The 72,089-nt window shown below is 45.3% G+C and overlaps 1 protein-coding gene and 1 long non-coding RNA gene across 2 annotated transcripts; both read right to left on the bottom strand.

Annotated features, from left to right (window-relative positions):
* Positions 1–15,072: 15,072 nt before the first annotated feature.
* On the bottom strand, positions 15,073–18,405 carry Mafb (MAF bZIP transcription factor B). Its single transcript, XM_005002772.4, has one exon. It carries the CDS (start codon positions 18,018–18,020, stop codon positions 17,040–17,042), a length of 981 nt encoding a protein of 326 aa, XP_005002829.1. The 5' UTR covers positions 18,021–18,405; the 3' UTR covers positions 15,073–17,039.
* Positions 18,406–22,563: 4,158 nt separating this feature from the next.
* LOC106027208 (uncharacterized) lies at positions 22,564–52,545 on the bottom strand. The gene is made up of 3 exons (XR_001200772.3): positions 51,929–52,545; positions 44,327–44,428; positions 22,564–25,075 (listed from the first exon to the last, which is right to left on the bottom strand). It is a non-coding gene; the product is annotated as an uncharacterized LOC106027208 (long non-coding RNA).
* Between the last annotated feature and the right edge of the window lie 19,544 nt (positions 52,546–72,089).

The following is a 72,089-nucleotide window of genomic DNA, read 5'->3' as shown; positions in this document are numbered from 1 at the left end:
TCCATTTTACAGATGGAAAGACGAAAGCTCAGAGGCATTATGTAACTTCTATTCATATACCTGTTTTCATTCATTCATCTGATTTTTTTTTTTTTTGTCTTTTTCTTTTTTATCGGTACCAGGGATCGAACTCACAACCACACACTTGCAAGGCAGGTGCTTATGCCGCTGAGCTAAATCCCCAGCCCCAATTTGTCTGCTATTTAAATGAGATGCTCATGAGAGACTCTGTCAGGAAGATACTCTAGTAAACCAGACCTACAATGTCTCTGCTGTCAAACAAGACCCAGCAATTAGAAAAGCAGTGTCCCGTTTAATGTCCTGCTATTTCCATCTTGTGCTTCCAGTCATTTTTAAACTAGAGGCCCTTCATCTGCCTCTCGGACTGAGCCGTGCAAATTATGTAACTGGTGGGGTTAGGAGTTAAGAAACCAAACAGATGAATATAGGGAAAAGGGAATTCAAAGCCTTGGAGCAGCGAGGGTTAAATATGATGGGTGTTGAGGGCTGTGCCTGACCCAGCCTAGAGCTTTAGACATGGCTCACCTTCAGGAAGTATCATTTGGGCCAGAGCTTAATGAGGTGGAAATAAAATGATGATCATGATCCTGACCCCACCATCACAAAATTTCATTCTGTTCATTTATTCATTCCACTCATTCATTCATTCACTGGCTCACTCAATCGTATATCATCAGCATGCTCTGTGTGGCAGGTGCCAAGTGGATGATACAGACCAGTAAGACAGTGGAGGACTCAATCTCCACAGCCTCAGGACACGTACTCTTGCTGGAAGATGGATGTCAGATGACCATTTTTACACAGGCAGCCAATTGATTCCTGGGACTAGTGGGGGAAGAGATATACAGGGTGCTACGGAAGCACATAATGGGAGCCAGGCGAGGCTGGGGGGCAGAGTGCTCAGCCCCACCCAGGGCTAGGAGCAGAGGTCACCCTGGGAGAATGTGGACTGGCAGAGCCTGGCTCTTCAGGGCAGGTCAGGACATGGGTCAGAGGGGAGCCGTGGGCCCTACTGATTTCAGCAGGCACCCGGCCAGCAGCCACCTGGCTGTGCCCTGGTCCCAGGGCCAGTGGGAGGAGCTGGCTCAAGGCAGGAGAGGGCAAAAGAACAATAAAAGTTTAATTAAAGGGAGGCACCTTTTGGAGGAAAGGAGAGGAGCTGAGGAGCTTTACTGATAGCTAGTATGTACCTCACCCTACCACTGCATCCAGCAGACCATCTTCACAGCTCTTTAAGGCAGACGCCCCAGGTTACAGCAGAGAAACCAACACAGGTTGATCAACCTCCCAAGGTCTCAGGTGCAGTTGGAACCCTTCTTCTGAGCTCCAAAGTAGATTATGTTGCCTCTATTCACCTCCTCTCTGACCAGAACTCTACCGAGGCATTTGATGATCCACCAGAGAAATTTCTCTGAGCCCCAGAGCTAGCAGTGCTTATGCCTCTCCTAGGAAGGTCTGCTTTACCTTGAGAAACACCATTTAAAGTTGGTCTTTTTTCCTTCTTCCCATTGGCCACTAGGAGGCCCACAGTCAATTCTTGGCCTGTTTTAATAGGGACTTTATGTCAGTGTCACTCTTGGTTCAACCTTATTTCTCTATCTTGCTTATATTTCCTTCCCCCCATTTTTGAAAACTTTTTAGGCAGTGTTTTTGGTTGTTTATTAGTACAATTTTTTTTCAGTATAACCTGACTAAACCTATTATATCCAGCTTCATTAAGCCATCTTAAGTCTCTTCAGCATTGGCCACATCTCTGGCCTGTGCCTCCTGTTCTGCAGAGAAACTTTCTCTGACACCTTATGCACAGTGCCTGGGTGAGGCTGCCCCAGTCTCAAACTTTCCCCATTTAAGCTCCCACCACAATCTAAACAGCACCAAGGAATCCAAACCACAGTGTCCTAGGAAATGGATAATTTTTCAGCAGCTGTGTTGTAAACTGGTTCACACAGGAGAAATATAGCAGCAAGAGTTCATCTTTGCAGGGTCATTCCCAGCTCCTCACCCTGGCTGGCATTCAAGGCCCCTGTGGACTTGTGTGCCCCTGCTCTTCCCATATGGTCCACTTCCTATTCTAGATGCTTCCTTCCACTGCCACACTGAGCTGCCACTCAGTCTCCTCCCTCCCGGAGCATCTTCTCTGCTCTTCCTGCTCCATCTGAGCAGGTGAAGACCAGGGTGCTCCTCTCTCCAGCTTGTCCTGCTCACCTTCCTAGATCTCACCCTTTTCCTGGCTCCTGTGCCTCCCCATTCATCCACCTTCTGTCTTCCTGACTCTTCACTGTGAGAAAGCTCTAATATCCCTCACAAGATGCCTGACTGTAGGAAGCAAGAAACTTTGGAATGTGAGCCAACACTAGGTGCTGACTTGAGCTCAAATCCTGGCCCTGTCTCTTAGCAGGGGACTTGGATAATTCTCTCGGGACCCACTTACAGGTATACAGAGTTCCTGCAGGATTGCACTAAAGAACTCAGGGGCAGGGGAAGGGCAGGAGTGCTGGAGGTGGAGGTAAGTGGCATGGAACAGGTGCCCAGTATCTATAGAGTGAGAAAGCAAATTCTGCTAGATCATGAGCTTCTTCTCATTCACTCCATTTGGGGCCACTGGGGAGCGGCCTGTTTACCTGCCTGCACCCTTCTGGGTTCCTCTGCACAGTCCACCATGAGCATGTGTGTGTAAGTGTGAACGTGTGTACCAGAACTCACATCCCACACACACTCCCAGGCAAAGAAGCATCAAAAACCACTATGTTGTCACCAAGTGAGGAACTCAAGCCCACAACCTAAGGACTCAGATATTCTCTCCACAATGTGCTTCCCAAGGTAGGAAGCAAGTTTGCACGGTGACTGTGCAAATGTTCCTTCACCAGAAAAGGCTGGCAAGCCTTATCCATCAGGGCTTTGGGCTTGGAACATCTGAAAAAATACTATGGGCATGAGACTATTGGCGCTTAGGGCTGCAATTCCAGGGTTTTTCTCACTGTGCATTCACAGCTCTAAACCCCACCTGGGGTTCCTTCTGGGGTTTTCACACTGCCTTCCAGGGCCTACCCTGCCAATCAATTTCAGAAAGATTGAACCAGAGATCCTAGCCAGAGGATGAAACCGGTTAGACTTGCTTGACAGTCTCTACAGCTGCAGTGCTGGAGTCTGGGCTCTGGGCTAAGTCTAAGGTTTAATTCTTTCCAGGTTGCTTCTGGGAACATTTCCTTGGCTCATGTTTTCCTTCCTGTAAGACCTGGCCTCAGACTCTGCAAGGGACCAGAGATGGTTCACATTCGGCCTTCCTGCAAAAATTCACACCTTCCTGGGAAGACATGGAGTCATCCAGCCACAGCAGCATAATCAAAACAGCCACCATTTAACTGTCCCTCACATACTCACCAGGCGTCACAGACAGAAACCAGGAGAAGTGGGCTGGATGGTCCCCATTTTACTAAAAGGTAAATGAGGTTCAGCGAGGTGAGGTGATTTGCCTACATCACACAGCCAGTCAAAAGAGGCTGGTTATTAAACAGGTCTGCCTTACCTGGTTCCACAAGCTGAGTTCCTTCCAGGTCGCCATCGCAGCTCCAGGAGGATTTCAGAGAAGGAAGACATCTTCTTCTAGAGGCGATTGCTGGAATAGGTTGCCGAAAGAGTCAAGGACTACAAGTGACAGAGAACTTCATGGGGAAATGGCTCAAGAGAAGGTAGACAGTCCCAGGAATCCCAGGCAGGTTCCAGGGTCACTGTGACCTGAGCAGAACACATAGAGTGACACAGGACAGGGCAAGGGCTGATGCTACAATGCTTTGTAGACAACGCCAAAAAATATGAAATGTGCCCTGTAGGTGGCGGGGAGCTATAGATGGTTTTGGAGCAGTAATAACTTCCCAATATCTCAAAAAAAAATGCTTTAATTTAAATGCAGTGTCTGCAAAGGAACACTTAAGCCTTCAGAGTGAAATGCATGGTAGTCTGAAAGAAATGCTATTTTCGAAGTTGAATTTTGCTAAATAAAATCCCAGAAATACCTGGCAACCAGTCACAAAGTCACCATCATCTAAGGGCTCCTGGGTTCAGAGAGTATAATGATTGAAGACATAGACTCCAGATTCACACTGCCTGGGTCTGAATTCCAGCATGGTCACTAACTAGCTGTGTGTGTTTGGGAAAGTTATTTAACTGTGATTCTGTCTCTCCTCCAGAAAACATGAATAATATCTTCCTATCTCATAGGGCTGTGAAGCGTATGTGAGTTTTACAGTTGTAAAATATTTAGCAATTCCAGGCACATGAAAAGTGGTTGTCAAATCAGGATGGTGGAGTCTACAGTCCCTGTTCTATCAGAGATAAACAGGGCAAGTCTGATATGGTCTATTCCTAACGATTCCTTTCTGAGTGTCATTAAGTCCCTTGCTTCCTGAAGTCATCCCTTTAATAATATGTTCTGGAGTTTTCAACCCCCCAGGTCTAAAGACTGTAGAATGACTCCATAGCATAACAGTTATTTCATAAATTCCAGCCTAATGTCTCTCCATTTTCAGAGATAGTTTTGTTTTGTTTTGGTTTGGTTTGGTGTTTTGTTTTGCTTTGCTTTATTTCTCTTCTGAATCTGGTAACTTTCTTGTGCAAAGAGGGAGCGTGGGCAGAGCCATTATTTTTAGGGACCTCTGACAAAAGATTTTGGGGCACATGACATCGATAACCCAAATGCTATGTAATTTCCTATTATATAAAAGTATCAATCCCAAAGTGAATCCATTGACCTTGAAGGAGGCAGAGACTTGACAGTCAGCAAACAGGCAAATTCAGGCCCACCTCAGAAGTCGTCTGAGGGCCAGAGCAATCTTTGGCTAGGGACCTTTGCACTTAGCTTGTACCCTTCATCTTTCCCCCAGTCACCTCAGTGCCTTTTCTCAGCTTCTTGGACTGTCAAAGCCACTGTTTAAGTAGAACTGAAATTTGGAGCATTGCTGTTTTCTGGAACAAAGTCTGACTGGGTGACTTGTTGATTTTTGCAAACAAGGCAGCAGTGACTTGATTAGAGGTAAGTTTGTAGAAGAGGATCCTGACAATCTTGGAGGGATACGATGGGGCCAAGAAAGTGAGTTACAGGACTCTAGGAAGTGACCAAGAGAGAGTGGGGACAACGCTGGAGAGTGCCCTGCAAAGGGCTACAAAAGCAATCTTGTTCCCCACAAGACCAGTTTGTTTCTCAGGAACTGTAACAGCAAGGACTTCGAAGAGTTCTCCTGGCCCTTAGCAAGGGTCTGGAGAAGCGTTCTCTACAGTTTTTCTTGGAGAGAAGACTCCCCTGACTTTATTTGTCCAGCTATGAAATGAGCCCAGTGACCTGTGTGTCTTTAGAGGAATGCAAGAGGGCGGGCGAACGGGCTGCTCAGGGATGTGTTTTGATATCCCAGCCCAATTACCACAGCAAATGTCCCTGCCAAGCATGTTCCGCTCCCTTCATCCAGGTTCTGCTTTTAGAATCTTTTCCTATATAGGAACCAGGGAAAGTCAATTCTGATCAGAGGACACTGAACACAGTCTTCTCCAAATGTTTACCAAGTGTGTGTACCACACAGCCTGCTCACCAGACCAGCAATAGCTTCAAATGAGACAGCTGCTGACTTAGTGAATGCTTTCTTTTAAAAAAAAAATCACAAATGGCAGTTTTGGAGATTTTATTTCTTTATTAAAAAAATAATAACTCCTCAGGGATCGAAAGTTTTTACAATGCTTTCTTCTCAATTCAGAAAGCAATGGAGGGAGAAGCAGGGTTAGGGAACTGTTTTATTTTGTTTGTTTTGTCTTTTGTTTTGTTTGGTTGCATGAAGTGCAAGCTGGCAGAAGTGTAAATCAGAGCAAAAGGAAGGTTGGCAAGTTCATGGATACTGCTTAGCTGCAGGACCTTAGGACCTCCAGAAGAATGTTCTAGATCACCATCCTCCTGCTTCTTACGTGAGAGGTCAGCCTCTTCCTCCTCACAGATACTGACTGATGTGTCCTCACTGCAGCACTGATGGTGCGACAAAAATCAGTGAAGCAAGAGTTAGGACTCTGTTTGATAATAAGGACAGTGACCCCAAAAGAGCATAGTAAAGCCGAGAATGGAGTCTGCTGAGTCAGGACCCTCCAGGAAGCTCACAAAACCATCTGCCAGGTGTCCCGAGACTGTCTGAGACTTCCCCAGAATTTGATCAGACAAGACATTTTCTCAAGGGCACGAGGCCCCGCCTAGGTGCTATGTAAACACTACATAGGTTGGACCCTAATATATATATATAATCTCCTATAGAATAGAGCTATATTACTTACACAACAGCCCAAGCTTTCTTCTAAACCCCTTAAAAAACCTCAAAACCAGTGATGGTGAACCTTTTAGAGCTTTCAGTGGTACCAACAGCCTCCTGTGGCACAAGTGCCATGGGATCACCACCACTACTCCAAACAAAGAGCTTTCAAGAAGGTATCTACTCAGAATGCTCCCTAACTAGAGGGAGCTCAGCTTCTTTGCCTGTATATCTTTTATTTTACTGCCCTTGTATCTTTTACTCTCTTGCCTTTATATTTTTTAAATAAATTTGCTTACACCATACATCTTCCATCCATGTTTATATTCCTCACCATGGGACATGACCCAGTATTCCAGTAACAATGATACTCAAGAGGACAACACATAACAAGGTTTTTAAAAACAAATTTAGCAATATGTATTTTAAGAGTTCCAAAAACCAGAGGAAAAAGAGATAAGAGTGTATAGACAGATATTCAGATAATAAATAAAAGATAAATAGATGATACATATAGAGCGATAGATATACATACATACATACATACATACATACATACATAGATATAGGAGAGAGAGCTGATTGATAGATAAATGGAATCCAGAAACTCAAGTAATTTTTATTTACAGTACTGGGGATTTAAACTGGGGTGGCCTCACACTGAGCTAAATCTCTAGTTTTCATATATATAAATTTTTTTGAGACAAAGTCTTGCTAAATTGCTGAGTTGCTCACCTACTGGGCTCCCACTTGTGATCTCCCCAGAGTGTGGGATACTAGGCATGGGGCACCACACCCAGCTGACTTCAAAGTCTTATATATACCACCCCTTCCCTCCCCAAGTGCATTTTCATTCACCAACATATGGGATTGTCGAGGTCCTACTGAGTATCAGGCACCATTCATGATGCTTGGAACATCAGTGAACAAAACAGTCATGAGACAGTGAACCCAGAAAGCTATGTGCTGGGAGAAAATAACCAATAAATGAATTTAAAGACCCAGGATTCTAAGGGGAAATGAACAATAAATGAATTTTTTAAATCTAAGATTTTCTAAGGTGATTAGTATTATAGGAAAAAAAGGGAAAGAAAGACAAGAGAGGAAGAAAGAAAAAGAAAGGAAGAAAAGAATGGGAAAGAAGTGGGGAGGAGAGGAAATAGAGAAGCGTGAGGAAGGCCAGGAATGCCCGGGCAGGGAGGGACAAGCTGTCCCATCTAGCAGGTCGGAGTCAGCCTCGGCTTCACGGAGGAGATGCTGCCTGGGCAAGGGCCTGGCACAGGTGAGAAAGGAGGGACCCAGGCACGGGCAGCAGCTTCAGCAAATGCCCGGGCAAGAGCAGTAGCCAGCGTGGTCTGGAACAACAAAGCAGCCAGGGTGGTCAGTGGGGTGGAACGGAACAAGGAAGACAAGAAGGTAAACGAAGAGGAAAATCAGAGAAGAGAAGGAGTCCTGGTCCCTTATGTTAAAATTAATGAAAACTTAAAAAAAAAAATTAGAATGCAGAACCTAAGATGCACAAGCCACATTTTAAAGGCCCAACAGCCACTTCAGGCTAATGCCTGCCTTATTAAATGGCACAAATATGGAAAATGTCTTTAATCACAGAAATTGTTATCAAGACAGCTCCATCTACAGTGTTCTGTTCATTTGATTCGGGTAACTTCTTTCAGACCACAGATCTCAGTCCAAACTTCACTTCCTCCCGGAAGCCCTCCTGACTCTGTCTTCTCCTATTCGTCGGCCTCAGGGTCAAGTGTAGGGTCTCAGAGGACCAGGTGGCTTTCTTCCATAGCAGCTGCCTCTCTTTGACACTGATGCTTGTTAGTGCAACATCTGACAGCGTCTCTTCTCTCCTGTTAGACTGTAAACTCCACGTGGCCTGGGATGGTTTCTGCTTCTATTCATTGTCATATTGTCAGCACCTACTACAGTGCCTGGCACATGAAGAACACACAATAAATATTTGCTCAATGTTGGATGAATAGATTGAGGTGCTGAGTACCTGCTGGCCACAGAGTCACAGGAACTGTGGGCCCTGCCATTCAGTTGGTTTCGGGAACCAAAGCCTTGGTAGGTAAGAACAGCTCCAGAAGCTGAAGTCCCTGCTACACCAAACCTGGACTCTGCCCAGGACCCCACCCATTCTTGTACCCCATGTACAGTCCTTTCAGGATAGCTTCTGGCCTCCCTATAGAAGTTGGGTCCCAGATATTCACAAACTGTCTTTCAGTCTCTTCAGCCCCCAACTCATGGGAGCAGCTTGGTCACCAGTACTGAACTGCTTCCTTTTGCTGCTTAGAGGAGAATCCTTGGCATAATCACTAGGTTCCTGGCTGGGTATGGGGTGTGCCGTGTGCTCCAGCACGTATGTGTTGCCTTCCCAGAGCAAGTCATGGGCTGCACAGCTCCGGATCTGACAGGTAACACACAGCAGCCGTGTGATTTACAGGAGCTGGTGGGGAGAGGTTTTTTTTCTCCCACTCTGAGAGCCTGAGAGCTTTGTATAAATATTTATGGGCCTATGAGGCCTCCGTTAACCCCATCAGCACCACCTTCCACTTGTAACATGATGTTTGTGCGTGAATGAATGTGAAGGCCAGTGTTCAATTATAAATGAAGAATATGTGTGCATGTAAGTCTGTGAGAATGTACAGAGACCTGCGCACATTTTGCATGTATACATGTGCATGTATACATGTGCAAACAACCGTGTTTTGTGCAAGTATAAATCCATACACCTATGTGCATACCTGTGTATACTGCCCACACACGAAAAATGCACGTGCATGAGCATTTGGACATGCATGCAGGTAGACATGGATACAGACAGACATGGTTACCTGTGTAATGTGAGCGTAAGGACATAGCAAATGAGCACATGCAGCCTCTGTGCTTGCCTCTCCATACGTAAGCCTGCGGGTGTACACATGTGTGTCCATGCGGTGCCCGTCCTGAAAGTAAAAGCATATCTTCGTGCAAATCCAAAGCTTCAATGTCATCCCCAAAAAAAGATTTTGTTAAACTGAATGATTCTATCAGAACCGCCTCACCTGCAGACTGCTGCTTCCATGAACAGATGGCTAAGAGTAGGACTGTCCATTCACCTACAGACAGCACCAATGTCTCAAGACAGCTATGTCCAAGATCGCTTCCATTACATGCACACGCACACACACACACACGCCCACATGCATGCGCGCGCGCGCACGCGCGCGCGCACACACACACACACAGAGTTTGCCCAACCAGTATCTTCCGGGGCAGTGACATGAAAGACAAGTGCAGCTTCTCCGTGACAGTTTGTCTTCATGTCGCCCTGGTGTGTCACCAAGCCCCGTGGTCCAAGTGCTCACCTGAGCAAAGAACCTTGGAACTGAAGAGGGTGAAGCATACCCCCAAGCAAAGAACTGCCTCTGCAAAGAGACTTAAAAAGGAGACGTTTCCCAAAGGGAGCTATTTCACTCTCCTCCACACTTGCAAGCGTTTCAGATAAGGATAGTGAATTTGTGGGGGTTGATAGCACAATACACAGTCTTGACCATCAGTGTAGTAGAGCTGAGTTCTGGATCTTTACTGAATGATCCTGAAAAACCAACGACTACACTGGGCCTTGTTTATCCATCTTTAACCTACAGAAAATAGTCATCTACACACACTCTTTCTTTCATTTTTCCCTTCAATCTTACCCTGTCTTTCTTGCGGAAAGCTAAGTAAACTGTCAGAATAACACTAACCCCAGCATTTACATCTCTCATGCTCTCTGCTCTGCTTGCCCTGTCTGTGGAAAGGGGCCTGTGTTCCGGCTCTGGATGCCAGGACACAGAGGAGAGCAAAGGCCAAGCCCTGCCCTGGGACACACGGCACATCTCTGCCCAGGCAGGAAAGGCAGAGCTGACTCCAGGCCAGCCCAGCCCAGGGCCATGTCCTCTCCCAAGTAAACTTCCTGGGCCTGTAACAGTGGCAGCAACAGGGCAGCAAAGGTGACAGATCAGAAGAAACAGGAAACTTGAGAGTGGCCAAGGGCAGCCTCAGCTTCTGGGTTTAATGGAGTCATAGGCCAGGATCGGTGCCTCCGTCAGACTCCAGATCCTGGATGAGTCGATCTACCCTCCCTCCCTCATCATCTGCTGAAAGAAGTCTAACCCTGGTAAAATCCACAAAGATCCAAAAGGGGAAACACACCAATGATATAATGTTGAATCTATGTTCTTTATGTCTCTTATGCTAAAACTGGCTGATTCCTTCCAGAAAATTCCAAAACTCCTCCCACAGCCCTGCACCGCACAAAACAGCATTCCCTTTTGATACAACTAAAGCAGAATACAGAATGAGTGGCTGCTGTTTTTCTACACGAAAGAAATGGTTACATGCAAAGAATGCAGAGAGCCCACAAAAACTGAGTTGCTTGAAACAAATCCTCATTATTAATTTAGGTGGTTTCCCTGTATTGGAGCAGCAATATTTCTCATATATTTAATTCCCTCCAAGTGAGAACATTAGCTTTGATCTTCTTATGTAAATGCATCATTTAAGATAACATACATAGGACAAGGAAGAGAAGAGTCAAGCAGACTAAGGAGCAGATTCAATGGTGTTTGGAGGGAGCAAACTGGATGAGGAGATATGGGGGGCTTAGAGAATAGGTACTTCTATGCTAAAAAAAAAAAAAATGTGCTTCCCGTGGCCTGGACACCTGCTCCCAGCACAGAACTGCAGAAAGGATGAGATTCTGCAGCAGTTGCTTCCTTTGCAAAAAGAGTCTAGGTTTCTTGAGCCAGGAAAACCCCAGTGTCAGAAGCCCAGAGGTAACTGCTTTGGCTGGCCAGGTACACTCTGAACCCAGCACCCTCACTTCACTGCAGCTGGGCTGTCAGCCTAACGTGCCCTGCTAGGCACCAGCCTGAAGAAGCTCTTCCAGACAGACTGATTTCTTTCCCAAGAGCCACTATTGGAAATATTGCTGCCTACACGATGCGCCATTTGAAGACTTTTAGTGAGGGCAAAAGGATTCCTTACATAACAAATCTAAACACAACTATCCCTGGGACAAAAGGCCGCGCTTTGAGTCTGCAGGCTGCAGAGGAAAGGGCTGCAGTTACTGGCCGCTGTCAGCCCTCAGTTTTCCTTTCAGGATATGGAAAGGCCTAAAATGCAAGTTTTGCATCTGAAAGCCTGCATGGGAAAGACTAGAAATGCTAAGCCTGAGGTCTCCAGACTCTTGGAGGAGCTGGGCCAGGGGCTAGGGACTAGAGAGTGAGGAGTAAGGGGTTGGCTTGGGGGGCAGGCACTATAACTCCAGGTCTCAGTGGAAGCCAAGGGACCAGCCTGGTATATCTGGTATGATTCTTGGCAGCCACCACCAAGAGTGTCCCTGGGCAAGTACGGGCATGGTAGGTGGGAAGTGAGTGCCCTCTAGTAAGCAGAGGATTGTCCTGCCACACAATGCCCAGAGATCAGGGAATGTGGGAAGCCTGCCTGAGACTGACAGAGGGCTCAGGGGCCATAGCCAGCCTGAGCTTCCCAGGGATCCCATCACAGAGGTGCCTCTTGCTGGCTATCAGGACACTGCTCCCTGCTGGCCACCTGCCAACCCTGATGCCGGCCCGGGGAACAAAGGAAAACGCTGGAGAGCTGAAACAGGCCCGGCAAGGGTCCAAATTAGCTGCCACCACCCAAGCTTAGGTGGCTACAGGGACTGCAGACCTCTGCCATCCTCCTCCTCTTCCCTGCTCCCTCTTCAGGACCTGCACTGTAGCCCTTCCCCACCAGGGAGCCCCACATAAAAGGCTGAAGAGAAAACAGGAGAAACTTTTCTGAAACAAGAGGTTAGGAAAGAAGGGCTAAAAGAGTAGGGAACGGTGAAGGGGAGGATGAGAAGAAAGGGAATGGAAAAGGAAGGAAGGAAAGGAGGGAAGGAAGGAAGAGGGAGAGAGAAGGAGGAAGGAAAAAGAACGGGAGAAAGAAAGCAAGAAAGAAAGGGGAGGAAGGGAGAAAGGAAAGAAAGAAGGAGGAAGGGAAGGGAAGAGAAAAATGAAGAAGGAAGGAAGGATGAAAGAACGAAACGGAAACAGAAAAGGCAAGCGTCCTCGGGACCCACTTCTCTTTTCCTGGACGTGTGAGCGCGGGCCGGTGGGCGGTCGCGGTGGTCGGCCGCAGGCTGCGGTGGAGACGGCCGAGCTTGCCTGCAGGAGGCTCGGGGAGGGCTGACCGTCGCCGAGGCTGTGCGAATCCCCGGCTTCCGGACGCCGCCCCAGCGCCTGCCCCGACGCCCCTCGCGAAGGCGGTGGCTGCCGCTAGGACTGCGGACCCAGGTCTCCAGCACCCGTGAGACACGGGGTAGCGGTAAGAGGTCTTCCGCACCCAACTCGAACGCGTCGGGCCGCCCAGCGAGGGGGCACGGCGGGACAGAGCCGCGTCCTCGGAGCCCGCGCGTGTCCCCGAGTGCGTCCCGGTGCCTGCGTGCGTCTCCGCGTGCGTCTCCGGATGCAGGCGCCAGCCTGTCTACGCGGGACCGGTGCCGGCTTGGAAGACTCCTGGCCCTGGAGAACACCGTCCCCAGCCCTGGGTCCCAGGATCCCACGGCGAGGTACCTGAGAGCCACGCGGAGCAGCAGGAACCGAAAAGGTGGCCGAGGTTGCGGAGTGCCGCTGCGGCGCACCGAGCTGGAGGCGCTCGGGAACCACTTCCCTTTTTCTGGACTTGCGGGCTCTGGATGAAGAAGGCATCCTGGCGGGTCCGAAGGCAGGCTGCGGGTCGAGACGCAGCCGGGGCTTGCCTGCCCTACGAACCCGCCCTCCAGGTTCCGGAAGCCCCGGCCTCCACCAGGGAGTTGCCCGCCTCTCCTGCGCGCCCGTGTCCGGAGCAGGCTGGTGGTCGACTGACAGCTTGGTGCAGGGCATCAGTATGGGTGCAGGGTGTGGGTGTCTGTGTATCTGTGTGTCGCTAGGGCTGCGTTGTGGAACTGTTATGTTCTCCAAGACGCAGCTAGTCGCTCTGAACTGACCTGAGCCACCGTGTCCTTTTGGGTGCAAGATGATAGTATCTGATATTGGATGAATTTGGGTTCTCTGTGCCCTGGGGAAGAAAGACCCAGGCTTTGGAGTTTGCAACTCTCCCTCTCAACGTGGAGACTTTCTCGGACAAAGTCTAAAGGGCTCTAGAGGTGGAGGATGCTAGTCTGCTCGGGATGATCCCACAAGGAGTCAGGCCACCAGTTTACGGCCTCCACTGCCTTGAGTCTGTGACTCTCCCTTGGTCTTGGCCGGACACACACAGCAGTTTCTTCTGATGTCCCACCTGAGCCTGACAGAATCCTCTTTCGCCCCACAGGGGAAGCATCTGTACACATTCTGTGTAGAATAACTTTTGTAAGAAACTACAAAACTAGCATAGACTCTGAGTCCTTCTTCCAGCACACAAGGGGAAAGTCGGCAACCAGGCTCAGACACTTCCTCTTTCCAGATCACAGCCAAAGCCTTCTCTGCCAGACAGGTTTTTCTGTCAGTCGTGAGACAAACTGGATTCTGGAACTAAATTTGAACTAGAATCCCAAGCTTCTCTCTTATTAAATGCCAAGCACTGCATGTGTGTAAATTATTAATATTTGTATTTTTATTTTTACATCTGACCCTTTCCCAGACCTCAGTTCCTACTCCTACCCTCTCAGACTCCAGGCATCCAGGCCAAAATCTACCCGGATTTCCATGCTCTGCTTCCCTCTCCCAGATTCCTCCCAGCTCCGGTTCTCAGATGGGGCACCACTGCTTGGGGCTCCTACATCTCACTTTCAGGTTCTGAAATTCCCTCAGAGCCAGATCATCTCAGGCTGGGGACAGAGACATCATGACAGTCAGCCGTTGTCAAAAGAGTGCACAACTCTTCTGAGGTTCATCAGTTCTTCTTCACCTCCCACGGGTATCTGAGGCCAATCCTAAATTATAAACTGGAGTCCAAAGAGGCTAAGAGGAATTTGGGGCAATCTAGGTGGACATGGTTCTTCGAAGAATCAGCATAAGAAAGGGTCTAGGGCTTCCTCCAAGTCGGGGATCTTCAGGCTGCAGTAAGAACTGCTGTGCCAAAAGATGCCCTAAACCTCTCTGACCCTCAGTTTGAGGAGCCTGACTAGATCCCCAGTGCAGAGCCTTTCTGTGGGGCTAAAGGCTACTCCGTCTATGCAGCCTGTACTCCTCATACACAGTAGCCCCCCAAAGGAGTCAAGGAGGGGCTTCCTGTCTAGAGGCTTGAGCACACCAAGATGTGGTGCTGGGTTTCACCTCCTTCCACCTATCTTGGGGAGGAGGCCAGGTCTCCATGTAGAGCAGGTATTTTGGCTCTGGGTTCTGAGTAGGAGCACATCTTGAGACCCTAAACCCAGGCAGGAAAGCAAGGACAGCCCTAAGTACCAAAAAGACCTGGTTTCTCCATCAGGGCAGCAAGTCTTGGCTTCCTGGTTTCTGCCATTACCAGCTCAGAGCCGGCAGGCCTGCGGGCCAGCCCTGACTACCAAGTCAGCAAGTGCTGGAAAAGGGAGATACGCCATGCCCAGGGACTTCTGTGCCTTTCAGACCCGTACTATCTCAGCTCACAAGCCAACTCTTGACCAGGGTTTGGACTTAGGATAAAAACACACTGGAGTCTCCATGCACTCAGTGGAGTGGATGTGTCTGGACTTGTTTACGTTTCCACTAGGCGGGTGTGCTCCAAAGTTGGTGCCACTCTTGAAGAAGCAAGAAAACAGAGTCAAAGTCATGCGAACGCAGAGACCTCTAAATAAACACCATTTCCATGTTTTAATAAGCAAAATAGGAAACCATTTTAATAACCAAAAAACAGAAACCAGTCTGAATAAAACTACAATAGACTAGGTTTTAATATTTTCATATCATAAGCAGGGTTTGAAATTGATCCCTTATTTTACATGAAATAAAAACAATTTCTGTTGCTGTAAGTTTGATTTCAACACAGTTGAATCCATAAAAACCAAAGCTCGTTTCTGATGCAGGACAAATATCCACAATATTTAAAACTGCAAGCACCATGCGGTTCATACAATCTTGTTATTACTGTTAATTTATCAACTAATACAAACTCAAAAATGCATCTGGCCAGCAGCGCCAGCAATTTCCAATGGGAACTAAAAAATATGCTTTACTTTTGGTATATTTTGTCAGTGCAACTTAAATCCTTTTACTGACCTGCAGAAAAAAAGTAATAACAAAGAAAAACACCCAGATCTCCCCTATAACTACTATACAACTGAAGGAGGGGGAGAGGAACACCACCAATAAGCTCTCCTGCCATCTCAAAAGCAGGGAAAGAAACATAATGCATTGATCTAAAGAACACACTTGAAAGCTGCAATTACTTGTCAATGTTTGGTTTTTTTGACACATCCTAAATGTGGCAGTTGGTTCAGTGCAAGCTCTGGTCACTGACCAGTGTCAAGGATGGCTCCGGAGGAGGAGCATCCTGGAGGCCCTTGGAATTAATGCTGGCCTGAGAATTCCAAAGGAAACCTGGGGTGATTCTGGTTACAATAGAAAGCAGTGGAGATCTGTCTTCCTTCCCTCTCTTATTAGAGGAGTCAATTTGGCCAAGAAATTAGGCAGAGTCTGGGGAAGAGGTGTGGAACTCAACGGCTGTCCTGTCCTTACACTGTCCTTCAAAGCCCACAAAACTGAAAACTAACACTGAAAGACAAGAACATAACAGGGTCGGGGACAGAAGAAAACATGCAACTTTCAAGGTTGCCCCAAGCAAGATAAAGTTGTCATCTGATGCTAATGCCTGAACTTCTTTCTCTTTCTTTTTTAAAAAATTTTTTTATTTTTCTAACTTTACAAAGAAATATGTCGTAATAATAAACCCAAACAAAGAAAGACACTCAGCTTGCTGCCACGTACTCTGCGTGGTTTGGTTTGGTGGGGGCAGATATTTACAAACCAGCAGCCAGGGCTGAAACCCTGCTCACAGCCACTGGAGTTTCCCAACTGTGATCCCTTCTCACCCAAAGAAACAAGAGTTATGATCCATGATCAACAACATGCTAAAGTTAAACAAGAAAATGGTACAAAATAGAAATTATTACCATACATGTCCAGCATGCAGGATTAATATTTTTAATGCAGATTTTCGTATTTTTCTATATAATCGAGCAGGCAATAAAACGAATGAGATTTGCGCGCCGGAACGTCCTAACCGAGGACAGCGTCTCCCCGGCTGAGAGCCAGTGTTCTCTGGACTCTGGACCCGGGCAGGTCCATCTGTTCATCCCCTTTTGCTCAACCTGGCCTCGCGCCTGCCGGAGACGCCAGGGTCCCTCTCCTCTGCTCTCTTCTTGGAGACTGAGCTCCGGTCAGCGAGCAGCGGCCCGCACTCTCAAAGTTCAGAAAGCCAGGCGTCGCCAGACGGCCTTGGCGACTCCTTGGTACCATGCCTCGCCGCCTTCCAGCCTGGAGAAAAGTTGCTCCGGGACCTCCCACCCCCTCGTCTCTCTGGCTCGGCTCGAGTGTAGGAGGCGGCAGCTGGCGTGAGCTACTCTCGCTTTAGCCAAAGTCCCCTGCCTCCCGCGCTCCCGCCCGTCACCCGCGGCCTGCGTGCCCTTCCTCCCTCTCATTTAAGTCAAACAGGTCAAGGCCGGGGCCATTGCAGGGACAGGGTCCAGGGGAGTCCAGGGCTGGGGACAAGGGACAGGGAGTCCGGGCTGGGACAAGGGCGGGGGCCGGGACCCGCCGCGACTCACAGAAAGAACTCGGGAGAGGAGGGGCTGTCGCTGGTGGAGCCCGCCTCCCTGAAGCCGGAGTTGGCGAGTTTCTCGCACTTGACCTTGTAGGCGTCTCTCTCGCGGGCCAGCCGGGACACCTCCTGCTTAAGCTGCTCCACCTGCTGAATGAGCTGCGTCTTCTCATTCTCCAGGTGGTGTTTCTGCTGGACGCGTTTATACCTGCACGATTGGGCGTAGCCCCGGTTCTTCAGGGTCCGCCGCTTCTGCTTCAGGCGGATCACCTCGTCCTTGGTGAAGCCCCGCAGGTGGCGGTTCAGCTCACGCACTGACATGGACACGAGCTGGTCGTCGGAGAAGCGGTCCTCCACGCTGCCGTTGCCGCCACCGGCCACTGTCGCCGCTGCCGCTGCGTGTGGACTTGGCCCGGGGTGGCTGGTGGGCAGCTGTTGCGCGGGGCTGGCGGCGCTGGACGGCGGCGGTGGCGACGCTTGGTGGTGGTGATGATGGTGCGGGTGCGCGTGGGGGCCCAGCTCCTCGTGGGCCACGCCAGCGCCTGGGTACGCGTGGTGCGGGTGAGGGTGATGGTGGTGGTGGTGGTGGTGGTGCGCGCCTCGGAAGCCGTCAAAGCTCTGCAGCGGCTGTGGCACTGGGTGCGCGCCGATAAGCGCCTCCACCGCGTCCTCGGGCGTCAGGTTGAGGGCCTCAGGGTTCATCTGCTGGTAGTTGCTCGCCATCCAGTACAGGTCCTCCAGGTGGGTCTTCTGTTCGGTCGGGCTGAAGCTGGGTGAAGAAGGAACCGAGCTACACGGCGTGCTGAGCGGTGTGGACGACACGGAGCCAGCCGGCTGCAGGCGCGTGCAGGGTCGGCCCGGACGCTCCGCGCGCCCCAGCGGCTCCTTCTTCACGTCGAACTTGAGCAGGTCGAAGTCGTTGACGTACTCCATGGCCAGCGGGCTGGTGGGCAGCTCTGGCCCCATGCTCAGCTCCGCGGCCATCGCTGACGCGAGGCTCAGCCGCCGCTGCCGCCGAGGAAACTTTGCGGCCGGCCGAGGCGCGCAGAGCCAAGCGCGGGGGCGAAGAGCTGCGAGCCCGGGAGGCGGGGAGCTAAGGGCGCAGCGGGCCGGGGCCGCTGGCCAAGCCTTTGTCTAGGGACGCGGCGGCGCGCCGGAGAGTCCTGAGGCTGCCTATGTTGCCCCAGAACTCGGGGGCTGTGGCCACACCGGGACCGAGCCGGACCGGGCGGGGTGGAGAGGCGAGCGAGCCGCGCGGTTGGGTGGAGGGGAGGCGCGGGGCGAGCGCCCGCCGCTGGCTTTCTAGCTCCCTAGCCCTAAGGTTCTCTCGCTCGCAGCCGCTCGCAGCCCGGCGGTGCAGCTGTGCAGGAGTCGACGCGGCCGCCGCCTTTTATCGCCTTCCTGATGTCACTGGGGCGTGGGGGCCCGGGCGGCCCGGCGCGCTGGCCAATGGCTGCGCGGCCCCAGAGGCCCAGCGGCGCTGGGCGGGGCGCGCCTGACAGCTCCCCCGCCCCCCGCATCAGCTGACTGGCGGCCGGAACGGCCCGGGAGCCGCCGAGGACTGGCAGAGGACCGGAGCGGAGTGGGACGGCAGGCCTGGCCCAACCCCCACACCCTCCAGGTCCAAGCCCCCGCGCGCTCGCCTTCCGTGCGCGCCACACTTCTGGGCCAAGCTGCTGCTTCCAGCACCACGTCTGCACGCGCTCCTCCCTCAGTGCCCCTTATACTCCCAGCCCCAGCGGGTATCACCCCTAACGAGGCTCTGAAGGAGCGCCGGAACGACGCCTCCTGGGCCCTTTGTTCCCCAGCCGCCCCCGCCCAGTGGGCGACGCTCTGTGTCCTCCCGGCTGCGGGCTGCATGAATGTGAACCGTGCGTGCCAGATTCAGGAGGTCTGCGCGTGTTTGTGTTGCGGGAGGGAGGAGTTGAGGCTCAAGAGTTGTGTTTAGACCCAACTCTCAATGTCGGGACCTTTCTTGGGCCAAAAGGGGTCGCTCCCCTCCTGGCCTGTCCTGTGGCAAAGCCCAAGATAACACTCGCGGCTTCGCGGCTCCCAGCATTCACCCCACCCCCCAAACGCTCACAACCGAGGCGGAGGAGAAACCATTGGCCCCGAGCTTCTGAATCCCTTCCCCCAGCCAGATGCACGCAACCTTAGGCGCTCCACGGGTTGGGGCCCAGGCCAGTCCGGGAAGGTGCCCCGGTGGCTTTCAGAGGCTAGGGAACGGGCCCTGTTTTTGTTTGAACATTTTGTAAAGATTAAGCAGAACCCGGCGCCTGCCTGCAGCCGACAGGCTCAAACAGGCATAAAGTGCGACCCCAAGTGGTCACTGTGTGCAAAGGCGCCCCAAGTGTCCCGCACTTTACCTGGAGGCTTGGACGGCTCCTCGAACTCAGCCAGGTCGGCCTACCCGGCCCAGCCCAAGACCACCGAGAGGGGGCTGTGTGTGTGCCAGAGCCGGAGCCGGGTCAAGTTAACGCTAGAGCCACGCACAGGTCCTCTAGTCCCGTCTTCGGACTAGCCTGAAAACCAGCTCTAGTCGCCTCGCTAAAGTTTCTTGCCCTTGCCTTCCCTTTGGGGATGTGGCTCGGCTGTTCTAGCGGCAGAAAGGTCCTGGGCCGGAGAGGCCCAACGGCCGAAAGTGGAAGCGCACAGCGAGCGGCCCGGGCTGTCTGCGGGAAACCTCCCTGGAGCGCAGACTGGGAGACGGGAGCGCAGCGCGCTAGGGTTTCAGGCAGCGCACTCCGGCCACGCGCACCCTCGGTACCCCGGGCCAGGAGAGCTAAAAGTAAGAGACCGTTAGAGATCACGGCCCTGGCACCGAAAGTGGATACATCGCGAATTCGCTGGACCCGGAGACCTGACCCGCCTCCCACGTCGCCTTCTGTTTTCCAGCTTTGGGTCGCGCTGCGAAAGGCAAGGAGGAGAGTGCGCTGGGTGAGTGTTTTCCCGGCCACTATCTGCTGGGACCGGCATGACCTAACTGCGCAGGGGACCAGCGGGCCACACCTGTATGACAAAGCCAGACTGATTTTTTAACTGTTAATAAAATAGTTGACTCCAATTAATCTGAAAACACTCTTATCTTGCGCTCTCCGAAAGGCTGGGGTAGAAGGTGATCTTAGTCGCTTAATTTTAATAAAATGAATATAGTTTAACTTAAAACTTGAACTAAAAGATTTAAGTCTGCAACCGTACTATTTGGAGAATTTTTTCAGCCTCTTCGAGAAGCGTGGTCCCCACAGAAATGATTCGGCTGCCGGGGGAGAGAGCGCCTGGGCTGTTCTGTTGCGCCGCCCCTGCGGAAGGTCTGCCCGGGGGGACGCACCGCCCTCAATGTGTCCGGTTGCTAGAGCGTGGCGGCGAGCGCACGCTCCGACCTAGCTCAATCGAGAACATTTTGAGGCTACCCTACATCCCTATACAGACTAGGGTTCCGGGGCCTCGGGCCCCCCTGGGACGGGCAAACTCTCAGGTTCTCTCAGAACCCCTGCTCTACAGATCTACAGCAGGCAGAACACTGCCACTGCCACGAAAGATCTGCAGCCTTCAAAGTGCCCTTAACGCAGTAGCCCCTCTCCGTGTGCGCACCAAAAAGTGCAGGCATGGCCCCACTACACACAAACACGAGCGCGCGTGTGCACACACACACACACACACCCGGGTCCTTGCCATCGAGGAAGGAGACCTGAATCTCAGGAGTGTGGTCCGTTAAGGCCCTGGGGATCCCCGAGATCCCAGCCCTGGCGTCCCACCCAAATCTCCCGCAGGCGACTAGCCGCATTTGGGGGTCTCTAGGACCCGCGCTTTGTCTAGGCTGGCTCGTTGCTCTTTGTCCCCTTGCCTCTATCTCTGTTGCGGTCCCCTGGACTTTGATTGTCTCCGATGGTCCCTAGGGATAGTCCTCCCCTTCACCCCCCCCCCCGCAAAAAAATCAGTTCCTTTGAGTCTGTCCCAGCGTGGCCACGCCCTCTTCTACCCATCCCCCAACCCCCAAAAGTGTTAGAAATCCACTCCCGTCGGGCGCGAGTGAGCGACAAGACTGGAAGTTTGCTCGGAGTAAAGGCCACCGTCGCAAGGCAGCCGGCAGCATCTCTGCCCCAGCGGCCCCAGTTCTTGCCCCAGTCTGCTGCGCTCTGCCGCAAGCTTTTTGGCTCTCTCTGCTCGCTGCGCAATGGGCTCTGGAGCTGCGGTCCAGGCCCTGGGTTCCAAATATACCGCCAGACTCAGGGAAGGTACCTGGTCCCTCAAAGACAGTTGGGGTTAGGGGCGCTGCGTACTCACTGCGAGTTCAAGGTGCGCTGGAAGAAAAAGAGAAGGGGTGATGGGACAAGCGAGAGTGGGGAGCTTATCCTGCGTCCTACTGGAAGGAGACAGGAGATAAGGTGCAGTGAGTCCCCAGCCTTGTTGAAGGAGAGCTGAGGGGTGGAGGGGGCCAGCGCCACTTTACTGACAGCTGCCAAATCTCTGATTTCGAGTTTTCACCCCCTAGCAACAACCTTTCCTTACCCACCTCAGGGTGACTAGGGCTATTCATCCAGAAAGGTCAATTTAGGAAACTTTGATTACAAAAGGCCAGGCAAGGGCCCCCTGCAGCCTCCAAGCCTGGGCCACCTGGGGTGGAGCCTGGAGAAGTCATTCGAGCAGCAGTGATTGACAAGCCAGAGCTTGGGCTGCCTCTACCTGCATCTACTGAGCCAATGGGATAAGCAGGAGTGCTGCTGGCCCACCTGGGGGCCCCCCTGCTACAGTCAAGCTCTCACATCCCTGCCTGTGCCCAGAAGATGCTTGGTTTCTCCCAGGGGTCTCCTGAGGGCTGCTTGGGAGCCTCTCTGTGCCTACAAGGGGCCAGTTCATTTGGAGACCTACAAGAGAGCTGTGTGTGCCTGTGCTGTTGTTATCTGGGGAGCCAGAGCTTCCTGGCCTGAGAGACCAGTGGGTTGCCAGGTCCTATTACTGTGGGTCACTAAGAGTGGCCAGTGATACTGCGAGTCCTTCTAGGGAAGGCTGAGTTCTTCTAGGGAAGGTCCTGCATCAGGGGGCAGGACCCCCTTCTGGGAGCCTGCATGCTATTCTCATTACCTACATTGAGCATCACCTGTGTCCTCCAAGAAGCCTGAGGTCTCTGCTGTCTTTTCCAAAGCTCAACAGGAAGCTGTTCTGCTACTTCCACCCCTGGGAACCTCCAGAGGTTTTCCTGCCCTTCCTCCTCCTCCTTCCCAAAGGCAACATCACTTCCACTTTCCCTCAGCCCATGAAAAATCTATCAGATTGAGACACAGAATGTCCAAAAAGGTTACACTTGGAGGGCTGAGTCCTGGTAATCCTTGGGCAGCCAAGGGACTCAGTAGATCTCAGTAGGAAGCCAAAGACACTCTGAGCCTGCAGAATCCCTCACTGGCTGCCCCCCTGGGGGACCAGGAACCCCCTACACACACACACACACACACACACACACACACACACACGAATGCCACATGCACACTGGCTGAGAAGTGGGAATTTTTTGTTAGAAGCATTACACCTGTTTCTTTTTACTTCATTTTAATACAATTGCTAGAAAATTTAGATTACATGTATGGTTCACATTCTATTTCTGTTGAATAACATTGCACTACATAACTAGGAAATATTATCGATGGGATAGTCCACACTGATAGTCACTCCTGTTTGTATAGCAAGTTGCAAAAACTTTTATTTTTCACTTTGTCATTCAACTCTAAGGGGCAGTAATTATTATTATGTCTCTTTTACAGAGACCAGCAGGCAGGTACATACAAATGTACAGCAGCAGTATCCTTAAAAGTTTTGTGCACATCAATTCACTCAGTCCTTGCAGCTGCCCTCAGAGGTGAGTAGTAGGATTATCCCCATTTCAATGAAGTCTGGTAGATGATTTGTTTGAAGTTATCCAGAAGTGATGAGCTGGAACTTAGGGCCCCAAGTCAAAGGCTCTGAACACTGTGAAGTGTGAGGTCTTCATCTTGACTGGGTAGCAGCCTGGAAATCCAAATGTCAGCACATTTCTTCACCATTGTATCTATGGCAGGATTCCCAGCCCTCCATGGGATTAGTGATTCTGTCCAGGTCAATGCTAAGTCTCAACCAAGTGCAGAGTCTCTGCTCAGAGCAGCATGTATGTGCTAATGGTCACACTTTCCCTTCGGTTCCTTCCTCCTGCCCTTTCTATTTCTCTGACTGTGAGGGCTGGTGAGAAAACAAGGTAGAGATACAAGCAAAAGGAGAGAAATGCCAGGTGGGGTGGTACAGGCTTGTAATCCCAGCACTCAGGAGGCTGAAGCAGGAGGATCACTGAATTGAAGGCCAGCCTGGGCTACGTAGTAACTTTAAGACCAGCCTGAATTACACAGCAAGACTCTGTCAAAAAAATAAAAAGTAAAAAGAGCAGAAATATCACAGAGTCCTCAACCCTGGGATGTCCCTTACCCTACCCCGCAGCCAGGTGCCAAATTTGACTCCAAGTCTTGGTCCTGCCTTTGGCTTGAGTTTGCCCTTTTCCCCCAATGCATCGATCTCTTAAATACCAGAAAAGAGAAAGAGAGGGAGGAAAAAGAGAAGGAGAAGGAAGAGAAGAAAGAGCAGCTGAGTGCCACTCACAGCCTCCGTGCAGGGAGGCATAGGACACCCCCACCAACTCCCAGCCAGTGTTGGACACTCTGATACCTCACTATGGTTCCAGGGTGAAAGCTGTCACCTCCCAGAGCCCCAACCATCACCCACCTCTCCCTCCACCTCAAGATCTCACTGGCTTCCCCCTGCTGCCCTCACATTCACTTAGGCTACGCTCAGCCACAGAGGCTCCAGCTCCGAATTCTCTGCTGCTCCACAGAGAAGTGAGGCCTGGCTTCACGTTACATGCATCTATGACTCTGATAATTCTACCTACGCCCTTCACTCCCTGGCTTACATAGAAATTCCTCTGTTATTCAGACAAGAACCAGACTCCTCAGCATGGCCTTTGGACTGAGTAGACCCCAAAAATTCACATTTTAACAAGTTTCCTAGGTAATTCTCCCGCATGGGACCCAATGGCTCCTGGAAGGTCTCTGTGTGCCCAGCACACAGTGCAATGCGACATGTGAGGAATTCAACTACAGCGTCAGAATGAGTGAAGGAATGCAGGAGATGATCCGCCAGGCAAACACAGAGCGTGCCTTGCTGCGTGCCATCTCGGAACCCTCAAGCCCTTCCCGCATGTCCTCCAGGGCCCTCCAGTCTTCGTCCTCAGTAACCATCCCTGCACCAGGCTACACTCCTTCCTCCCAGAACTAACGACAGTTCAGGGAAGCTGCATGGGCTGAGTCCTGCAGCCACCCTGGCCTTCTTGTCTTCCTCCTCCTTTGTCTAGATGCTCTTCAGGACCCAGCATCTCAGCTCCCCAACCCATCACACCTTGGGGGACAAATCTCGAGGTACAGAGAAAGCAGGTCATCTTCTGTGACTGCTCTGGTATCTGCAGCCTGCAACAGACAGAGGGAACAATGCTGTCCGCTATGCCCAAACCCAGGCCAGGTCAGTCAGAAGCTCCCGTGGTCACTCAGTTTTCTTTGTCCCATCTTCTTTGTAAAATGAAGTGTACAAGGCACACAAGACCACGTTCTCACTGGAAAAATGCAACCGTATAGTTTTTAACAGCTATGTCTGGAGCCACGGCATGCTTTTAATTTTTGCTCAGCAACTTCTGTGTAAAAAGATCTAGGTCTTCTTCCCTTCCTTTCTTCTTTCCTTCTTTCCTTTCTTTCTTTGTTGATTCATTTTTTTCTTTTTTGTTTTTTTTTTGAGACAATATCTCACTATGTAGCCCAGGCTAGCTAAACTCACCGTCTTCCTGCCTCAACCTTCCAAGCGCTATTTCTTCCTTTCTAACTAAAGCACAGCATTCCACACAATAAATGGACTTTTTAAAATCCAGTCCCATATTGATGGGCAGTTAAGCCATTTCCAATCTTCATTACTGCAGTAATGTTCCCACTAACAGCATTTTACATGCTTCTTTTAGCCTCTGTGTGAACATTTCTCTACAAAGAAAAAAAAAAAGAAGGAATTACTGGATCAAAAGATATGCAGATAAGATTGCAGAGAAGAGATGATACTTGATGAAGGTTTGAAGATTAAACAGCAATATTTCAAATACAAATGCCAGAAGACCTGCTGAACAGACACTGAGAAAGACTCTGCACAAAGATAGTTCGTGTGTTGCCTGGGACACTTTGGGGAACCTGGAAATAAAATGCAGGCTTTCGTAAGAGCCAACACGTGAGAGTCCCTGAGTATCATGTCAAAGAGGTGGAGCTCTATTCTAAGGACCAGAAGATCATCTCTCTATGAGCTGACATCTTTTTTGGTTCTTTGCCAGATACATAGTAGGTGCTTAATAAATATTTATGGAAATAAAGAAGAGAATCCCAAAGGTATTTAAGTATCATGCTTAATTCTCTTTCATCTCTCAATACCAGAAACTGAATTTATTCTGAATGCTGGAGAGATGGCACAGACATGTGGCGCTTAGGAACCCTTTCCTGGGTTTCAGCCCCCAGCTCGGCCTCATGCCAGGTCCCTTTCACCTCTGCCTCTTAGAGATTGCTTTTGGTTTCTGTGTTGACAACCCCTGTTTCTGTGTTTGGAGCGGCTGTTCAGTGCCATTTCCTGATTTAATATCAGCACCAGCATGGAACAAGGATGCACAGTTAGCAGTTTTTGCTCCAAGTATTTTTCAAGTTCCTTTTTGATGTAAGGGTTGGGTTTGCAGCTTCCCAATCTTGCCGAGCAGGGAGGGAGAGACTAGGGGAAGGAGCTGGGAGGTGGAGGTGGAAGATTTTCATCCAGTCCAGCTCAGCTGAGAAATTCCAAGCTCCTTTTCAGAAAGAGGACAGTGGAGGGTCACCAAAGTCAAGAAAGAAGGCTGAAGTGTGTACTGGCAAGTGTAGCTTCTGAAGAAAGAGTAGGGCTGTCCCTCTGTGTGAGTGTAAAGATGTACACAGATGTCTCTGCATATATGTCTCTGCACAGGAACAAGGGTAGACTCTGGAGAAGAGTTCTGTGGGAGGGGGAGAAATGAGATCCTGCAGCAGGTCACACAGGTTCTTAGGGTTTGGCAATCTATGATGCCAGTCCTTCCCTGGGTCCTATTCCCTCTGTGTGTGTGTGTGTGTGTGTGTGTGTGTGTGTGTGTGTGTGTGTGTGTTTGTGTGTACACTGTCCCATGAACATGTAATGTATCTTTTGATGCACTGATCACAGCCTAGCCAAAAAAAAATCTGTTCCTATTAGAAGGTAATCTCTCATCAGTCCTTCAGTCCATTCTTAGTATTCAGCCCTGCAGAAGTCCTTGGGCATAATAGATGCTCAGTCAAAACCAAAACAAAACTGAGTGCCACTGACTCCTGTGTCTAGCTTAAGTTTTCCTTTGGTCCAATGTTGTTCTCATACTTTGGTATTTTAAATTGTGCCATGTTAGATTAGTTAAATTTTTCATAGATAGTGAGGCTAAAGATCGCATAAGTTAAATCACTCACCAGAGGCCAAAACTACCAAGTGGCAGAGAGTGGAATCAAAGCCTGTTTGACTTTTGCATTGCTCTAGACTGCTCTGGCTGGGGGAGGGGCTGAGAAGGAACCTAAGAGGTTCATGTCTCTCTGTGCACTCAAAGTGCCTCCTCCCTGGCTTTGTTAACTGCACGTCCCCCAAGAGTGCCCTTTGGGGCTCGCAGTCAGCTCATTCCATCAGCTACTGGCTAACTCCAAGCAGAAGTCTCCCCAACTGGCCCATGTTTCCATAGCACCTTATATACACTGTGCCTAATGACGAATTACCTCCAATTACCTCCGTCTACCACCAAATTCAGCCTTTCTAAGACCAAAACCAAGTCTAAGTCACTCTGGGGTCCCGGGCATCAAGAACAAAGGGGCCTGGAAATGCAAGGACAGGATAGTCAGACAAAGGAAGGCCAGTGTACTCTTCAACGCGACACGGTGAGGAGGGTTTGGGATCCTTGTGAATAAATCTATTGCTTTGGGTTTTACAAGTGCAGCTGCACTCCCCAGCATGACCACCAGGGGCCTCATCAACCCCCAGGCGGTGCGCTTCTCTATCCTTAGCTACTGTGAGTTGGTGCACACTAGCCAAAGCCCTCTAAAGGGCCCAGGCCACTCTGGTACCCCAACTTTGCAAAGCTCGAGCATCTGCTCAGCTGCCAGTGGCCCGGTGGGTAGCCCCAACCAAAGAAGAGTTATTTTTATTTATTTCTTCTTAATCATGAACTTAATTTAGCTGCTAATCAGGTTACCATGGTGACTTGCTCTGGATTTATAGCAGTTTCCTAAAGCGCCTTTTTCTCACTCTTCGGGCAAATGAATAAAATTGGGGTGATGCACAAAGCGCATGAGTATCAAATGTCCTAGGAAAAGGTCAGATGCAGGTTCGCACTTGCCATTTGCCCTGCCTAATGCGATCTAAAATGAGCCATGATTCTCGGCAGATACCAGGTGCCCCTCTTCTGCCCTCACTTTAAAGTCTTCAATAGATCCCAACTACCAACCAAGTAAGGTCTGAAAATTCTGTGATTGCTTTCAAGCTCTGCCATTCTAGCCTCTCCCTTGGCCCAGCCCTCCCCCACGCTCTGCCTTCTGGCTCCCCCGTGCTATTTGTTTCATGTTCATTTTTGCCTCTGCACTTACACTGGGCCCTGGGCCTGAAAAGCCCTTCTCAGACAGTCAGGGAGTCCTTAGGCTCAGAGATCTCCAAAAAGGTTAATTCTTCTTTCATCTATCATGGCCTGGCTGGTCTCAGGGTCACTCCTTGCCCAATATGTTGGGAACAACTTTGAGCACTTTTACTGGTCCCACTATCAATCTGGCAGGGGCCAGGGTACTGGCCAGCCCAAGAGACAGGATAAAGAGGCAGTGGAAAGAGAAAATAAGAGGTCAGCATTTTGACAGCTTGCTGTATTTCACTGTCCAGGACCCTCAAGTCATGTCCCAGCCAGGTGACTAGAGGCAGAAGGTCTCAGTTCATCTCACTCATTGGCTCCAAAGCACTTCTGTCTTGGACCAACAACATACCCCCCCATCCCTATCCTCTGGCTCCCAGAAGGAACAGCGTCTTCAAGTTGGAGACCACAGTTTCCAGGATTTCCCTGAGGACCTTGTGGCCGGCTGCCAATCAGTCCTGGGATCAGCCACAGTCCATTAGCGAATGCCCAGGGCTAAAGGCGCCAACAGAGCCCCTGAGCTTTGGCGCCAGCTCCTACCCAGGGAACCCAAAGCCACCTTCAATTATTGTCTTGGCCTTTGTAATCAGATGGGCTGGGCCACAGGCAATGGGCTGGTTCACTTGGCTCAGAAAGACCCCAGCCTCCAGCTGGAGCATCCTGAGCTCTCCAACCAGGTGCCCTCTGTGTTTGAATATAGGTGTAAGTCCCACTGGAAACCTCTCTTTGAACTTCCTGAGTCACAGGAGGAGCAACTTGGCCCCTTTGCAGCAGCCTGCACAGGGCTGCAGCTGTATAAACTCATTAAGTTACTGCTCCTCTCTGAGCCTCACTTCCCTCATCTGGAATACAAGGCTATGTCGTGGCAGATATACTGGCACTGATAATCATGAGCTTACTTTTATTCCTGGCCCTTTCAGAACTTGGAATCAAAAGTACTAGTTTCAAATCCTGGCTCTGCACATTTATTTGATTTTGGTTCCATTATGAGAACAGGAGACAGGAGAGTAAGTTCTCAGAATGCCTTCAGGAGTGTGAAGTCATCAGACCCATACTTCTACAGCAGTGACAAGAAGCAGATGCCTCTGACATGCCAGGCAAGTCCTGAAGTGCTGCAGTGACTTCAGAAGGGATATTTGTCCATTTCTGCCTCCAGAGGTGTTCTGGCCAAAATGAACCTGACTCGGAGGAGTTTAGGGTGGGAGGTAAAAGGACAGATCTCTCTCTGGGTGTGGGAGAGGCAGGGCATCCAGACACAATTGCCCAAGCCAGAGAGTCTGAGGTTCTAATCCTAGCTCAGTAGAAAACTTCCTGTGTGATCTTGGGCAAGCCATTTAACTTCAGAAATTCAGGTAAGTTTTTTGGTTTAGAAGTAAAATCTCACCCAAATGAGGGTGGAAATTTATGTTCTCCAGCTCCCCTTCTAGCATGTAAGCTATTAAGCTCTGGCCCATCCAACAGAAGACAGGAGAGAGACGGGCACCCTGAGTGAACTATGTAACTGGGGCCCCATACTCTAGCCTGTGCTCACCTTCAGGTAAGATTAACTGGTGCCCATTCCTGGTGAGGGCTCAATAAACACCCGGAGTGAAGGAGCATAGAGAATTCCCTTTAATATGCTGTATGCCACACAGCATTGTGTTTTACATGCACAGGTTCTGAACCTAATTGTCCGGGTTCAAATCCTAGCTCGGCCCTTTACTAGCTGTGCAGCCTTAAAAAAGTTCCCTACCCTGTCTGTGTCTCTCCTCTTCATAGTTTGTATTATACAACTAATACTTGCACACGCTCCATGAGATTGTTGGAAGATATGTGAATAATTGTACTCTAAGCACAAAAGTTGTGTGCTGATGTTTATGCACAAAACATCTATCTCAGTTATTAGTTGTCAGTTATTATTATGAATCCCATCTTACATTCAAGAGAACTGAGCAGCACAGATAATGCTGCTCACCTGGGCTGGTGCTTTAAATCACTGTGTTTGCTTTTAGCCCTTGCTGCTCCCACTTCTGCTCAAAATGATCAATAAGCTTAACTGACTTGTTTTGCAAAACAAGTTCATATAGCAGTGGAAACAGAGATGAGAGTAGGAGTTAATTAAGGACAGGGAGAGCCACAGATCAATCTTAACATCATTAAAGAAGAGACGAGCAGACATTTAGGTATGATTCAACAAGGGGAACACAATACCATCTACAAAGACTTCTAGGCCAAGATTAAAAATGACTCTGCTCAGGTCTTGACATCTGGCTATCTGTTTCCCAGAAACACAGGGAACGGAGGAACAGGCTAAGTAGCACCAGGAGGAAGTGACAGCTATACTCACAATGCAAATCCATCAACAGAACACAAGACCCAGGTTTTCCCAAAACTTGATCACAGTTCAAAAACAGAAATAAACAGGATTTTCAAAAAGAAAAATAAATAACATTTTTAAATGTAAGAAGAAAACTGGGGCTATTTGAAAGAAATATAAGAGACCTAATGATCAAATGCTATGTTTAGAGCCTGACTCAAACAAACTAAATATAAAAACACATTCTTGAGTCAATCAGGAATATCTGACTATTGACCAAATATTAGACTTTAAAGGAGTTGCATTTTATTTTGTTAGATGCAAAAATGACATTGTGGCTAGGCCTGTATCTACTAAAAATATCACTTAAACTGCTTATGTATGAAATGAACTGATGTCTAAAATTTGTTTTACATATTCTGTCAAGGGGGTGGTGTCAGAGTTATGGAAGGGATTGTGGCAATTTCTCTTCTTTTATATGTTTTAAAAATGTTATAATAAAGAGCTTAAAGCAGAGGATGAAGGCAAACCACTGAGCAGGAAGAGTTACAAATGCAGGTTTCAGAAACACTGATGTTGGGTGAGGTTTGGACACATAGAATTGGGAGAGATCAAGAGGGTTCCTCAGCCTCTTGCCAATACGAGAAGCAGCATGTTCTTCACCCAATCTGAGGCCATTCAAGGAAAAACAAACTTTTGCTTACCACCTTGAAATTCCTTCATTCTTTCCCTCATTCACAAATTCATCCATTCACCACCACCCAGTCAGTCATTTGTCCATCCAACCATCCACACATTCATTCAACTGTGCATCTGCCCATGTATTTGTCCAGTGAACACACCCATTTATTGAGATCCTACAATGTACCCAGATGCTGAGAAAGGCACTGGGAATTCATCTGCCATCTTGTTCTCATGGTATTGATATGTGGGGTACAAGGGAGGATCACATACTGTTTGCATCTGCCATTACCTAAAAAGAGCTTCACAACCATGAAAATTCTGAGTAGAAAGCAGGCCATCTCATAGAGGAGTTTAACATGGTGGGGCATGACTTACTTTTGCTGGGGGATGGTCTGGGAAGTTTCTAGTAACATTTAAGATGAAACTTGAGTGATGAGAAGGACAGAGCCTCATAACAGCCCCTCAGAAAGACATTTGGGCCAAGAGAACAGTAAAAGCAAATGTCCAGGAGCAGCAAGGAGTAGGGACTTGGGGTCAATTGTTCATTAGGCCAGGTGACAAATATTCCTGTGAGGTACCAAAGGAGATACTGAAAAAGTTTGTATATGTGTTGCTAGAGAAAGTAGTCTACTTCTTTAAATGATTTTAACTTGGGAACAAGATGGAGAGGAACAGAGGGAGGCTGCCCTCCATCAGAGAAGAGGCTGCTCCAAAGGAAACCACTGGAATTACTGGGTGAGTAATGCTCTCTCCTCCCCAGATATTTCAAAACCATTGGGGAAAAGCAGGCCTCAGATATGCTCAGGACCCCCCTTCTTACAGTCAGTACCGATTCGGGGAAGGACATCCTAGCCAACTGTGGGGATAGTGCCCAGTGTTAATGCCCCTGAGACAATAGTCTGTGAAATTCAGATGTGTCGCTGTCCATCTCTTTGAGTCAGCACTGTATTTGGAAAATGGGCCCAGAACAGGGCTGGCATGGGCCGAACATTTGACTTTTCCACGTGACTTTCCATGCTTTGAACATGTTCAAATGATTAGAAGCTGGGATGATAAGCCCCACTTTTCAGTAAGGAAAGTTAAGCTCTTACACAACTTGCACAAGTTCAACAGCACTCGGGTCTATTTGAGTTCCAAGGATAAAGGCTACACTGTGCTCTTCTATATCAGATGTGCAGCCACCTGGGGTGGCTGGTTCCCAGGGGCTATTAGGCTCTTCTTCTAATTTTCCATGTAGGAAACCAAGGGTGGCTTCCAGCTCTCAATTCATTCCAGAAAACCAAGTGAATATACCCAAAGCCAAGCAGCAGGCTGCGCTCCTGCAGAACCAGTTGTTTACTTCCTCCTCTGGAACCTTGATGCTATAGGGACCCAGCTGCAAATCATATGTAGTGTTTGGGCTCTCATCAGAGCAGCATGTGAGGAGGCACCTGCACTCACAGGACTCACACGCATCCCTGGGCACTGATCCCAGCTCTTTGACTCAGGAACACTGTGCCTGACTCAGCTCTGAGATCCCAGCAGAGTCTGTCCAGAAAATCACATAGCAAATGTTTGCTGAATAAAAGAACAGATCTTTAGTATTGGACATGTTGCAAAAAAACTCATCTTGAGACAGATTTTTTAAAAAGACGGCTTTTAAAATAAAGAGAGATTTATTCTGTTTTATTTTGCTTGACTTTATTCTCTTTAAAATGAAAAATTTTTAAAAAGCAAAGACAGAAAGAAATGCTTATAGAATACAGTTCATTATAAAAACCAGGCTACAAACCTATATAGCAAAATAAGACAAAACAAAAACCTGCATAAATCCAGTGTAAATTTAATGATGTAAGATAACAGGCATATATTTGTGCACAGCAAAAGTCCTGAATAAAAATGTAAACCAAAACATTAACAGTCATATCACCGTGGAGTTGGCTTATGCATAATTTTTTCCTTTTTGAATATTTTTATCCAAAATGTATTAAAAGAGCATGTACAATTGTCCAGTAAATAGGCAAAACTGTTAACTGTTTTAAATAATAAAGTTTAGGCTACCGCCTGCCTCTCTGAACTCAGAGCTAGGCTGCTGAATGCCAGCTAAAGCCCTGGCATTCTGTGCACATAAGAGAGTGGGAGCTCTCCTAGATTCTTGGGGCCCAGGGCTTACAAAATTCATCCCATGGCACCAGGAGCTGCCAGTTTCCAGGCCAGGGCCTCAGAGTGAACAGTATCGATGCCAGGCCTAACAGCGATCTGCCAAGTCCTCGGCATAACCAAACACATTTCCATGACTCTTTTCTCCATCGAAGTCAGTAAATCAAAGCACATCTCATACACAAGGTGGGCCCTTTCTGGTAAAACACAAAAAAACTTAATCTTTGGTCCAGAAGCAGTAGATTGCGGCGGCAAGTCGGCAGCCAAAACCATTAATCTTTGCCGCGTTCCCCAACTGGCCTGAGTAGTAAAGAAGATAATACCCCAGCAGAATCAGTGACCCACTACAAATTGGTCCTGAAAGGTCCACCAGCATAAATAGACTTTTGCTGATCCAACACTTGTTAGGAACCCCAACAAAGAGACTATTGGCTCATCTGATGAGCCGCTTGCAATGGGCCCTTGCAATGGCTGGTGATGGATGACCACCCTCCCTTGGAGGGGAAGATGCAGCTCCTGGTATGGGGCCCTTTCTCATCTTAAATTTGTCCTCAATAAATCACAGGTGCAGAGAAGCCGGCATCAGTTTCATTACACCTACATGCTCCAGTATCAATCACGCCACCATGGCTGCCTGTCTGGGAGCAGTTCATTTCAAGTGGCTTTTTCTGTCCTGATTCTGTTTCTGCTACAGTGCATGCCTCCAAAGGGCTGGGGTCCAGAGGGTGGAGGAAGAGAAAGGTCCCTATTCCCTTGGCCTCAGCACCTACTCCCTCCTCCTTCTCTGTTAACTATTCCCCAGTTGCTGTCATTCGGAGCTCAGGACCCAACATTTGTGCAAGCTGATGAAAGCTTTGGATCAGAAAGAGTTACTTACAGATAATGGCTCTGACATTCATCATCGTGAAGCAGATCACTTCACTAAGGTTCAGTTTCTATACCTGGAAAATGGGCTAATGGCACCTACCTGTGTAGATTAAATTCAATCATGTATACAAAAAGCCTATCATAATGAAGGGTGCAAAGCACAGCGTCTGCTGCAGATAGGCTCTCACCTGCACAAGCCTGGCTTCAATGCTGGCTAAACAGCAAGTATACAGGGATGGCTGATCCTGCTTTCTTTCTGGTGCCCAGGCCCACAAGCAAATGGAAAAGCTGTTGTTCTTCTCCATGTCCACTGGCCTGAACTAGTCCTGCAGCCAGTAAACGTGTGTCTCTTTGGATCAGAATTTATAGAGATGCTGCCATAACTCATTTTTTTTTGCCTTGTTCCTATCGTTGTAGGCAGTTAAAATACACGTAAAACTAATGACATTAGTGAGCTCTCAGATCTCTTCTTAATGCACATAATCAAATACTTCAATGTCATTATATATATATATATATGGGTCATCATAAAAGCTGTGAGCTTTTTTGTGAAGAATCATAAATGGGAATAAATAGTTTCTTTTATGCCAGTTCAAATTCAGTCTTCCTGTAGCCACCAAAGGCAGGATGTCATACCCCTCCAGTGCTGCCAGAGGCCTCCTGCAGAGGACACAGCCCAGCTGCCTCCGCTGTGAGGTGGAGGGCTCAGGGCCCAGGGGCAGCCCTACAAATCATTAACCAAATGAGCAGGTCTTTGAGCGGAAGAAAAAGGGAAGCAAAGGATCCTGCCCCTGAGCTTCTCAGGAGTGTCAGACAGAACAAGCTTTTCAAAAAGACATTTCCATTCACTCTAAACCTACAAGACAGCCCGAGTGACAGGGCCACTATTTTTTTAAATAGAAAAGCTAGGGAGGATGTTGAGAGGGGAGGCTGAGAAACAGGAAGAAGAGGGAGATAGGGAAAGGAGGAAGAGGCAGGAGGAGAGGGGGAGGCTCAGAAAGCAGGTAGTCAGAGGAAGACAGAAAAGGAAATGCGACAAACTTCATCCCACAGTGCGGCGGTTCATCAGCTCTGCACACTGGCTCAGAATCTGGAGACAGACCCCACAGAGTGAATGTACAGGCAACACATCTCAGAGAACAAGAAAACGATGCTGATGATGATGATTCTGAGCACTAACTATGTGTCCAGTCTGCTGTGTAAGTTCTATAAAAGTAGGTCCTCATTTAATCTTCTAACAACTCTTTAGGATATAGCTGGCAGCAGTGGCATACACCTATAATCCCAACACTCCGGAAGGTCAAAGCACAAAGCTCAAAACTTCAAGCCTTGCTGGGGCAATTTAGCATTTAGCAAGACCCTACCTTAAAACAAAATTAAAATAATAGTGAGTACTGGGGATATAGCTAATTGCAAAAATCCTTAATTCAATCTCTAGTATCAAAATAAAAAAATAACTATTAAATTTCATCAGTTCTAAGATGCATACTTTCATTTGCTCATCCCTGCAACTGAGAAGCTTTTTACTATCACTATTGGCTAGCAGCAAACAGTCTTGACATCACTGTCCTATCTGGGAATGCACATCAAAGTCTGCAGAATGCGTATTTGCAGCTTAATATCTAAGGACAAAAGAGTAGTGTTTTTTTTTTTTTAAAAAAATGCTACCACTAATGCTTGCAATGTGACAGAAAATGATAGTGTTTTTAAAAAATGAAAATGACAATGCTGAGTTAGACTCTGAATATGAAGAACTTTTAGAACTACTTTAAGTAAATTATTTCATTTATATTTCCATATATATATATGCACAAAGTCTTTAAAACAAAAATCTGTGTAAGTCTATGCTTGAGAGGTCTTTTCACTTGCACAAAATTAAAATTATAGGTGAAAAAAGTATTATATCCAAGTTTCATTGGCAGTAGTCCTATTTTTCTTGGTGTTTCATAAAATAAGGGCAACATGCAAGCACTGTAAGTCCCATCTTATAGATAAGCAAACTGAGTCACACTTATTCCTTGCTTGAAGCCACAAAAAAGTCAGAATGCCAGGTCTTTCTAACTCCAGAGCTTATGTTCTCAGCCACCCTTCTCTGACATCCAGCTTTGAATGCCAGCTTTGCCACTTATTGACACTTATTGCCACTTAGTGATCTGGGAGAATAACTTCTAATCTCAGAGGCATAAGAAGAGATGCTAAAAAATCTGCTTCTCAAAATTATGAGCAAGAAAACCTATATGTGAAAATGTTCAGTACAGGGCCATACTCCAAGAAGGGGCCCAAAATGTGGGAGTCGAATGAGGGTCTGCATGCAGGTCTACATCACATCTGAAAAGCGACACACACACACACACACACACACACACACACACACACACACACACACCTCTGCTGCTCTGCAGAGACTGACAAAAGATTTTAATGGTACTGGGAGCTCAAATCTTGTGCTGCAACAGTGAGCAGTGGTAGAAGATACTTTTAGTCCTACCTCAGGACAACCAGTTTATTTATACTTCTCAGTGCCTGCAAGCTGCTCACACTTCCTTCCTACTAACACAACAGCAGCCATGGCGACCATCGTTAATGCATTCAGCTATTATTACTGCTAATATCCATCGAGGACTCACACTGCACCTAACTGTGGCAGCACTGTCCTAAAGCCTTGACACAAAGCCTTTATCCTCACAACAATTCCAGGAGTGTATGGAGAGTGTGGTCTGTGATGAACACATGTTTTCCCACAGGCGTCCTGCACCACCCAGAGAACAAATGAATCCAGTTTGAATTTGGTATTCTGGTGGGTTCACTGATTCCTCTCCTTTAGTTCTGAGACTTAAATTGACTTTTAAAAGGCATAAAGGAGGTCTTTCCCCTGCCAATCCCCTAAATAAAACATGAGAACTGTAAAGATTTTCAAAATATAACTAACTATAAGTCATGACCACACATAATCCCATTGCAGAGAGCATATCTCTGTTACAGATCGGACATAGTTTAAATATGTCCCCAAAAGGTTCCTGTACTTGAAGAATGGTCCCCAGTGTGGTGATTATGATATGGAACTTTTAACAAGTGGGGCCTCTTTGGAGTGCTTGTAGAAGAGACTGACCAATCACAGTCTCCCCATGGCTTCCTGTTTAGAGATGGGGTCTCTTCCTCATGCCTACCTGCTGCCACTGCAGTGCTATCATGAAGTTCTCACCAGACTTCAGCTGATGGCAGCTTCGTATCCTTGCACTTCCATTACTATGCATTATACTAAGTCTCTTTTCTTTATAAATTTAACCTGCCTCCAGTGTTTTGTTATAACACAAAATAGACTCGACCACCCTGTCATTCACATTTTTGTTTCCTTCCATTCTTGTTTCTATCCACCTTTTACACAGTTATTATACATTCAACTTTGTATCTTACTTTTTCACTTAGCATAACATGTCCCCAATTTTTAGAGCCTCTTTAACAGCTTCATTTTTACCACTATTAATATCATCAAATGATCAGACCATATTGTACTTAAGCATTCCCTTAATTGCTATGTGGTACATAGCAATTTCCAGTGCCCTATTGGAGACCTGTATGCCTACTGCTTTGTCTATATTCTTATTTCCCTGAGGTAACATTTTTTACAATAACATTACTGAGCCAAATAACTTAATTTTCAAGGCTTGCTAGTTATTGTCAAGCTGCAACGTATATTTAAGAATGTGTGGTTCAATACATCCTTCTCAACATTGATTATTAACATTTCAAATTCTCTGTTACTTTGATAATAGTAACTTTTTGATTGTTTTAAATTAACATGTCTTTGTTTCTTGTAAACATGAACTCTTTTTGTCCAACCTTATCGTATAATTATATGTGAATTTGCAGAGTGATAGCAATGTAGTTCAGAGGCCCTGCTAAATCAGGCTGCCTGGTTTTGAACCCTGGTTTCCACTGATGACATGTGTGATCTGGGGATGATTTTTTTTTTTTGGTACCAGGGATTGAACTCACGACCTTGTGTTTGCCAGGCAGGCACTTATGTTGCTGAGCTAAATCCCCAGCCCCGATTATTTACCTTCTTAAAGCTTTACTTGTCCTTGTCTTTTAATAGAGATGAGGCTACTAATATCTACCTCATGAGATATTTGAAAAAATATAGGAGACCTCAGGTAAACTACATGAGCATATAGTATGTATTCAATAAATATCAGTCACCTAGATTTCTTCTCATGTAAATTCTTTTCCATACAGTTTTTCAGTATTTTTCTGTTGAGAATTTAACAGTTTTCTTATCAATTTAAAAGAGCACTTTTTGTATGAAAGTAGTTAGTCTTTTATGACATATGTTGTGAATATTTTAAATTGGCTTTTATAAAAACTACATTCTTCTTCCTTGATGGTATCTATGAAATTAATTTAGGGCCATCCCAGCTGGTAAGGCTGCAGGGAGGAGCCATGTCTATCAGGTAGGTAAAGGGTTAGAAAAGGAAGGGGTTTTAATTTCCATGGTGCACCTCAGAATATACGGCCTGTGTTTGCAATGCTACACTTTAATAGAAGAGAAAGGAGTAAATGGGGTTTATCGTTCCCACAAAATGAAGCCCACGTAGAATATTGCCAGGGCTTTGACCCATTGATGCCCAAACACTGTGTGTGGCTTCATGTTAAGGAAGGAAATCAGGGAACCTTCTGGAGCTCACTCTGTTGGGGTTCCAAGGATGTCCTCGCATTCCCAGGTTATTTTGGTAAACACAAAACCAAAAACAAACAAGCAAACAACAAAACCCTTTTCCAGGATCTCTATTTGCACTTTACCACTTCGGTATACTCAGTGCTTTTCTGTCAGCACCGGTTCCAAGGAGTGAGAAAGTCTCAAGTTTGCTTCAATTTTTTATGTCTATTAAAAATAAACATGCTGGGAAGCTGCCTCGTAGTCTCTTTATCAAGCCTCAAATGACGTGTGGTCCTTGTCAAATCGGCATTTGACGAAAGCACCCAGCACAATTTGCAAAGCTTCAGGAAGAAACTTAGTTAAGGACCGATTTTCCTTCATTGATCAAAATGGGTTTTAACCAGGGGCTGGGTCCTTCAACTTCACTAAGGCAGATAAGCAAGCAGGACACTGTTCCCTGCTCATCCGCCTGGGCTCAATGCAAAGAACACTTGGCAAGCTCTTTTGCTGGGAAAACTGAGAAGTCCATCTCTTTACAGGTTCGCAAGAATGGGGCACATTTCGTGCTGAGTCAATTTCATCAATACTTTTTCTGCTTTGGAAACTCGGGAAATTTAGAGAGAGCAAAGCCACACTCCACAGTAAAGAAGCTTTAAATTCTGATGAGCTCCTCTGCTCTAATTAGTGACTTTGCTAACTGGAAACATTCTTTGTTAGAAAACCCTTGCTTGCCTTGGAGTGACAAAAAAAAAAAAAAAAAATGCCAGCATTTCCTTTTCCAGATGTATCTCCTTTTATCTTTCATCATCAAGCCAGAAAGAGAAAGACTTTGCTCCTCTTGCCCATTAGAATTACAGGTTTTTATTTATTTTTATTATTGTTGTCATTAAGTATCTAGCATTGCATTTTGCCTTGTAAAAACAGGAAAAGTGCAGGAGATCGATTTCTCCTAAATCCTGTCACCCGCCCTGCAGGAAACAGAGCTCTGGAAGGTAAACACAGCGCCTTCAGGAAGAGAAGGAGAGCGTCCCCCGCCCCCTCCCACTTCATGGTGAGATTTGGTAATTTGCAAATCGAGCAGCCATCATTATCTTCCAAGGAGCAAGTAGAGTCTTCACTCCTAGCTAGAAGAGGGTGGCCCAATCATTTGTCTCTGCAACACACAAATTCTAAAGCACTTGAGAATTCGTAGCCATAAAGCTGATTACAAACAGGAATGGTTATAAAGAAAAATCATTTTAATCTGAGGAGTTGGGGAGGGGAAGAGGGAGGACAGGAAGGAAAAGACCCATAGAGCTCACTACAAACAGGAGCTTTTCGTGAATCAGAATGAAAATCTGGATGTGTGAGTGGAATTTCTCCCCCTCTCACATTTCTGCCTTGTTATCATTACCGCAGGTCTGGGTCTCTGTGTCAGTAAGTCCATCTCTCCTACCCAGAAATAACTGCACTCAGACCCCTGAGTCTCACTTAAAAGTCTTTGGGACAGATCAAGATAAGTCCCATCAGGCTTTTGTTTCCACTCAAAGTGCCCCTGTCATTTATTAGACGAATTAAAGTATCAATTTCTGTTTAAACATTAACAGGGTGATGCCAAATATTAGTCAGTTCCTAATAATTTTGAGGGATTAAAAAGATAATAAAAGTAATAGTCCATTACATTACCTACTTCAGCAAGATTGTAATGAACGTAATAAATTCTGGATCAGGGTTATAACAACTTCCATCTATTTAAAATGAATTTGTAGGGTTACTTTCATTAACTATGTATATGGGGAAAATGATCTGACATATTACTTTAAAAGAGCTGTAAAACCGATTAGGAGAAAATATGCTTTCCAGACAGAGATGCCGGCCACAAGGGACAACCGCATGCCCCGGAATAGGGGAGCAGTCCACGGACACTGCCTGATTCTGTCTCTTTGCCGTGCCTGCTCCCTACTGCAAAAATCATGACGGCATCAACAACAGTGAATGAGGGTAAAAGGACCTTTTTTCACTTTCTCTTTTCCTTATTTATTTATTTATATATTTATTTATTTTTCTTCCCCAGGTATATTCCCACTAATGAACCAAGGCTGGCTCTGGGAACTTCTGCAAGGAAATCAACCCAAGAGCTGTAGCTCAGCCTGGCCTTTGGGGCCCCCAGGGAAAGCCGCTGTATTAAAGGGGCCCATGCCCTCATTGCTAGAGGAGACAAGGGAGCGAGCACTTGACTGCACCACAGAAATTACTGCTGTACCTCGAATGCCCGCTTCATTTATCAATTTCATAGCAGAAAAACCCATATGACTGCCTTGTTCAGTCGCACGCTAAATCTAGTCACAGAAAGCTCCCCACCGCCAGTCAAGTGTGTTATGCACGGACCTGGAAAAAGTAACTTGAAATACCACTAATGATTTATACTTAATTGAACCTCTAAGTGATTAAAGTGGCAGTAATGAATGAATAAAATCCTCTTCATTCCCTGGCAGGCCCTGCCCAGCCTCTCCAGCCAGAGCGGGCAGTGCCTGGGGAAAGTGGGCAAAGACAGCGGGCTGAAGCCATTCTCCCGGCTTCCCCAAGCTGCCCATCTGGGTCCTGGCTAAATTGCTCTCGCTTGCAGTAAATGACTCCATAAGCACCGAATCAGACCATTGATCCTTTTTATTAGATTACCCAATTGTAAGGTTAATGCATTTGCATTTGGCAAGGAGGGAGTCCGTCAGCCTGAATCGCACACAGGGATGGGTGTTTAAATGGACACGTGCGGAGAGTGGTTCTGTCAACATATTGATTTGTTGGCGGCAGAAACCAGATCTGATGTCCTTCCTTTTCCTATCCCCCCACACGCCCCAAAGTCATTGCTGTGAAAATGTGCCTCCAGGAGCGTATCTTCCTCAGTGGGAGCCAAAGCTACTGCCCCACCCCCACGCATGCTTTTCTGGAAGGAGGAAGAATACTGCAGAGATTTTTAGCCATCTCCTTCAGAGACGAAGGTGGACAGTTCGCCCTGGGCCAGGAGGCTCTCTGCCTTCTCTAAATAAGGGAAAGCCAGGGCTTAAATCAGTGGCAAGGACACAGGCTTCAGAAACCAAAAATTCTTCTAACAGTCACAGGAAGATATCTAGGGTTCTTCATCTGATAGGAATTTATTCTCAAATTCCCTAAATGCATTAGTCTAGTGCTATTTATGTGGTCAGCTTTCTTAGGATTTTCTACTAAGGAAATTCACTTGTCACAAAAACATTTTGGTGCTCTGACATTAGTTCTATGAACAATTGTCTGTTGGACAATTTGGCCATGTTTGGAAAGAATTAGAAGTTACTCAGAGAGGGCCTGGGAGTGTGGATCAGTGGTAGAGCTCTTGTTTTGCATGCAGAAGTCCCTGGCTTCAATTCCCAGCACCACACACACACACACACACACACAGCTACTTAGAGAAATCACTCTCAGAAAACCATGTCCTCTTATAGATGGGGAAACTGAGGCATAGGAAAAGAACTTGCCAGGTAAGAGATGCACTTCTGTAATCCCAGCACTGAGGAAGGCAGAGCACCCAAGCTCTACTCCCTGTACTGCAAAGAGAGACACACACAGAAACAGAGGAATAGTGAAGAACCCCCCACTAAGTTTACAGAAAATTTCCCCAGACTTCTGTTTTCCAGATCAGCCTGGTGTTTCATCCTCAAGTGAGAAGGCAATGCTCCTAGCAGAGGTGGCTTTAAGGCTGTGACAGCAAAGAAATAGTCTTTTTATACCAATGTCCTAAGACACAAGCCATATTTCATATTCAGCTGCATAAACTAGGTCTTTGTCTAAATTGTTCTGTGGAGTAAGCTTCGCTGTACGCATTGCTTGCAGGATAGATTTGTTCAGCCTCTTGCCTCCAAGGACGAGGAACCAGTTTTATCATTTCACTCAGTTCCTCTGTTCTGTTGTTCACTCTCCAAAGGTGACCAGGAAGCTGAGGAACAGCCCAGTGTGTGAAAGCCACTTAGGGAATGTGGTTTGCTTTTGAACCTCACCTTCTTCTGTGATACATCCTTCTTAGGATGTCTTGAGATTGAGTGGGTTAATACGTATGAAAGTGACCAGCATGGATGTGATCCTGATTCGTGAGGATTTCTTATCCAGGAGTTCTCTTCCTTCCCCTTTCATAGGAGGAGGGTGCTCACTTGAGCCTTGTGAGTAATAACTGGCTGGTGTCACGTAGCCTAAGACGTGCACAGCTGCGAAAAGAGCCGCTTCCTTACCTGCTTTGCCAAACAGACCTCTGGCCCCTGCCCAGCCTCTTGCCTCTCTCCCCTGTTGGAGGATGAAGGCTGAGTCATCTTTGAAGCTACACAGTGAGTGTTAGAGGGACCTAGGAGGCCATGAGCATTGGGGAATGCAGTTACTACAATGCCAGTCTTATTCACCAATATTTTTAGAGCTTCCTGCCCCTTAAGCTCTCTTTTACATATGTTTAACCTCATCTTACTCCCAACATCCCTATAAAGTTCAGGTGGTTATACCTACTTTACAGAAGCACAATAGAGGCTTATCAAGAGCAGGCAACTATCCAAAATAACACGTTTGGCAAGAGGCTAAGCTGGGGTTTAAACCCAAACTTCCAAGGCCCCAGGGTCGGTGTTGTGTCACTGTGCTTCCTGCCAGGACTCATGGTATCTTTAAGGCAAGGGACAAGCCAAAGTTCAGCAGGGGCCTGGGACTCTCCTTTTCCTTTTAACCTGCTTGTTCATGGGCTCAGCAGCCTCTGGGATATGCAGAGGATGGGCAGGCATCTATCTTCCAGAAGCAGAGTATCAGGCTAAGTGGAAGAACCATTCCAAGTGAGCCATTGGGAAAATGCTGAGACAGCAAGGTGTGGTGTGACAGGGCCCTGGCAGCTGCAGGAGGAACGTCTATCTGATTGGGAGTACAATGCGGGTGGGCAGATGCTTCCCAGAGATAGTCTCATCCTAGGCTGTCTGGGGGAAAGGGGTAAAGACAGGCCCCAGCTAGAAGAGATGATTGTCCAGAAAGAAGTTCCCAGGACTGGAGATTGGCACCCAATAAGCTTCTATCCTGAGCAGGCCAAGTTTCCGAGAGCTGTAGACTGGCCATGGCCTCCAGTCTAGAGAGCAGACACAGAATACCTGGGGTTGGAGAGGCACATGTCCTGGAAGAAGCCATATGCTCAGATACCAGCAGACTTGTCTTTCAGTCTCTATCAGTGATGTCTGGGACATGTCTCTATCTGTGGTTATATTTCTGTAAGGATCCCCATGGGTGGGTATATGCTATATCTATGGACAAGTGAAGGCATCCTTACTCCAAGAAGGGCTTTGTGCCCAAACTAACCTGCAGGGAGGGATTATGAGGCAAAATTCTGTTCCATCAGCATGGATGTGATTATTCTGCAAAGTAGGTAGTGTGAGACCCAGGAAGGAGAGTTGGCTTTGTCTTGGAGAGTCAGAGAGGGCTGCCTGGTAGAGGGAGCCTTTGCAAAATGGATCTTTCTTTTTGTGTCTCTAACAGGCCAAGATTGAACCAGGATTTGTGAAAACTGCCATTCCTATCCAATCTTAGCTGGTCTGTCACCTAGAGCAGTCTGAGATGGGCCTATGGTGTATCGCTTCCCTAAAATACAAACCCAAGCTCCCCACTAAGCCTTGAGCTCATATAGGTGATAAAAGCAACAGGACAGCCCCTGGCCATTTCAGCTCCTAGATTCAGGTTTTCTCCTGCTCACATTTGCTTCTCATTGACAAACGCCTCCCCATACCTGGGCATTGCCCCTGTAACCACAGCTGGAATAGGTGGCCGAGCTTCGCTCTGTACCTCTGGCCCGGAGGCTGAGCAACCTAAATTCCATAGCTGTGTTGATTTGGAACAAGGCTCTGAAGCACTAGAACCTCAGCTTCCTCTGTTGATGAGGGTTTATTTCCCCATACCTCAGTTACGCATGTAGAGACCGGAGTGCGGACCCTTGGAAGCTGTGCTGCCTTCAGCAAATCACTGAACCACTCTGCTCATCTGAAATCCAGTGTGCTCATCTGTAAAACAGGAATGAGACAGCACATGAGATGATGGAGAGGAAAGCTCTTCCAACTTAAAGAAACAGAAAGCAATTAAGAGAGTTCACCTGTGAGATGGAGGGGTTCAGCTGGATTCCCAGTTCTTGGCCTATCGGGCTCCTCTGCTGGGCTTTTCACACAGGACCTATACCTCCGGGCTTTGGCTTCAGGGAACCAAGGAAATGCCAGGGAGCCCCAAGACCCCAAGGATAGGAAGGCTCAGGGACGGAGTCTGCCGGTCAGAAGGCACTGGCCCGTGGCTCCCTGGAGTGGTGCAGCAATGATTCAGGAAAAGGCTGACAAGGATATTAGCAGTGTGGGTTTTTTTTTTAATCCTGAGTCCAGAGAAAATGCACGGTCAGGAATAAAGGCACCCAAGAGAGCAAAAAGAAAAAGAAATAATCAGAATTAGCCAGCGGGCAGGCGGGCAGAAAGAACAGGGGCAACGCAGCCCCTCAGAGGGCCAGAGCCTCTCCAGGACCCCAGACCAAGGAGGAGGCCAGAGGTAGGCAGGTCTGGAAAGGCAAATGAGCAAACTTGGGCTGACTGGAGCCCAGTGAACAGGCAGAATGGAGGATGAAAAAGAAGCCGTCAGCAGGTGAGTCCAGCATTCTATGTGGATGCCATACACTCTTTGGGGCCCCTCCCACCACAAGGCAATGGAAAGGGTCCACCAGGGGGCTTGAGTCCTCCACTGCTCATTTTCCATAGGAGTCTGGATGTGGGCACTGGTGCTGAGGGACAGCCAAGAGGCTGCCCAGACACTGCAGCAAGGCTGCAGAAGGCTCCGCAGGCAGGAGGCCTCCAGCCCTACCGCCCTTCATGCTAAAATGAGACAATCATGACAGTGATCATGGCCCAGGAAATGCACCCTGGTTCTCTCCCTGTAGTTGGGCAGAGTGTACCAAGCTATTCCTGGAGGTAGTCACTAGATTCGCTATTAAGAGAAGAAAGGAATGGACTGTGATGAACTGGGACAGAGAAATCCATTTACAGGTGCAGTAGAACTGATACGGTTTCTAACTGAAACCTGATTTTTACAAGTCATTTATCCTGTCATATTGCTTAAAAAGTTGTCCTGGTTCTGAGTGTGTGTGTGTGTGTGTGTGTGTGTGTGTACGCATGTGCATATGCATACGCGAGAAAAGCAGAATTAATACCTAGGCCCCTGATTCTTCTGCAGATTCCAAATTAATGGAGTATAAATTAAAGACAAACAAAATGTGCGTTGTGTACTGGCTTCAGGCATGGTGATCTGCAATATCTCTCACTCTGGGTCCTCAGGCCAAGTGCTTCCCTGATCCGCTGTTCTATGAACTGAGCGTAGAAGGAAGGGACTGCATATCCTCAGGTCACTCATAATGTCCAGTCACCCCAGCTTTTATATTATAAAAGGCCTCACACTGAGGCTTTGACAGTGACCGTGGTAATAGCACATTTCTTCATAATTAAATGTCAGATGTATTAAAAGCATTCATTTGCTGAGTGGAATACTTATTGCACCACAATTTTGATAATCCCATTTAAACTTTTTATTCCTCCACAACTTAATACACTGGGAGACTTAATAAATCATCATAGCCTGTGTTACTCTCAGACCTCTAAATATTGACCCCAATTCCTGTCACCTAGGTTCTACCCACTCTCAACTGGGGGTAAATTCGGTTCAGTCGGACTCAGGTGAAACAGAAACAGGGAAGAGAGTTGTTTCCCCGGGGCATTGCTGATTGCCCCAACCTCTCTGTGGAAAGCTCTAAATTGGGCTTGTTGCCACCGGGAGCCCAGCAGGCAGGCAGGCACTGGAGAACCACCTCTCACTCTCCGCATTACTCTCTCCCATCAGAGCTGTGCTCCTCTCTAGGATGCCAGATGAAACCAGGTGCCTGGACCTCTCACCTCTCGCCCACTTTCTGGGTCATGTATGTGAACATCAAACCCAAATCTCAGACCCCCTCCCAATTTAATTTATTTCCACCTAAACAAGTTCTTTTATCATAAAGCAATAAATTTGTCTCGGTGCTAGCAATTTGTTGCGGGTGACATAACATTGCAAATTGATTAATCGCTACTGTACACGGCAAAATGAGAAAAGCAAGGAATTATTATGAATAGCGTCCGTCTTTTACAGGAGGGATTCATTATTCAAAAGTGCTCGCTGGTGCTTACATGTGCCCTCGGTGCAGATTACATCCATTTGCAGACTTCCCACATCACGCTTACACAAATCAACAAATGTGCATTTATTAAGACATAGAATGAAAGCTATTTAAAAGTGAAAAATGATCTTTTGCATTATTTTTCCTCAAAGAAGACAAATCTGAATACGATGTTCCTGGGAAGAGATCCCTGTTGTTGTCACATGAGGTCTCTGGGTTCTGTACATGGTGGCTCACACAAGCGATGCTAAATCTGCCTGTTGTGCCTTTGACACTCCCAGGATCAGACATAGCCCACCAGTAGTTCTGATGGCTCAGGAGACGTAAATGAGCAGCCATCCTTGCCTGCCAGGAAACGCGACAGAGGCAAGATCTGAGTCCTCTGGAAATGAGCCTCCTTCTAGCCCCCTGGGAATAGGAAGGAAACAAATACTGAGTTCCCATTCTGTTCTAGAAACTGTCCTGAAGCTTTCCCTGCTTTCCTAAGTTCCTCCACTTTCCTGAACTGCACAAGATTGTTATAAAGATCACATGAAATAATGAACCCGTATAACACACATAGTAAGTGCTCAGTACAGGTTAGGTATTATCACTTTTATAACTTCATTTAATTATTTGCAAGGGCAGTATTATTCCTACCATTTTACAGGTGGGGAAACTGAGTTTGGGTAAAGTTATAAGATTTCCTCAATCGTGCAGTGGGTAAGTAAGCAGGGCTAAGCTTCAAAGTAGAATCTGAGTTCAAAACTTCACATTCTTTTTCAGAAGACCACCTCCATAGCTCCTTGTCAGTCCAATAGGGTGGATTTTCTTTCTTTAATCAAACAGAGGAGGTTACACACCATCCATAACTCAGCTACCCACTCGCCCTCAGGTGTCTCTGCTGGGGCACTGGAGAATCTAGAGGTCTCATGAGCTGCCCATATCTATTCTGAAGTCAGTGAAGCCCCTCCTTTCTTAACCCCGGTCCATTCCAGTTCCATCTTCTTGTTCCTTTACTGAAGATTCTTCCCGAAGGAAGCTCGTCGCCAGCTCCACGGAAGGCTGACAAGCAGCTCATAGTTCCAGTATTGATTATTCCTGCTGAACTCATGCTTTGTGTAAAAATAGACTGAGATCTCAACTTTCATATTCTAATTAGATTTCAAAGCAACTTTTATAATATGAGAAAGCTTACTTCATTTCACAGCCTAAAGAGAAGCATTAACCCCTGCACAGCCAGACCGAAGTCTCTTCCAATCCCTGCTACCACCCATCAGACAAGAGTAATTACTCCTCTTTCAAGAAAACTGCCCGAAACACAGACCTGTCTCTAAGTGTCCAGAAGCCAGGGATACTTAGAGTATAAGCCTGGGCTTGCGGCTGGAGTGGAAAGTTGGCCCTTGTGAGCACATGTCACAAGACTGTGCTTCTCAAAGGTTGTTCCTCAAGCCGCAGTCCGCTGAGATTATCCTGGGGATTTTATGCTATGCAAATTCTGGGCCTTCCCCAGACTGGCTGCAGAATCATATGCAGGGTGGCCTAGTGGGCTGTATGTTTGATAAACTCCCTGTATGACTTGTTTGCACACTAAAATTTATGAACTATTATCTCACTTCTCACACTGCCTAGTTTGATGCCGTGAGACTGAAACACGGTTTATTAGAAATCCTTGTTGACACATCCAACATGCCCCTTTTAGTGAAGAAAAACATAACCCAGAAGATGTTCACTCTTTTTTTTTTTTTTTTTTTTTGTCTTTTTAATTTTTATCGGTATCAAGGATCGAACTCACGACTGCCTGCTTGCAAGGCAGGCACTTATGCCGCTGAGCTAAATCCCCAGCCCCAAGATGTTTACTCTATACAGGGCTAGTTTATTCTTTTTCTGTCAGGTCTCCACCACCCCAAGCCCTTCCTGGCTTGCATTCCTGGGCTCCCAGCAGGGACAGGGTACTCAGACTGGCTAGGCCAAGGGTCACCTGTTGGATATCCACAAAACTGCTCAGTCTGTGTGTAGGTATTGTAAAAAAGAGAGGAGAGGAAAGTGTATATAACTGCAGGTATGTTTGAGTGTGTAGGATGGAAAACCATATTACTGAGCTTTTGTTGGATCATTGAGCGGAACTGTCTCCAATATCACTGTATGAATGTCTTTATATGCTTTAATTTTATAATTTGGACAACTGTTTCTAAGATGACAATATGTAACCTATTAACTAGTGATTTCTTACTGTATATTTTTTTCTCTTGAAATTCTGTATTGCTTGTACCCTTTTACTGCTTTGTTTTTTTATGTCCTTTATTTTTTCTCTTTAAATTAAAAAAAGAAAAGAAAAGAAAAGCACAGAGCTCCAGAATGTCAGTGAGAAGGACATCTCTATGTAACTCTGAGATCTGTTTATAACAGTCAAACCTCAACATTTTCACCACCTCTGTATCCACCTATTATCACAGCCTGTCAGTATTTTATCTACCCTTGATTGTAGTAGCTCTCCAACCTTAGCATGCATCAGAACCACCTACAAGGTTTGCTGTTACCCAGGCTGCTGCTGCCTCTCCCACTCTCAGAGTTTCTCACTCAGTAATCTGGGTGAGGAGCAAGAATTTGCATTTCTGACAAGTTCCCAAGTAACACTATTAGCTCAGGGGCCAGATTTTGAGAAACTAGAATCTAAGAACTAGAATCTTATATTCCCAGAATCCAGTACATAGTAGGTGTTTGATTTGTGTTTCTAGAATAAATGAATGAGTAAATGATGTGAGCTGCCTTCTAGAGTTCTGAGATTTCTTACTTTATTCCACTTTATCTGTGGCTGTCAATCAATGTATTTCTGACATCACTAAGGATGCCGGAAGACTGTGTGTCCTGGGACAGATCAGGGCTTGCAGCTGTTCACATCCACAGAACAGCTTTGAACCACCAACGGTCAGGGAGTTATGCAGAAAGTGAGGCAGCTCATCCAACCTGGATGAGGGCAATGATGATTTTTCCCACATTCAAACACTGGCCAATCACTTCCTTGATGACTGATAGGCCTGACCTCCCAACTCTAAAGAGATTCAGTTTCCTCATTTGTGAAGCTGGACATTGATCATTATCTCTGGAATTAAGTCATTTGTGAAGTTGGGCCTCTCTGGAGAACTCAAGGAGACTGTGCATGGAAAGAGTCCAACAGTGTGTGGCACACATGTGGGTTGACGTCTGTTCCCTCATTTAGTCCCCACAGCTCCCAACCCCTGCGCAATGAGTCCCAGAGATGTTTCAAGAGTAATGAATTCCCTCATTTCAGCTAAACCACCCGTGGTCCTGGTTTTCTGGAGATGTGCAATGGAACATGATGAATTACTGTTTTAAGAAGAAGCTTCATTCAAATATCCATTTCCCTGTCAAGTTAATTTTGTTTCGCTGTATTTTCCAGTGGGGTTTTGACTGGGAGCATAGATAGTACATAAACAAAAGAACATTATGTCTTTGATCTGTTCTCTGAGCAATGGGGAATCGATGGCATGGGGGAAGGCAGTTGGGAGGTTCCTGTCTCCCAATCATACATACAGCTCTGCAGGTTAGTTATGTCTGTTCATAGACGATGGCAACAGTTTATCTCTCCTCCAATGGTTGAGTTTCTCCAAGAATAGATTACCTGAGATCCCCCCAAAACCAGCTTTACATCTCTTCTCCAACCCTTTTTGGAGCCAAGACCTCCAATATGTCATTTCATTGTTCATTTAACCCCTGAAGACTCCAGATGCATTTCCTAAGAATAAAAATATGCTCTTACATACTCAATACAGTGACTGAGATCAAAAAGTTAGCACAGTTGCAGTAGTATCGTCTAGTTCATCATCCATATTCAAATTTTCTCAGTTTGCCAAGTGGTCCTCTTAATGAACCCTTTCTTTTTTCTTTTCGATGTCCAGTTCAGGCTCATACTTTTACATGAATAGCCATATCTCTTCTGACTCTGTCAGTCTGGGATCGTTCCCTAGCTTCTGTTTGTCCCTCCTGACCTTGACATTTCTGAAGAGTTCAAGCCAGTTATTTTGCAGCAGATAACTCAGTTTGCGTTTGTCTGATGATGCCTCTCGATTAGATTCCGGTTATGCATTTGTGGCTGACCTGCCACAGAGGTGGCATTGTCTTGTCTCAGTGTGTCCTGTCTGCCCTGATATTGATGATACGGACTTTAATCAGTTGGTGAAGGTGGTCACCCAAGTTACTCCACTTTAAAGATACTCTTCTCCTTTTCTAATCCATAAGTAATTTTTAAGGAGAAATTTGAGATTATGTGAATATCTTTGCACTCACTTACTTTAGTTTCTACTGATGATCCCTGTCTGCATCAAATTTCTGTAGTGGTTGAAAAATGGAAATCTTTTCAAATCTATCATGTCTTCTGCATTTTCCTGTTGATACTGTACTCTAAAGAAGAGTATGTCCTTCTCCCCATCTGTTTATATATTCATTTATTTACTGCTAACAAAATGAACTGAGAGATTCTTCCTGTGCGCTATCACCGTGTCATTGAAATCATTATTTAATGCTTGAGTTGTAAGATCTCTTTGAATCTTCGTGACAACTGAGTAATATGACCACTATTATCACAGACTACCACTGTGGGTCCTATAAGCTGTGTCAGTTATTTTAGAGGGACTCTGTTACCTGGACCCAGAATGAGGCTCTTTCCCCCAAAACACTGCTTTCCTTGCATCACTTAGTGGGCCCAGTGTCCCTGCTGGGAAGACAGAAGTCCTCATAGGGCTGTAGCAAGGTCTGATTCCCCCTATCTCCAATGAGAACAGGCCCCCAGCCTAGAGGCATGCCATATTCTCTTGCTCTTTCTCAGGCAGCTCAGCCAAAAGCTTGGAAGCCAGTTATTTAATCTGTAAAATGGGTCAGTTCATTGAAATGTCTGTTGATGTGATGCTCCCAAAAAACTCTTGGTACGGGCAACTTTTTAAAATCAGTCAGACTGATTATATGAGCCTAGCCAGTCCTGAGTTGATCATTCAGTAAACGTTTGCTGAGAATGTACATAGTATATATGAGGCCCTGAGCTAGCCTGGAGTTAAGGGACTGAGAAAGTCACACAAAATCCTTGTTGCTGCAGCCCACAAGCTAATACAGTTGGTTGTAATCAATTCACCCCTGAATAAATGTCCACTGACCATGAGCAAATGAGGCCCATGTGGGAAGGGAGCAATGTGATGACTCTCTAATGGGAATTTGACCTTATTTAGAATGTCAGAGAAGTAACCTTAAAATCAATGGTTTTGTCACATTTTCTTTGAAATCATTAGTTCAAGCAGAGAGGAGGAAATAAAGACTCAGAAAAGTAACTTACCCAGGATTGCAGAGTGGTGGAAGCCAAACTCAAATTCAGGTCTGCTGACTCCTCAGTCCAACACTGATGCAGCTCTTCTGCCAGAGTGGCTCCCTAAGGGTCTCTGGTGATTTTAGGCACACAGCCTATGTCCATGTGTTCAGGTTAGCACATTTTGTATCTACAGTGACACTGCAGGATTCTGCTAAACACAGCACAGGGGAAATGACTTTCTTATAAACCAAATCACTTTCTAAATCAGTTGCGATCTTTTTCAAAGGACTAAAGCCAGCAAAATTGAGCAAGTCTGAGTATTAAAATAAAGGAGTGGATGTATGCCCCTCACTGGATATGAAAGCAGAGCTCTGTAACCATGTATTAGGCTGTAAGCTAAGCATAGCGGATGGGTCTCAAGGTGGCTTCAAGATCAGAGCCCATGCTCCTAATCCCAGCACAGGGCTTCCTCCCTGGGACGTCTGTTTCTTTGGCTGGCTGTCTATCTTTCTGTCTCCCTAAGAGACCGCAAGCAAAGCCTCAGTCCTGAAAGCAGCTAGGCAAATTTTAAGAGGGGAGAAAAATGCCCTTGTCTGTCCACCCTGCTTAAGACCAAGTCAGGTGGGGACAACTTAAGCTCATACCTGCATCCTGATACATTGGCCACACAAATTCTCCCAACCCCCAGGTGTCCTCTGGCTGGCCTTGGCCACTCCTGCTTGATACCTGATGCTCATGGAAGCTGACACTTCAGCATGACAGGATCCGGGCAGACACAGCTGTCGCCACTGGAGCCCCCACATGACTTCAGGGAAAGACTCTGAGGACACTGTCCTGAGCCCTGTTCCCCAGCTCCCTCATTCAGCTCACAGCCAGAGAGAGGCATGTACAGAGCCTCATAGATAACAATCATGGTGAGAAATGGAAAACTTTCAAGTTAAGTGACTTGGCTGAATTTATACAGCTGAGAAAATAGCTCAAAATCCAAGCAAAGGGTCTTCAGACATTTAACCTCTTCTTCAAGAAACTGGCTCTTCCCTGGGTAAACAGGCATACACTCTTGTCCAATTTCTGGTATAGTATAGGTTCTCCATGAAAATGTATTTAACAACTGAATGTAAATATGAGTGTATATGTGTGTGTATATGTGACAGTGTAAAAGTAAGAAACAGTATTCGTGTGTTAGTGACAGTGTTTAGGTATGTAAGTGTGCAAGCTAAATTGCATAGAATGTAGATCTCTTGAGTCCTGAACTTACTGCAGAATATTCAATTACATTAGGAAAGAGAATATATAATATCCTCTGTTCTTGCAAATCCCATGCTTGCCCACTGGGGTCATGGAAGAGCGTGAATATTGTTCAGTTTAGAATAGGGAAGCAATAGCCAAGCCCCATAGCCGAACTATGCATGGCATGGGGGGCCTCTTGAGGTGACTGAAAAGACTACAGGCTTTGGAAACAGACAGGCATGCTTCATCTCCTGGCTCCACCACTTACTTGGGTTTAAGCAACCTTGGGAAGTCCCTTCGCTCCTCTGAGCTACTAGTTCCTCACTTGGAAACTGAGACCTTAATGCTTGTTACCTATAGCATCATTAATGAAGATTCAATACAAGCCGAGTTCCAGCACAGAGTGTGATGCATAGCAGATTCAAAGAATGTGTCAATATCTTCTTTCTCCTTACAGACAATATAATAGTAGCTGCCTAAGTCTGTCCTATGATCAAAAAATACATGAGACTGGGTAATTTATAAATTACACATTTATTTTCTCACAGTTCTGAGGAGTCCAAGAGCAATGTTCTAGCAGGCTCAGCTATCTGGCAAAGGCTTCTCTTCTTCTCAGATGGCACCTTAGAGCTGCCTCCTCTGGAAGGGAGGGGTGCGATGTCCTCATATGCCAGAATATAGAAGGGCACACCAGCCAAACTCTACACAAAGACTCCCTGAATACAAGGCCTTTTCACTGAGCTACATTCCCTGTCATTTTTTAATTTTTTATTTTAACTAAGTTGCTAAATTACCCAGCTGAACTCAACTTTGTGTTCCTCCTGCCTCAGCCTCTCCCAGATTGATGGGATTACAGGTGCCCACAACCATGCCCATTCACGATATGTATCTTCTAGTCCCAGTCATGAGGGAGGATCTAATCACCTCTTGCAGATCCCACCTCTTAATGCCTTCAGATTGCTCATTAAGCTTCAACCCCTGAATTCTGGAGGGGACACATTCAAACCATAGCAGTGGGGTTCATGAAACCTTTATCATGGGAGAAAAATAAAAGGAGAACTACAGGGTCTTGGCACCAACAGCAGGGTAGTTACCAATCTCAGCTGCAAACTGGGCATCCTGGGGAGCTTGAAAAATTCCTGGTGCCCAGAAGATCTGATCATGTTGGCCTCAGGTGTGGCCCAGGAACCGGGCTTTTAAACACTGCCTCGGGGATCCTAATGTGCAGTCAAGGTTGAGAACCCTTGATCTCCCTGCCATTTATGACAAGCCAGGCCTCCCAGAGCCTATTGTGCAGGCATTCTGCTTTTTGTCTGCTAAACCCTTGTACCTGAAATCTGAATTTCCAGATTAAAACTCGAGACTCACAAGATGAATAAGTGCTAGAAATCTGCTGCACAGCATTGGCCATACGGTTAACAAAACTTGAAAAACTGTTAAAAGGTTAGATCTTGCATGAAGTATTCTTACCATAGTGAAATAAATTTTTTTCAAATCCCTCAAGACAAAAACTAAAAATCTGGTTTCTTTAATTTGTGAGTATACTAATATACAAGGTGTTAGAAGAAATAACATGTTTTAGGTTTCACTGACCTCACTAAAACAAACAAATAAATAGACCAACTAATATTTAGTATCTAATATTTAGACCAACTGATATTAACATCCCTCCAATATCACCCTCACAACAGCCTCCGAGTGTGCCAGGGCTACTAAGGATGGTTGTAGACTGTGATGTAATTTTCACTTCTCAGACTTAAACTCCCCGTCCTTTATACCTAGACCTTTCCACAGATTTTTGAATTGTTCTGGAATTTGCATGCAAAATAAAAGCTTCCTACATAATTGAAATTATGGCCAATTGACCATGAAATAGAAGTGTCCGTGACCAATGAGGTGTTGGGTAGGGGGAGGTGGTTGTGCTCAGAAATGGGGCCTCCAGAGCCCCAGGGCTAGTTCCTTGGCTCTGAGACAGAAAACCACTAGAATCCTCGTCACCAGTCAGCTTTCCTGCCTTTCTTTGGTCCCTTCCCTGGCAAGAATCAATTCAGTATTTTCCTGAAAGCCGTGATCTTTTCTCTCTTGGTTGATAATCCTCATAGGCAAGAGTAGTTGGAGTAGGAAGGTTCTTATGGAAACATTTTCCTTTCTCAAACTATAGCTTTGCTGAGCCAGACTGAGGTGGGGGGTTATGCACAGGAAAGGAGTGAAAAATGATGTCAGAAAGATACATGCAGTCCAACTGCAGGTAAGAAATTTTAACTTTGGGGATGCAGTGGAGAGCCATCAAAGGTATTGGAAATAAGTCATTTATATAATCCGTGTCTTGGGGCCAGGGATACAGTTCAGTGGTGTAGCACCTGCCTGGCAAGCATGAGGTCCTGAGTTTGATTCTGGGTACCCCCCACACACAAAATTATATAGCCTGCGTCTTATAAACAGCACTCTGCGTAGGGAACTTGAGAGTAAGCGGAGAGATTCCTACTAGTCAGTTGAACAACCACCTAGCCAAGATATCATGTTGGCATAGACTGTGGCCTTTGGATGAAGCAGAAAACATGGTAGGAGACTCAGCATGTGACTAACTGAGATATGATCGAGTGTTATAAACTCCGTGAGAAGGCACCGCAATCTCTATGTTGTAAAAGGGGAAAAGTTGAGGATCAAAGATAAGTAAAATAATACGATAAAGGAGTAGACAAACTCTCCTCTGTTTAATTCACATTTAAATCACTGCATTCAATTCTAGACCCCATGCTTTAAGGAGAGATTTTTGGCTCAGAGAATATGTGTGGAGAAGAGTTATGGGGTGGTGGTTATTGGGGTGAAACTATGTTATATAGGATGAAAGTTCTGGAAGTTATACATATGAAGCAGAATTGATGGCATTTTATGCCTCATTGAAGTATCTTGGGTCTCCAGGAGCCTGGGAATAAGCAAGAAAAAAATCTCTGCCTCAGTCGACAAAAGCCAAACAAGACAGGTTATAAACTTAAGTCTTTAACTTGAAGATCACAGGAAATTGTTGACAGGATAAAGTAATAACATGTTTCTATTTTTAAAAACTCATTCTGAAGTTGGGTCTAAAAGTATTTTTCTCAATTAATTATGTGTTTCCTTGATAAGAGCTCCAGTACGAATGTCAGTAAGTGTATTATTTAAGATTCTCTGTATTTGTTGTTATTACAATAAAATGTGCTTGCCCATTTAAAAAATTTTACTGGTACTTTTAAATTTGTGGTTATTGACATTTTTGACAAAAATATTTGTGCATTTATTCCCTATTCAACCACTCTAATAAATGCTTTTTTACTACTCCAATATAGTTAATATTAAGTTTTCTAGAATGATAAATACATCTTTTTCCAAAAAAATGAAAATTCTTTCTTTCTTTCTTTCTTTCAAACTTTGTAAAAGTTTTTCTCATCTTATTGCATTTACTACAGCCTCTAGAACAGTGATTCTCCATCAAGGATGTTTTTATACCTTTGAAGATACCCAGCAATGTCTAGAGATATTTTGGTTATTACAACTGAGAAAATGGTACTGATGTCTAGTGGGCAGAGGGGTATTCTTAATCTTGATTTCAATAAAAATCTTTTTTCACCATTATGTGTGGATTTATCTATTAGTGTAAAGCAGAAATGTTGTCAAGTAAAGAATTAACTAAGATTTTTAAACTCACATTAACTTTTTTTTGTCTTTTCACATTAACTTTTTAAACTCATATTAACTAAGATTTTTAAATCAGAAGTAGATGTAAAGTCATCAAGCTCTTTTATTGTCTTCATCATGATGATCATATTACTTTTTTGCATTTGTCCTGGTCTCATAGCATAATAATTGATATCTTGGTTCCATTGGCTTGACTATAGAACATTATTGACCATTGTTAAACAAGTATATTCCTTCTCCTCCCCTTTCATCACACTCTAGAGAACGGCCCATATGAGACACAGTTTGATTACAAATCAACTTCAGTAATTTGGAGGGTCTGTTCTTGTGACTTTTGATAGAAACTCATGTATGAAGCCACTTACTGTTTCCTGAGTGGCATCCTGATTGAATGTGGGTGCCACAAGCCTGGCATTGCTCTTAGCTACTCTCAGGAATGACTGCTCACCTCCTAGATGTCTTTGAGGAGCTTCTGTCCCACAGAGTGAATTTTTCACACTGCATTAGGGCAGGGAGTCTCACACATCCCCTCCAAACCTAGGAAAAGTTCCCTCAAGCATTTTCATGTGATGCAATAACAGATAGATGTGATCTTTTAGTATAGTCTTCCTGATAAGCTACCTTTACAGCCCTGAAATAGCAGGTGCTCATGGTGCAATATTCTCTTATCTATAATATACTTTGTAACTACGTTCAAAAGTAAAATGAGTCTGAATTACTCTGTCTTTGTCTAATATTGCTATCCACTGTATACTCTGAAACTCCTTTATAAGGAGAAAAACTTCAGATTATAAATCAGAAAATATTACCTACGAAACACCTGGGATTAATTGTTGATTTATCGTTCTTATCTATGAAGTTAATAAACTTCACTTCTAATGTTTTGTAGCCATGTTTTGACCATCTTACTAGTTATGCAAGAGATTTTATTGACATTTCTGAAATTTCTCTTAGGGTTAGTTGTCAGTTTGACTGCTTGTCTAATGTCTAAATCATTCTTTTCTACTTTGGTCTTTCAATATTCTTTTTTACCTAAATTCAAAAATACATAGTTTCTTCTAATTTCCTCAGTAATGTATTTCTTTTATTTTTGTATCCTTAGTTTAATTAGTTAACTTACTTCGGGAAAGGTATTTACTTTTGACTATAGTGTTGGCTATATCCCATAAGTTTGCCCAGTAATATCCTATTTTTTAATCTAATTATCTCATGACTGCTTTATATCTCTTAGACTTTACTTACCCCAAATATTGTGTTTTTTTTTTAGTAAATGTTTACTCTCTAATCTTTTCTTGCTTTCCCCTACTTTTATTGTATTATGTCTATAGAATTTCACTTAGTTATCACCAATAATGATTGGTTTTCTTTGTGGCAGTATACTAACAATTAGTCTTAATACACCAATAGTTCTTCTTTATTTTATTAATGTATCTTATTAATACATGTTTGCAATACATAATGATTATGTTTATCGTGGGTGTCTGCACATCTACATAACACATCTTTTTTTTGTCCTCTTCTTATCCCCCATGGCTCCAACTCTTAATCCCCTTCCCACTTGAAAAGTTCTATTTCCATTTTTTCTTTGATTCTCTTTTTCTAAAATCCTTTTTCCCTTCCTTGCCTCCTCCTCCATTTCTTACTCTGCCCACCTTTTGAAAAAGATCTCCTTGCTTTCTATTATCTACCCTTCATTTTGATTCTTATTTGTATTTGGGGTTTCTCATATAACAGATACCATGTGGTATTTAAACTTGTGAGTGTGATTTATTTCCCTTAACATTATGGTCTTGAAATGTAGCCATTTACTTACAAATGCCTCAACTTTATCATTCTTTATGGCAGGGTAGTCTTCCATTATGTATAAATGCCACATTTTCTTTATTGATTCATCTGTTGATGGACATATAAGCTATTTCCATGATTTAACTATCATAAATTGTACTGCTATAAACATGGGTGTGCATATATTGATACAATAAGCAATAGTTCTTGAAAAGAACTGTTTTCCTCTAGAACATGGTCTCTATTTTGCACAAGATTGTTGGATACGGTGTAGGGATAAAACGGAACTTATATTTAACATTTAGTTTCATTTTGTCCCTTCTAAATTCTATTTTTGTCTATGCTCTTTATGTCCTCTATTAGTCTTGCAGGAGATTAATATTATTAATAATACATACATATTTTGGAATATAAGCTTGAAAAGATTTTCAACATAGAGGTACAAAACAAAAGGAATACAGATTATCAGTCTTAAAAACCACAAAGTTTGGTATTTTTGTACAGTGATATGTCTATGTAATTTAAAAATATGTTTATATTGAAACAGTACTCAGAAATGTTTTCCATATCAGGATTCACATTCAAAATAATTTGGAGAAAATTGTAATATCAGTAGTACTTTTGTATTTGTCAGAATTCTAAGGAAGGTAGGAGCATTTGGATTTAGACACTGTTAGTCTGAAAAGAACCCGTCCACGGGCTGGGGCCATAGCTCAGTAGCACAGCACCTACCTGCCAGGGCAAGGTTCTGATTTTGATTCCTAGTAACAGCCCCCACCCCAAAAAAGAGCCCACTAAACCGGGTATCGGACCTCACTTCTCAGGGCATGTAGCCTATCAGGAGCAAAGATTTGTGAAAAGACAAATAGGAACAGCAACTCGTGAGCGGACACACCACTAGGCAATGAGCTGTGTGATTCTTCTGTGTGACACACCCAGAACCTTTCAGAGTTACTGAATCCACAAATACCTGGCGTAAGTGGATTTTCATGGAAACTGTAAAAGTCACCCGGATTCAGGAAAGGAAGGGGAGGTTTGTAGGTTTTATGGAACATTTCGCCTGGCACACAGAAGTGCAAACAAATGACAAATTGTATCTAAATCTCCAAGTCCCTGATACGATATATAAGCAACAAATGTGTATTGTTCAACTCACACAAATCCTTATTCATAATTTATTTACATAATCTGATTTATGTTTTTCAGGAGCTATTATATTTCATCACTTTACCTTTACATTGCTAATCGGGTTCATTTTATAAATTTGAATATCATGTTATTGGATATATCAAAATTCATGACTGTTATTTTTCTGAACATGAGTTGCTTCCTTATCAAAGTAAAATTACCTCTTTCTCCTGTACTTTATGTTAAGATTCTATCTTGTCTTTCTGTATCGATTTGATTTAAGTTTACATCTTATACAAAATTCATAGGTAATTCTGTCTGCTTGCTTGGTTCAATCCAATTTGAAAGATTTCATATTTTGTATGAAAGCTTATTCTACTTAAAGACCTAAAATTCTAGATCTTATTCCATTGTTATGTTATACTGTTCTTGGTGCATTTTTGCTATTAACTTTATTTCCTATTAACAGTTTCTGTTTTTCCAAATCTGAAAACATTTTAAAGTATTAAAAAGGAGCAATATATGAATATATTCCTATAAATTCTATTCTCTTTTTTAATGTTTTCCATTTAATTAAAGGTATAACACTTTTTTGTATTCCTCCAAGTGATTGTTTTTCTTGATAAAAATTGTACTTGAAACTGTATTTGTCTGTTCATCAAAATAATGAATTTAATCATTTTTGTTGATTGCCTCTGCACCAGGAGAGTGAAAAAGAATTTTTAAATTCCCCTCTAATCCCTTCCTAATCAATTTTTATGTTTTTAATGACATAATCTAGAATTTTTAGAGACTAACATTTAATTTATATTTGTTTACTTTGTTTTTTCTAAAAATTGTTTACAGATAATGGCATTGCTATATGACTGCATTTGTGATTGTTATCTAGCTGATTTTAAAATTCACTTTTAAGATGGACTCAGAAATGCTACTTTATATACACAACTTTATCTCACAATTGCACAACTTGCGTGAGAGTAGCATTCCTGTAATTCAAAATATTTTTCTCTCAAAATTCCAGATTGCTATGGAATCTTCAGAGCTGTGGCAAAGTCTGGAAGCAGCTTGCTTTTTGTTCTTTATGAGAAAACTACTTTTTTTTCTGGATTTTATGGCGTTTGTTCATTTAATTCATGTATTTAACAGAACTAAGCGAGCACCTCCTAGACAAAACAATGAATGGAACAGACAGGAATTCCCCCTTCATGGAACCAAGAGATGGATGACAAACAAAATGAATACAAAAAAAATATAGCACTTCTGATGATGATGCCTGTTAGGCAGGAGGACAAAGCTAAGGCTAGGGTAGAAGGACATGTGACAATTCAGTGAGGATCATTCAGGAAACCTTTAGCAAGATGCTTGATTGAGCACTTACCATTAGCAGATACTGATGTAGGCACTAGGGACACAGTGGCAAAGAAACAAAGTCTGCTTGTGTGAGAGCAAACTACAAACTCAGGAATACAGGACAAATGCTACGAAGGGAAAAAACGAAGCAGGATAAAACACTTGGAGAACAGCAGTTTTGCTATACTGCTGGTCTCTTTTTGTTAAGTTTTCTTAATCTATTTAGACCCTTTGATATAAGTCTTGTTTTTCCTAAGACTAGAAAAATTTCTCTCCTGGTTCACCTTGTTATTTGTGTGTCTTTTAAAATTTTGTTCTATTTTGAAATTATTTGGAAATATAAGTATTTCATATACACAAAAGGATATATGTGGCTTTTTAAATTTTTATTTTATTTTTAGTTGCCGCATAATAATTGTATATTTTGTGGGGTACAATGCATTTCAATACACCTGCACAGTGTGTAATGATTAGATCAGTATATCCTTCACCTCAAATGTCTATCATTTCTTTGTGGTAAGAAAATTCAAAGCTATCTCATCTCTCCTTCCAGAAATAGATGACAAAGTATTATTAAATATAACCCTCCTACTGCACTACAGAACACTAGGATTTCTTCCTTTTACCTGGCTGTAATTTTGTACCTACTTATCAACTTCTCCCTCTTTCCTCTCCCTCTCTCCAGTCCACGCTGTAGTAACCACTCTTCTACTCTGCAATCCTGGTTTTGTTTTGTTTTGTTTTTTTGGTACCGGGGATCGAACTCATGACCTCGCACTTGCCAGGCAGGCCTTTATGCTGCTGAGCTAAATCCCTGGCCTACTCTGCATTCCTGTAGGGTCAACTTTTGTAGCTCCCACACAAGATGAAAACAGGCAATATTTGTCTTTCTGCTCTTGGCTTATTTTACTTAACCTAATACCCTACAGGTTCATCCATGTTCCAAATGATCAGATTTTGTTTTGTGTTCCTGAATAATATTCCACAAAATAATCTTTTTTTTAGAATAGCAGCAAGCATGTTTGAATGTCATTTGCTATTCTCTATACAGTTAATCTCATTACTTTTTTTCTCCTACAGTCTGTTAGAGCTTTTTAAGTTTCCAAGATTTCTGCATCCAAATGCATCATCTGTTATTAGCTCCAACCCCCAAATGCACAATCAAAATCTCTAGAAAGCTATTTCTTGTCGTGATCGTGTTGGGTTTATTTTTGTTCGGCTTGCTTTGGTGCTGGGAATGATTGAACTCTGCACTTTCTGCATGCTAAACACTCTCTCTCCAGAAGCTATATGCCTACCCCTGGCTTTTTCACATTAAGCTTTTAATCATAAAAATGTTGTTATTCATTAAAAGCATGTCTCTTCTCACATACTCTTCTTAGAGCTTTCCATGCTTTATTCCATATACTACACCAACAGTTTCTCAGGCAGGCACTTCTATTGTCATGGCAAGTAGCTGGTGACATTGAGACCTATGCTACTTCTGCTCTGAAGTGCTGCATTGATTTTAATTTTGTTTCTTTATAGTTCAACTTTTTGCATTTTTGTTTGTTTGGATTTATTTTTCTTTCTTTCTTTCTTTTTTTATCGGTACCAGGGATCGAACTTAGAACCACGTGCTTGCAAAGCTTATGCCACTGAGCTAAATCCCCAGCCCCTCTTTTCTTATTTTTAACTCTTCTCCACTCACTCCTATATTAGTGCATCATCAACTCATGTCTCATTTCTTCACTCACAATCTGCATATTCCCCTAAACTTTGCTGAAAGGGCAAGTCAGATGTGTTCTCATATGTTCTCCAAAGAACTACAATTCATATAACCCTAAAGTAAGGTCTTTTTCTACCTTGTAAGTACTGTGTTTTCTGATCTACAATCGGGCTACTATGCAAGGATTTTCTCAGAGGTCCATGTGCCCCTTTCCCTCTCTTATTTACCCATTTACTCCCTTATTTACCAAAATGAATGAATCAATGAAAGAAAGAAAAAGAAAGAAAGAAAGAAAGAAAGAAAGAAAGAAAGAAAGAAAGAAAGAAAGGAAGGAAGGAAGGAAGAAAAAGAAAGAAAGGAAGGAAGGAAGAAAAAGAAAGAAAGAAAGAAAGAAAGAAAAAGAAAGGAAGGAAGAAAGAGAAAGAAAGAAAGAAAGAAAGAAAGAAAGAAAGAAAGAAAGAAAGAAAGAAAGAAAGAAAGTAGAGGAGGAGGAAAGGTCTAATCAAGACATAGAAATTTTCTGATAAACAAAGTAAGATTTTCTCTGTCTTCTCCTCTCTGTCCCCCTGGCTAATGAATCCTAGAATTTATGCCTCAGAGCTGGCCCTTATGACCCTCTCTGGTCCTCTAACTCTCTAACGCATTTTAGTCTTATATTTACTATGAGTTTCATGGCTCCTGAGGGAGTGAGGTCAGCTGATCGGGCTACTATGCAAGGATCATACGGACCCCAAAAGCCTGCATTCTTGGGGTCTGGTAATTGTGTGCCATGGAGGCTCCATCCCGAACACTCGGATTGCCAGTGGCCTCTCTTCTCCCTACTTACCAGATACCAGTAGCGTTTCCTCACTACTTGTGACAGCCAAACGTCACCAGACACTGCCGCATCTCCCCTGACACAATCAGTTTTCTAGTAAACAAAGTAGATTGCATCTGTCTTCTCCTTCAAACTCCTAACCTTGGTGTCCCAGAATCATCACTTCCCCAAAACAGCACCACATTCCAGGTGTCCACCACCGGCTTTATGCCCAGTCCCTGGCCAGTGGTGTTGGGACTGTGCTAAGGACAACAGGGTGGGGCTGGCATGTGAAAGTCTAGAGCCCTGATCCCCTCAGAACAGTTCCCACCGAACAGGAGGGGGAAGAGTTTCTTCCCTCTGGTGAGGCCGCATTTAGAGGTGCAGATACAAGGCTGGTAGGGGGTCGAGGCTGTCTCCTGCCTTTTCTTGCTGTAGCCCCACTTTCTGCTTGTAGTCCTTACCTGAGCTTTGGTTGTAGAAATTACATGCATCTCACTGATTAATAAATGTCTGATGCTGCTCAATGTGGTGACATTTGTGTTTTTATGTGCATTTCAGTGAAAGGTAGACAGAGCGAAACATGCATGACCAACTTAAATGGAAACAGGGAAGTAAGGTCACATGTGGGATGGACCACTCTCTGCCTCAGCCTCCCCAGACATTTCGCCCTCAAGTCAACCCTGAGTAGAGTAAGGAATAACACCCCTGCCAAAGAAGGTGCTGCAGCTAGCAGCAGAGTCTAGTGGCTGAAAATGTGGGCTCTGGAAGCAGGCTGCCTAGTTTCAAATCCTAGGTCCCTAACCTATGAAATGAATGGCACTGGGCAAGTTACCAAATCATTCTGTACCTCAATTTCCCCATCTGTGACCTGGAAGTAATGATAGAATCTATGTGATATATACATGATAAAATATTGAGGGAGCACTGACCATAGCACCTGGTACAAAATAAAATGCTACTGACAGATTGATCAACTGAGCTCAGCCAGCCCTGGTAACTGAGCCTGTTCTAAGGATGCATGGTTCATCCGCATGGGCTGCTTTGTGGATGTCCTTTGCTGAGATTAGGAATCTGCTCTGGAGCAGGACTCTGTCTGATCATGACCCTTATTCCTAGGATCACCAGGGTCCTTCCAAACAAGTCATTCAGGAAAATGGCAACATTGAAAGCTTCCTAAGTGCCAGTGAGACAGAGAGGAAGCACCTGACTCTTCAGTTTTCTCATGCTGGCCAGAGTGGGTTAGGGGTAGGGGTAGGGGTAGGGTTAGGGTTAGGGTTATTCAGCAGCCACTCTCCTCCACTCTAACATTAATGCAGGTTGGCTGTCATATGTAGTGCACATCTCAAACTCTGGCCACTTCATAGGCTGCCGCTGCCTCACTGAAGAAAAAAGGGGGAACCCTGTTGTAGCTAAAATATGAAAGTGAGAGATCAGGGTCCCTGAACTCAAATTAGGTTTGAAGAACACAGCTAGCGTTTCTGAAGATTTTGTAGTCTTAAGCCTTCCTTTTCCAAAAGATGAACAGCTGTCAGTCAAACAGCTCCCATTGCCCTGTCCCTTCGCTGAGTTCTTGCCATAACTGCTGGATGTCCTGGAGCCCTGCACCCACATGGACCAATCATAGGCCTGCAGCTTGTAGATAGTGTAGTTTACCTCTGTAAATACTATCTGCATGCCTCTCATTCCTGTACAACAGTCATCTCGTTGCCCTATTTTTAGGGCAATCCCAAAACTGCCTTCCAAGACAACAGCTCATAAATTTCAGGAAGACGTGGAGATTCTGTCCTTTGAGAAAGATACACTGCCAAATAAAAGCCCAGCCTGCAGGCACCCCTCAGAGCTGATAGCAGAAAGGGTTTTAGATTTCAGAGGCTGCCAGGGAGAAGTGACTCTGTGCTCCTTCCACTCAGGAGCTTGTGTTTTGCATTTAAATGACAAGGGAACTGTTGAGGAGAAGCCTGGGCTGGCCCTGCAAGAGGAGGGAAGTTGTGGCCCCTCTGAAGTGGCTGCGTTAATGTCATGTCATTACACTGTATTGCTGCACAGGTTAATATAATTGGGTGTCTATGTGTGAGCAATGATCCATGCCGTGTTACAGCTCTGAAACAAATGACATTTAACCAGCCAGTCTGTAAGGCTCCTTGTTATCTACATGGTGAGCAATTGGAACAGAGAAGGAGTCCTCTCGGTGAGCAACTGATGAATTAGTTGTTGGGTTTCCTCGACAGCCTGGATTTATAAGAGCACAATTCTAACATAATTTATTAGATCCATAAACAGACAGATCTGATGTTTTCACTGAGATTACATCTTGTCATCCTCAGATATTGTGTCACTGACAGCCCTGTTATAATTTAATTTTATTATTCTGATAGGGTGTTGTTTCTGAGAGCTTATTTATTTCTTATTCCCCTACACACACTTGAAAAGACATTTTAATGTTTAATGGGAAAGGAATCAGAAATTTTTGTGCTTGCTGATATCTAATAAGAACCCGGATGGCTTTCCCAAGCTGACTATGGAGCTTCCTACAAGCAAGGACGCAGTTTGAACAGGAATTAGTGGGTGGCCCCCAGCCTAGAGCATGGGAGGAAAAAGATTCAAAGAAGTGCCTGGGATGAAACTGGGGCCTGTTAGAGGCTCTCCGTCTTATAGAATGCTCAGCCCTTGGTGGACTTCTTCCCTAGATTTTCTCAGCTCTGTAGGCTGCCTCCCCTGCTCCAAGACCACCTGCCATCCCAGGACATGGGCGAGTCTATCCCAGGTCCACGTGTTACTCAGAAAGTCTTCCATGGTGCTATTCTAAGCCAAGTTCTCTGTCTAGGTAAAGAGAGTAGGACACATTTTCAAGGGTCTTTCTAGCAAAGGTTCACAGATCTGAGAGACTAACACCTACCAGTAAAATGTCAGTAGCTGCCCCAAGAGCTGCCCAGGGAATGCTACAACTAAATCCAGTCCAAAATAGCATAGGACAGTGTGGAATTCCCCAATTAGAGGCCAGAATATTACACTTTATGTCCCTCTGGGTAACTATGACTTTATAATCATTCATTTCTCTGGATAAGCCATTGTCCAGGCCATCAATGATATCTGCTTCATAGGTCCTAATGAGAACACAAAGAGATAATGAACAAAGGTGTTTTAGAGGTACTGGTCAAATGTAGGTGTTTAGCAGTAACATTTAAAGTTCTAGAGATTATTTTTTCATCTAGAAGGGATAGATAGACAGGTTTATTGTTGTTTTTATTTTATAATAATCTACATATCACTTTGAAGTTGACTAGGATCTCGCCTACTATATAATCTTTTATAAAATTTTTATCTCCTAATATTCTGATGAGGGTAAGTGATTTTAGTTTCCCCACTTTATGGATGAAGAAACTGAGGCCCCCAGGAGTTAGAGTTACTCAACTAGTTATAGATTTTAACTCACACTCAGTGACCCCACATTCGTGACTGCACTTCTGAGAAAATCAGGACTCTTTTTGCTCAGGATTAGAATGAGGCAGAGCACAGCTCTGAGGACAACCAGAATGAAAATGTATTGCCAGTTCCTGTTCCCAAGAGTTCAGCTACACAAGAGTTTGCCCAAAGGAAAAGCAATTTGGGTCAAGTCCCAGAAGCCCAGGGTACGGGTGCTCTAGGGATGGAGTTCCATTTGCTTGCAGGCCAGATTGCGTCCCCAAGGCCAGAGGCAATTCCTGAAGTCATTCATAAAGCCCTCTGTGCCTCATGGGGAGAAAAGAAATTAATATCAGAAGTGGCAGTCCCTGAATGGCAGCTCCATAACAGGCTTGAACCCCGACCCCTGCGCTTCAGCTGGGAACGACTCAGCCAAGCACATCATTGACTCCAAGAGTCCTGGAACCCGAGATGTGCAAGTGGGCTTGGAGGTCAGCCAGTTATGCCCCCTTATTTTACAGATGAGGAGGCTACATTCTAGAGAAGGGAGGGGGGCTTGCCCAAGATCACAAAGTGGGCCAGGAGGCAAAATCAGGGCTGGAACCAGGTCTCCTGGTTCAGGACTCCTTCTGACATCAAATACCCCGTCCAGCACTAGATGCTACTTTTGTTCTTTTGAGAGTCAGTAAAGCATAAGAACTATCAAAACACCAACTATGCAACAAGCCTCTCACAGATCTGCATAACTGTCACCGTGCAGCGGCGGAAGTCTTAGCCAGGAGGAAGACACACACCCCATCACTCCTCATCAATTTAGTCTTGAACCTCTTGCCTCAGTCACCATGACTTCCAGCCCTGGCGCCCTCTCCCAGTTGAAACCCAGTCTTATTATTAAGATCTAAAACCAGGGACATGCTGTTTTTCTGAACCCACCCCCTCCCCTCTTTTTCTTGTCTCATTAAAATTTTCCTTCCAGACAATTCTGCCTCAGGCCATGCTGGTAAATGTTTTCCAGTCTTACCTGATCCTCAAGATGCTATCCTAGGGATTTTAACCCCAGTTCTTTAATGGGAGCTGATGGGAACATAAGCAAAAGTTTCAAAATAAAACAGTGTCAGCTAAAACATTACATGGGCAAAGAAGCCTTCCCTGACTTCCATACATAACCACCAAAGATCCAATCAGTTTTTGACATCCTTTGCAAAATAGCTCCTACAGTGTTTAATGAAACCTGGATGTGGTTTCTCAATCAACTTGACTCCTCTGCTAGAAGGAGCTCCCAGACCGAGAGCAAGATGTTTTTGTTTGGTACTATGTTGCCACAGTACTGTGTTTGCTGCTGTGTTACTTATCAGGGTTCCTGCCACAGGACAGGTGCTCTGTAAATATCTACTTCTTGAGAAAGAACCACAAAGGAAACACATCTTTATCCACCCCTAAAACACCAAGCTGACCATGGAAGATGGGAAATTCTGGAGATTCTCAGCAAGTCTATATGTGCCTCTAGTAAACAAATGGGTCCATCTTCAGCACAGGTTTGAGTTGAGATACAGATCGAAGAGACAGCGTCCCATCCCCTCTCTTTGCCTCCATTCCTAAAGACATTTCCTACTGCTGAACATTTTCAGCTGAGACACTTTCAGTTGAAAATAGTGCCCCTTTGGTATGCAACTGGGGATGACTCAGGAGGAAGGTGGTTTTAGCAAGATCCTTCTCCTCCTGCCTGTTTCCAAAGATTGCTCCAGTTGTGGGGGGACCTGCTTTGAACCTCACAATCTATCAAAGTAAACTAGAAAGCAAGATTTGGTGCAGCTTAGGTACTGTGAGTGAGCCAGGGACAGGCCCAGTCAGCACAGGGAGCAACAGTACAGGCCACTGAATACCGCTGCCTGTATTTGGGTTAAGCAGGAGCAGGCACGAGCCTTAGAACATAGTACAGAAGCTGCCTGCGTCCAGATTTAGGTCAGAACTGACCAACAGAAACTGCTTGGAATGATCAATGCAGGGTCTACAGCTGCTGCTGTTGAGAAACAGCTGACCTGAGTCCCTAGGACTTGAGGCTATTCACATTTTGGCCAGGAGGAGAGGTTCATGTCTCCGAGATCTTGCAGTGTTCTACCATAGACTCATACTTGGCCTCTGAAAAAAGTTTTCTGAGGGCACAAGTACAGTGCTGCTTGAAGATGATGCCTTAAGGTCTGCCCTCAGGAACAGCACGGTCCAAAAGAAATAGAATAAAGCTCTATGTATCATTTTAAATTTAGTCACATTTGTATAGAAAGTAAAAAAAATGCGTGAAATTAACTTGAATATTATATTTAATTTAACCTGATATATCCAAAATATCATTTCAACATATAATCAATATAAAAATACTATTGAGATATTTTTCATTCTTTTCTTGAAATGCAATGAGTATTTTATACCAACAGTATATCTCAGTATAGATAAGCCTTGTTTCCAAATCCTCACAAATGTGAATATTTTGCACCTACACTTTATCTCAGGAAAAGTCACATCTGGCTAGTGGCTACTGTATTGGACTACACAGTTCTAGAAGGTCAATTTACATTTCGTCTTGAAAGTTCTAGCTGACAAGTGGGAATTTCAAAGTTATCAGGTATTTTGAGATAACAAAGGTACTATAGAACTACAAGGAAATCTGCAGAAAAAAGGTTTCATAAGCCAGAGAATGTTCACCTGGCCCCGCAATTCCTTGTCAGTAAAACCAGGTTTTGTGCAGAGTCTGGTGAAACTCTCTAGCTGAGAGGGGAGGGGACCACCTCGGAGCTGCTGGCTTCTTGGCTGCCCTCCGGAAATGCTCTGGGGAATGGAGCAGATTGAAACAGGTCCAGATTTTCAGCTGCCTGGTCCCCACACCCCATCTGCCAAGCACCAGGAGCCAGGCAGATGCTGGAAACACATCTGTCAACCTGCCCTGATGGTTTCTGGCACTTTCCTTAGCCTCTCAGAGCCTCTGCTCCCACCCTGGTGGAATACAGTGCTCTCTGGGTTTGCAGCTCTTGGCCCCCACTGGAGCACATCCTTGGGGAGTTCCTGGAGGTGACTGCCCTAGAGTGGTCTCCTGTTCTCAGGAGGTGACTGTTGTGTCCACTCTGCGCTTTGCTGCTCCTCGTCTCTTTGATGAAGCCCTCCTTCAAAATGGGATAAGATGGGATGGGATGGGATGGGATGGGATGGGATGGGATGGGATGGGATGGGATGGGATGGGATGGGATGGGAGGGGAGGGGAGGGGAGGGGAGCATAGAGCCCAGCACTCCCATAGCTTGGCAAACAGCTTTTGGAAGTGGGTAATAGGGAGCAGTCAAGTAAATCTTGATGTGGACTAGGGCCAATACCTTGGGGGCAAGTGATCAAGCCCATTTCTACCCCCATTTTCTCTTCTATAACTCAAGCTTGTTTTGAGGGAAAGCTACCTTGAAGAGGGCAAGATTCAACTCCAGACCAGTCTCACTGCTCTAGTCCTAGATTATGTAGTCCTGCACCACTGGGGATTCAAGATGATGACAGATTATACTAACATTATACAGACTAAATTGGCAGGGGGTGGGGGAGCTAGTTCAAGCGGACGTCCAATCCTCTCCCATGCGTCTGCGCCAGTTCAACCGGGCCAGGACAGGTGCTAAGTAAATATGGGCAATTAACGAGGTGGAAGAAAGGAAGGGAAGGACAGATGCAAAGGAAAAGACAAGAAAACATAGTGGTGGAGGAGTGAGCAATAAGAAGACCTAGTGCATGGGCAGGAAGGAGTGGGCCAAGGTAGGAGCTGCTGCCGCCCCAGCTGTGGGTCTGTACATCTGACCCAAGTCCTTCTCCCCAAGGCATCTCCATCACTGAGCACACAGGCTGGAGGCCCTAGTTTATCCTGGAAAATCATTTGCCAATTATCCTTTTATCCTCTTAAACCATCAAGGAGTTTAAACGTCAGCTAAACGTGGGCAACATATGTGGGAATTTTCACTCCAATATTGGTGCTTTCCTCATAAATGTGCGGATTTTATGTGTTCATGAAGGAACTCTTTGTAAACGGTTAAATATGATGTAAATGCTAATTTCTCCGCATTGCCCTAAAAGGAACTCCCTAGAAGTACATCTTGCGGAAGGCCATAAAAGAAAATGGTAAAAATAAATTAGGGAGAAATGCAAGTGGCAGCATACGGTGTCTGTTTTGCCAACACGCAGCCCTGTGTCCCCTCTGCAAACTCTGGCCCCAACAGGAGAGGATTTGCATAACTGCGGTAACAGATGCCACCACTTCCCAGAGGCCACCCAGCCTTCACAACTTTCAGGAAACAGTCTGCCAGGGTTTACTTCAAATAAAAATAGTAAAACAATTTTTAAAAATCACCAAGCATTTCTTCCTTTCACAATTTTTAACATGATTCTGTTTTTTTAATAGTTTAGAATTTAATCTTAAAAAGAAGAGACATGAATGAAATAATGATGGATATATGCTTTTAAAACTCTACCTAGGTTTTTGGTTGCCTACCCAAGCTTGTAGTAACAACTTTTTGTAAAAACCTCAAATACATTTTGGCCATGTCAGAAAGAAGACCGTTGCAGGTGTCTCCCCAAAACAAGCCTCCTTCTTTTTCAGCAGCTATATCTATCCTGCAGCTCCCCTAACCAAGCTCAGCTCTGAATTTTAACCACAACTCCAATTCTGTCACACACAAAAGAATTAGGATCTTAGGGCCACTCCACTATTTGTGGAATGCGTATTCATATATTCTTTGCAAATGCATGATATATGAACTGTATATATTTCTTTGATAAATTGTTTTTAAATATTTCCTCCTTTTTATTAATTGAAGAGGAGCCTCATGTATCAATGCCATTTTTTTCTGTTTTTCACATAAATTATTTTCTAGCAATGTTCGTTTGTATTATTACTCCAATATTAAGGCAAAGACTATTTTTGCCTTGTAAACAAGATTTTGCTTACAGCTAAATGAAAAGAAGTGAAGTTAATCACATTGAAATAATAGGTTTAAAAAGGTAATTCAGTGGTATTGGAATGAAGTTTAATCTTCAGCAATAGAAGCCATGCTGAGAGAAATGGCAGAAAAGCTTGTTCTGTAATTAAATG

The sequence above is a fragment of the Cavia porcellus genome, unplaced genomic scaffold, assembly GCF_034190915.1.
Source record: "Cavia porcellus strain 051 isolate PalLab524CR breed Dunkin Hartley unplaced genomic scaffold, mCavPor4.1 scaffold_5, whole genome shotgun sequence".
Taxonomy (NCBI): Eukaryota; Metazoa; Chordata; class Mammalia; order Rodentia; family Caviidae; genus Cavia; species Cavia porcellus.
Note: the sequence above shows the minus strand (reverse complement) of the source record. Positions and strands in the feature narration are given on the sequence as shown.

Bases quoted from the DNA above. Each gene is read 5' to 3' on its own strand.
- Mafb (XM_005002772.4), bottom strand. From the start codon at position 18,020: ATGGCCGCGGAGCTGAGCATGGGGCCAGAGCTGCCCACCAGCCCGCTG.